The 68,914-nt window shown below is 49.2% G+C and overlaps 18 protein-coding genes across 18 annotated transcripts; 13 read left to right on the forward strand and 5 right to left on the reverse strand.

Moving 5' to 3' along the window:
• Nucleotides 1-9,022: 9,022 nt before the first annotated feature.
• On the reverse strand, nt 9,023-9,652 carry CLAFUR5_03932 (Splicing factor U2AF subunit; the record flags this gene model as incomplete). Its single annotated transcript, XM_047903080.1, has 1 exon — nt 9,023-9,652. The coding sequence occupies one exon, from the start codon at nt 9,650-9,652 to the stop codon at nt 9,023-9,025; it is 630 nt and encodes a 209-aa protein (XP_047760617.1).
• A 302-nt stretch (nt 9,653-9,954) lies between these two features.
• CLAFUR5_03933 (uncharacterized protein) lies at nt 9,955-10,584 on the reverse strand (the record flags this gene model as incomplete). The annotated part of the gene is made up of 1 exon (XM_047903081.1): nt 9,955-10,584. One exon carries the CDS (start codon nt 10,582-10,584, stop codon nt 9,955-9,957), a length of 630 nt encoding a protein of 209 aa, XP_047760616.1.
• Nucleotides 10,585-11,335: 751 nt separating this feature from the next.
• Nucleotides 11,336-12,205, forward strand: CLAFUR5_03934 (Heterokaryon incompatibility protein S; the record flags this gene model as incomplete). Its single annotated transcript, XM_047903082.1, has 1 exon — nt 11,336-12,205. One exon carries the CDS (start codon nt 11,336-11,338, stop codon nt 12,203-12,205), a length of 870 nt encoding a protein of 289 aa, XP_047760623.1.
• A 1,159-nt stretch (nt 12,206-13,364) lies between these two features.
• CLAFUR5_03935 (uncharacterized protein) lies at nt 13,365-13,891 on the forward strand (the record flags this gene model as incomplete). Its single annotated transcript, XM_047903083.1, has 2 exons — nt 13,365-13,485; nt 13,545-13,891. The coding sequence occupies 2 exons, from the start codon at nt 13,365-13,367 to the stop codon at nt 13,889-13,891; spliced, it is 468 nt and encodes a 155-aa protein (XP_047760622.1).
• A 2,713-nt stretch (nt 13,892-16,604) lies between these two features.
• CLAFUR5_03936 (uncharacterized protein) lies at nt 16,605-18,047 on the forward strand (the record flags this gene model as incomplete). The annotated part of the gene is made up of 1 exon (XM_047903084.1): nt 16,605-18,047. One exon carries the CDS (start codon nt 16,605-16,607, stop codon nt 18,045-18,047), a length of 1,443 nt encoding a protein of 480 aa, XP_047760621.1.
• A 145-nt stretch (nt 18,048-18,192) lies between these two features.
• CLAFUR5_03937 (uncharacterized protein) lies at nt 18,193-19,509 on the reverse strand (the record flags this gene model as incomplete). The annotated part of the gene is made up of 1 exon (XM_047903085.1): nt 18,193-19,509. One exon carries the CDS (start codon nt 19,507-19,509, stop codon nt 18,193-18,195), a length of 1,317 nt encoding a protein of 438 aa, XP_047760620.1.
• A 703-nt stretch (nt 19,510-20,212) lies between these two features.
• CLAFUR5_03938 (uncharacterized protein) lies at nt 20,213-24,228 on the forward strand (the record flags this gene model as incomplete). The annotated part of the gene is made up of 2 exons (XM_047903086.1): nt 20,213-22,372; nt 22,522-24,228. 2 exons carry the CDS (start codon nt 20,213-20,215, stop codon nt 24,226-24,228), a joined length of 3,867 nt encoding a protein of 1,288 aa, XP_047760615.1.
• Nucleotides 24,229-24,619: 391 nt separating this feature from the next.
• On the forward strand, nt 24,620-26,812 carry CLAFUR5_03939 (Major facilitator superfamily multidrug transporter mfsB; the record flags this gene model as incomplete). The annotated part of the gene is made up of 2 exons (XM_047903087.1): nt 24,620-24,728; nt 24,882-26,812. The coding sequence occupies 2 exons, from the start codon at nt 24,620-24,622 to the stop codon at nt 26,810-26,812; spliced, it is 2,040 nt and encodes a 679-aa protein (XP_047760614.1).
• Nucleotides 26,813-27,269: 457 nt separating this feature from the next.
• Nucleotides 27,270-28,580, forward strand: CLAFUR5_03940 (uncharacterized protein; the record flags this gene model as incomplete). Its single annotated transcript, XM_047903088.1, has 1 exon — nt 27,270-28,580. One exon carries the CDS (start codon nt 27,270-27,272, stop codon nt 28,578-28,580), a length of 1,311 nt encoding a protein of 436 aa, XP_047761432.1.
• Nucleotides 28,581-28,764: 184 nt separating this feature from the next.
• On the reverse strand, nt 28,765-29,395 carry CLAFUR5_03941 (uncharacterized protein; the record flags this gene model as incomplete). The annotated part of the gene is made up of 2 exons (XM_047903089.1): nt 28,765-29,314; nt 29,388-29,395. The coding sequence occupies 2 exons, from the start codon at nt 29,393-29,395 to the stop codon at nt 28,765-28,767; spliced, it is 558 nt and encodes a 185-aa protein (XP_047761433.1).
• Nucleotides 29,396-30,329: 934 nt separating this feature from the next.
• On the forward strand, nt 30,330-31,595 carry CLAFUR5_03942 (Oxidase FUB9; the record flags this gene model as incomplete). Its single annotated transcript, XM_047903090.1, has 3 exons — nt 30,330-30,435; nt 30,511-31,209; nt 31,258-31,595. 3 exons carry the CDS (start codon nt 30,330-30,332, stop codon nt 31,593-31,595), a joined length of 1,143 nt encoding a protein of 380 aa, XP_047761430.1.
• A 957-nt stretch (nt 31,596-32,552) lies between these two features.
• CLAFUR5_03943 (uncharacterized protein) lies at nt 32,553-33,284 on the forward strand (the record flags this gene model as incomplete). The annotated part of the gene is made up of 1 exon (XM_047903091.1): nt 32,553-33,284. The coding sequence occupies one exon, from the start codon at nt 32,553-32,555 to the stop codon at nt 33,282-33,284; it is 732 nt and encodes a 243-aa protein (XP_047761431.1).
• Nucleotides 33,285-33,786: 502 nt separating this feature from the next.
• On the forward strand, nt 33,787-34,455 carry CLAFUR5_03944 (uncharacterized protein; the record flags this gene model as incomplete). The annotated part of the gene is made up of 1 exon (XM_047903092.1): nt 33,787-34,455. One exon carries the CDS (start codon nt 33,787-33,789, stop codon nt 34,453-34,455), a length of 669 nt encoding a protein of 222 aa, XP_047761436.1.
• Nucleotides 34,456-34,537: 82 nt separating this feature from the next.
• Nucleotides 34,538-35,872, reverse strand: CLAFUR5_03945 (Lipase B; the record flags this gene model as incomplete). Its single annotated transcript, XM_047903093.1, has 1 exon — nt 34,538-35,872. The coding sequence occupies one exon, from the start codon at nt 35,870-35,872 to the stop codon at nt 34,538-34,540; it is 1,335 nt and encodes a 444-aa protein (XP_047761437.1).
• Nucleotides 35,873-37,073: 1,201 nt separating this feature from the next.
• CLAFUR5_03946 (Cobalt/magnesium transport protein CorA) lies at nt 37,074-38,669 on the forward strand (the record flags this gene model as incomplete). Its single annotated transcript, XM_047903094.1, has 1 exon — nt 37,074-38,669. The coding sequence occupies one exon, from the start codon at nt 37,074-37,076 to the stop codon at nt 38,667-38,669; it is 1,596 nt and encodes a 531-aa protein (XP_047761434.1).
• A 1,106-nt stretch (nt 38,670-39,775) lies between these two features.
• On the forward strand, nt 39,776-40,572 carry CLAFUR5_03947 (uncharacterized protein; the record flags this gene model as incomplete). Its single annotated transcript, XM_047903095.1, has 3 exons — nt 39,776-40,107; nt 40,165-40,447; nt 40,534-40,572. 3 exons carry the CDS (start codon nt 39,776-39,778, stop codon nt 40,570-40,572), a joined length of 654 nt encoding a protein of 217 aa, XP_047761435.1.
• A 405-nt stretch (nt 40,573-40,977) lies between these two features.
• Nucleotides 40,978-41,334, forward strand: CLAFUR5_03948 (uncharacterized protein; the record flags this gene model as incomplete). Its single annotated transcript, XM_047903096.1, has 1 exon — nt 40,978-41,334. The coding sequence occupies one exon, from the start codon at nt 40,978-40,980 to the stop codon at nt 41,332-41,334; it is 357 nt and encodes a 118-aa protein (XP_047761438.1).
• Nucleotides 41,335-41,699: 365 nt separating this feature from the next.
• Nucleotides 41,700-42,575, forward strand: CLAFUR5_03949 (uncharacterized protein; the record flags this gene model as incomplete). Its single annotated transcript, XM_047903097.1, has 1 exon — nt 41,700-42,575. One exon carries the CDS (start codon nt 41,700-41,702, stop codon nt 42,573-42,575), a length of 876 nt encoding a protein of 291 aa, XP_047761439.1.
• Nucleotides 42,576-68,914: the final 26,339 nt, after the last annotated feature.

A 68,914-nucleotide genomic window follows, 5' to 3' on the forward strand; every position in this document is an offset into this window, starting at 1 on the left:
AGGAAGCCCTAAAGCAGAGTTTATATCGTTATAGCACTACTACTACAACTAGTATAGTAGTATCCCCTAGGCCTAGTAAACCCGCGTAGAACTTTTTCTAGCCTATAACCTATTTTGTAGTTATAGCTACTACCGAGACGCCGGTAACTACCGGTACCCTATCTTAGAGTACCGTAGTTCTAAAGAGCTATAACTAATAGGACAAGTTTGACCGTTAGCTAGAGCTCTACGTAGAGTCTTTAAATGTCTAGAAGTATATAGATCCTTACTAACTAAGTAACGAGCTAATAGAGCCTACTTACTTAACGTTTAAGGAAATCTAATAAGCGTATACGGTAGGAGACGCTATATTAAGAGACCTTATTAAGCGACGACAAATAGACGTAGACCGAAGGCAACGGATGTACGATATCTTTACTACTACGCGATTAAAGCTTATTACCTACCTTATCCGTACGACGATAGAGCTAGGGTAAGAGCTAATATATAGCTAGAACCCCCTTAGAGCGAAATACTAGGCTCTTAAGGATTAGTATAGTCTAGACGATATACTACGTAAGCGGTAGCTTACGCTTAAGCTGTCTAGGCTTTAGAAGGCTAGCGTACGTAGAATCGATAACTAGTACTTAGACTAGTTAGTTTTATAGACTAAGATACTTAAGTATAACTACGCCTAGTACGACGACCTTAGTAGACACTTCCTACTTACTATTTAGTAGAAGTAGGCTCTAGCCTACGGTGCTTCTCTATATAACGAGTAGAAGCGTAACAAAATGTTACTACAAAAGCTTACTAAGCGTTACCTCGAATAGATACGCGACACCGTACTAGTAATAACTAACGGTCGATTAGTCTTCGTAACCTTCTTCGGAGAAACCTTAGTAGAGGATAAAACAGTACCTATAGGTACTAGTCAAAAGGAGGGTGACCGTAGTAGTAGCCGTAGTAATAATAACCGTAGTAATAGCCGCGGTAATAAGGGTCGTAGTAGTAGCCGCGGCGATAAGAATAAAGATAAGGATAATAATAGGCTAAGCGGCTACTAGAACATTACCGGCGAGCCTAAGGACACCTATTATAAGGGCCTGTTCTTATACAATATAATCAACCCCGATAAGCGTCTAGTAAAGGATTAGCGCTTAGAGTAGTAGAAGAAGTACTAGAGAAACTTTATTAACTACTACTTAAGCGACGACGGCGAGCGTCTACTTAGCGTATTGAATCGTAACAATCGTAAGGACTAGGAACGTAACAAGGCTATTACTAATACGAAGAAGGTATTACTAAGCGATAAGGGCTTTATTAGCCTTACTGTTCTTTCTAGCTCAATTAGTAAGTTAAGCGTCAACTTTAGGGATTGCTAGGTATATAATAACTGTTTAGACACTTATATAATCAATCATTATAACTAGGAGGGTATAGAGTTTATTATAGAGCGCCTTACTACCTTAGAAATCTAGGCTAGAACAACTACCTTTCTAATTATAGCGTTAGGGCGTGTTTATATATTCATTAGGGGCTATTTATTCACCTTACTAGATATAGCTTACTACCTAGGCTTTTATATAAACGTTATCTCTTATATACGTATAGAAAGAGCCGGACTCTAGTAGTACGGACGTAGTAATTTAATGTGGCATAACGACACTAAATTGATAGACCTATACCGCCCTACTAGTATAATCCCTTTCTTTAAGGTGGTTATACTACCTAAGTCACCTATCATTTACTAATAGCCTATAAAAGAGGGCCTAGTACTACCGAAGGTCACTAAAAAGATGCGTAACGCGCACTTTATTAGCACTATTAGTAAGGGTATAAACATCGGCGATGAACCTACTAATAGCGTAGTATCTCTAACTACTTAAGAGGATAGTAACCGTACCGTTCTCGTAGTCATAAACAGTACTAGGGGTACTAAAGGTGTAGCTACGTCTAGTAGGACCCCTATTAAATACCGAAAGCTCTCTAGCCGCTAGTAGCATTAAATCTTTAGTTATATTAGCGCTAAACGTATTAAGTAGTTATCGCTTAGAGTTAAGGGGGTGATTATTAACGATAGTCTAAGCGTACCCCTTACTACACATTATAAAGTATATAGGCTTAGTAAAGCTTATAAGGTATATAATCGGTCTTAGCCTATTAGGGTAATAACCCTATACGGCTATATAGCTATAGACTTAGTAGAATTCACTATCGCCTATAACGGTAATAGGTACCTCGTCCACTTCTACGATCTAGATACCTATAGACACTTCTAGTTTACTATTAAGAATAGGGATTAGCAATTGGTATTAGCTTGCTTTAATAGCCTACTAAGCTTTATTAACTTTATTAGTCGTAGGTTCGTATACTTCTATAGCGATAATAAGCCCGCTATTAGGAAGGTGTTTCGCTTAGTTATTAATAATAACAAGATTGAATAGCACGTAACCGAGGAATACGCGCCTACGTAGGACCTAGTAGAAAGAGCTAGAGCTCTAATCATTACTATAAGTAGAACTATTCGTATCTACGTACGATTGCCGGAAAAGCTTTGGCTAGAATATACTATAGTAGCTGTTAAGATATAGCATCTCAAAGGGGGTCAACAATTAGGAAGTGATCTAGTAGCCTAAGGTATCTACGATGACTTAGCTTATAGGGAGATACCTTCTCTCCCCTTTAGCTTAGATAGACATCCAACATAATTAACATATTGGTTCCTAATATATTGCTATATACTCGTGCTATTAGTCAGTTGAAGATTGATCTCTTACTCTACTCCGCTACTATCCACCCGTACCTATTTAATAGTAGCGGTATATATCCTCTAGCGATCTCCTATCTAGTCAAAGGGCTAGAAGACCCTATTCGAATTAGTAATAGGACGAATTCCGAACGTAGGTTATATAGTAGTATATAGCTCCCTTATATACGTGTTTATCTATAGACTAGATCAGCCTAGTAAGAGCGAGAAACTCTAAGAGAGAGCGCTTATAGGCTACCTTATAGGATACGACTCTACTAACATCTACCGCGTAGAGGACCTATTAAAAGATAGGGTTATACGAGTTAAGGACGTCCTCTTCGATAAGACTACGTTCTATTACCTATTACGCCTAATAGTAGGGTATACGGCCCCTATCGAGAATATCGTAATAGCGGAACCGGCTAAAGAGCCTAAACAATACTACGACCTATATGTCGCTTATTACGAGTAAGATATAGTATAGGCCGAGGGGGTAAAAGAATAGGCTTAGTAGCCGTATACCTAACAACCTCGAGACGCCTACTAAAAGCTCCTTAGGCAAGAACTATACTAGCCGTAATACCGCGAGTTAGTAATATATAACTAAAAAGACCGGCAAATCGAGTACGTAACAGATTACGTAACTTAAGACAATATATAGTAGTTAGTATATAACACTACTAACTACTACGACACCCTATAGTAGTAGATAATAGATGCCCTTACCGTAGAAGACCGTAAGGAGATTATAGGCGATACGGACCCTAATCGCGAGCTATATCTATTTATATTTATACTACTAGAAGACGCGTTAATATATAACGCGTCTAATATACTACTCTTCCCCCTAGAGCTAGAGCTCTACATACTAGAGGAGTCTAACTATATAGTTATAGAGAATAGAAAGCGCCTACGAACGGCCTACTTCTACTATATACTATACTAGATTATAGTCGCTAATATAATTATCGGCTAGATGTCCGGTATACGACCTAGAACACGCGCCTATCGCGATAAGAGCGATCGAAGCCCTACACGAAGAGGCAATAGCCCTCTAAGGCGTATTAATACTACTACCTCTATATACCGCGATAACCTTCCGCCCGAACCTTCTAACTACCGAGCCGCTATAAAACACCGCTTCTCCTAATAGTAGATCGAAGCTATAGCTAAGGAGTTTACTAAAGCCCTGGTAATAGGCATATTTAGATAGGTAATAAAGGAAGAGAAGGATCAGGATGCTTAGTAAGAGGAGGGACTTTAGCTACTACTACCGCTTAAGTAGGTATATAAATATAAACTAGACGAGTACGGTATACTAAAGAGCTTTAAGGCTAGGCTATACGTAAGAGGCGATTTGTAAGGAACACACTTAGACATATACGCCGCTATACTACTAGCAAGTATATTCCGCCTCTACTATACTATAGCCGCGAGCTTCGACCTAGAAGCCGAACAATTCGATATTATTAACGCCTTCCTAAACTCGGACCTACTATATACTATATATCTATAACCACCTCCTAGAATCAATAGGCTATCCTATAGACACGCCCTTAAGCTAGTTAAGGCCCTCTACGGTCTAAAGGAGTCCCCTTTATTATAATATAACTCCCTAACCGAGACGCTAGCCTCCCTTATACTAGTACCCCTATCGGACTCCGAATATATCTACTATAACAACAAGGTTATGTTCTTCTTTTACGTTAACGACCTAGTTATACTCTATAACCGTAAGTATAAGGCCTATACTACTAATATTAAGCAGTAGCTACTTACTAAGTACGAGATATACGAGCTCGGTGATCTCTCCTAGTTCCTAGGAATTAAGGTTACGCGCGACAGAAACAAGCGCTTACTATAGCTCTCTTAAGAAGACTATATTAAGAAGCTAGCCGCCAAATTTAGTATATTTACGAATGTACGCAAAACGATAGTACTAGTAGATCAACACCTTAATTAGACCGTTCTAGAGGGTTATTAACCCACCTCTATCGCTATCCTTACGTACTAACAACGTATAGGATCCCTTAACTTCGCCGCTATATATACGCGGCCTAATATCGCCTTTTCCTTATCTATACTATTGTAGTATCTAACTAAGCTAACTAAGACACACCTTAAGCTTATAGATTAGTGCTTACGCTATCTCCTAGAGACTAAGAACCTCTGCCTTATATATAGCGCTAGTAAACATATTACTAGCCTTTATAGCTAACTAGAGCACCTCGGTAGTAACTACGAGTTCTTTAGAGTATCGGACGCGTCCTACGGTATAAATAATAATAGGACTAGCTTAAATAGCTAGGTCTTTATACTGTTCGGTAGACTAGTAGATTATAAGGCATCTAAACAAATTACTGTTACTAAGTCCTTAATAGAGGCTAAGCTACTCGGGCTTTCGTAAGCCGCCTTAAAGCTTATATAGTAGGAACGAGTCTTCGCTAAGATATACCTTCAGTTCAATTAGCGTACCTACTTATACTACGATAACACGTAGACTATCCGCCTTGTTAACTAATAAGGGCAAAAGCTTAACACGAAGCTACGCTACGTTAATATCTACTACTACTAGCTCCGATAGCGAGACTAGCGCGGAGACATTAAGATCAAGTATCTTAGTACTAACGACATACCTATAGACGGGCTGACTAAGCTACTTCTACTATAGAAGTACAAGCACTTCGTTAAGCTGCTTAATATAGCTAAGGAAGGCGTAGACCTACGCACCTTAGTGCCCTCTATAGCCGTATTAGGAGGTAACGGGCTAATAGACGCCTAAGAAGCCCGTAGTAGCGGTCTTACCTTATCTCAAAACGAACACCGAACGGCTTTATCTTTACGGACACCTCTCTAGAAGCGCTAGTAGGCGTAAAACACAGCTACTAGTAGCTACTAATACTATAGACAATAACGAAGCTAGGGTAAAGTATCTACCCTTTACCGGTACGGCCCTAGTACTATTATTAATAGGTGTTTCTCGGACTCCTATTAGCTAATAGCGCAAGGGCGAGAAACACCCCTATTACTAGTAGTAGCGTACGCGCGCGATAAAAGTAGCGCGTCTAATTAGAAAGCGAGAAACGCCTCTAACTTACTACTAGTAATAATACTACCACCTTGTTACTATATTATCCGCTACTTTCGTACCTTATACATAGCACACACTTGCCTAAAACAAAAAGGTGTCACTACCCTAAGGTAATTACCTTTAAAAGTATAGAAAGTAAGGTACCCTAAAGGTGCCTTTTTAACTTTCCGATACCGTTACTCCGGTATTACCTATTAGAGCCCTATTACACCTTATATAGTGCAAGCTCTGTCGTAGACAGCCTAGTGCATTGCGCTACTAACTAGTATCTTATACTCCCTAGGGGTAGAGCGAGCTCTCTTACTATTTGCCGGAGCGAAATAACCTAGTATAGAGTAATTATCGGACAATTCAATAAGTTAAGCGGACGACAATATATGTTTAAGTATACGATAGGACTAAGGCTACCCCTAGATTGAACTTAGGACCTCTAATGTTTACCGGTAGGTAAGATAATTATATACTTAAGTAAAAGTCCGTATAACGGGACTATTACCTAAGCTATCTTACCGGTAACAGTTATATATTCTATACTTTGTTATATAGGTAACAATAGTAGTAGTGAAAGTGAGGAATAAGGGAAGGGGTACAAAGCTTACCTTACTTACCTTAGCTCACTTTACTCAAAATAGCTGATTTACCCTCACTATAGTAGTAGTAATACCGAGGGCCTGACGTCACTACTATAGGTAGGGGGGGTAGTTATAATAGGGTGTACGCGATTATATAGGAATTAGCTCATTTACTTTAGCGTACGAGCTAAGGGGTATGTCGCGATCTAAGCGTATATATAGGTAATATCCTATTATCAAAACTTAAGGCTACGTGCGCTAAGAATTAGGTGACTGATTAGTCACCTATGGCCTCTTTAAGAGCAACACTTGTCTATTCTAGATAGACATATATAATACATAACCTACTTTTAAAACACTCTATATAAGCCCGTATAATAACTTCCTACACTTCTAACGTAATACGTAGTTCTAGTATAGTCCTTTGTCTAGGACAAGGTTTGCTTGTTCCGTATTTACTATCTAGACGATTAACGAGGAGTATGTCTTTGTTAGTTCGACGCTCCTATATAGCTAGACGGCCTTAGAGAAGCGTACTCCTAGGGATGTGCTCTAGTTCTATATTTGTAGCTAGGGGAGGTCCATTCCGACCTTAAAGGTTCTAGGGACCCCGTAGGCTATTACTTTCAATTGTTAGTAGGAGACCTTCGCTAACTTTACTACTTTAGTTATCTATTCCTTATACGTCTCGAGTCTTTATCGGTCTGTCTCCTATTCGGTAAAAAGCCTTACTACCCCCCTTAGCTCTACCTTCGCTCCTACGATCTCCTTCCGGCCGATTCTGTCTACGAGCTCCTTACTTGTAAGGCCCTCGAGTTCCCTTTTCTCCTCCGGGTCGGTAACGTAGACTCGGATCGCGTTGTTAGTCCTCTAGGGCTAGGCCGGGTAGTGTCCCGCGGCGATTATAGCCTACGTAGGGTTCTTCTGTTATGTTGCGTACTATATGGTCTAGTAGATCGTTCTTAGGGTCTAGTGTTCGAGTGCCTTAAGTATACTAAGGAGCTACGCGATTATATACTTATATACTCGGGCTGGGTGTTCGTCTTCGTCTAGCATTACCTAGGCTGCTTTGTACAATTCTGGACACGCGGAGGGGCCGGGGGCGGCTAGGGTTCGTTGTGCCTTTCCTAGGCCCTTAGTATATTATCGTTAGCTATTGTCTTACTATTGCTAGGTTGGTTATTAGCTTAGCTATTAAAGGGTTGGTTGCTGCTAGCTAGGTTCCTGTGTCGCATCCCCGTTTATAGAGATTTGGGTGTCCCTCGCGAGCTGCTTGATGCTCGCGAGTTGGGCTTGGGATCTAGTCTCCATGTCGCTGCACTTCAGCTACGGCTGAGGTTAGAAGTTGCCTAAATAGGCAATTCACCTCCGCGGCTCCGCAATTTCAGGGTCCAGTCGGACAGGAGGTGGATTCCTGTTTTCTGGTCGCTTTCCGCGGCAATTGCGCGGCCGCCAGCGCAGGCGCGCTGCTCTTGTTCTCGTTAGGTGATAGTCTTAATAGGCGCTTTCGAATGGTGCGTCGTGCGTGTCTCCGATCGATCCTTGTGTCTATATAGACAATAGCTTTGTATCCCTAAACTTTCAAATAGTTTGGGTCTGTATATAGTCTTCGAAGACATCCCCAGTCGTGGAATCGTGCAGAGAGTACTTCCCCCTGATATTCTTCGCAACGTCGTGTTCTGCTCGGAGTCCTTGCAACTTTTCACCAGTGCTCTGATCAACAGAGTCGGCGTAGAGTTCTTTAAGCTTCTCAGCCATAGAGAGGCCATCTTCCATGAATGGGAAATTGTGGTAGTCGTAGATTTCGTCGTCTTCTATCATTGTGTGCGACTGTGTGCTTCGGCGTGTATGCGCTGTGATCCGTGCGATGACGAGCACTGGGATGGAGTCACCAGAAGCGACAAAGCAGAGATTTGGGGTTTGGAAACACCAGAAAGTCGTCGTAGCCTGTGATTATGATAACTCATGAAGCAAGACACATTTGAGTACACATTAGATACTCTTGCAAGTTGTTGTGGTAAGGTCAGAAAGCTCGTTAGTCAAAACACGATTACGAAAAGGCACATTGCGCTTCATGGTAGCCGAATAAGATGCCTACCAGTAAAACACGTCAAAGATGAAGTCAAAGCGGAAAGTGCACGTAACATACATTGCTTTTCTGAGTCTGCCTGAATAAAGTTACATCCTTTTGCTAGAGTCTAAGCACGCAGAGCTGGATCCAAGCAGCGCCTTGCTGCAGTACAAGAGTGATGCAGCTCCGCTTGAAGATCATATGTTGGTCCTTCCCGGTCAAGCTTCGGCGAGGACAGTCGCGGTCCCAGCAGGCCATCTCAGCAGGCAGGTCACCGGATAGTGTACGGATGGGTTTCCCGTTCTGGCTTCGCACGACGAAGAGTGGAGCCTCTGCTGGGCTGAAATGAGGCAGATGTTTGCTATGTCAGGTAGGATCTCCAGAAGAACGTGTCGGCGACGGTCTGTCGTTTCTGGGCGCCGATTGGTGGCACTGTCCGCCCTGCCACGTACAAAAGCCATCTCATGCCCGTTGCCTGACTTCGCATCGCGTGTAACCTTTGCATGTAGCGCTCTTCCTGAACTGTCCTGGCCTTCTCCTTCACTCTCTCAATCCACCTAATATCTTGGTCTTGCAGGCTCTGGGCTGGGACTTCTTGTCACACTCCTCTCATCCCGACCCCTCTCCCTCAACCACTTCTTCGTCGACAACTCCAGCTCGCGATCCAGCTCCGCGCTCGGCTCCTTGCGATGAATGAAGTTGCAGAACCCACCTCTCACACATCCCTCGCCCGAGTTGAGCCTACAGCAAGCTTCCCGGAAGTCCGTCACCGGACTCAGCTCGCAGTAGATTGGCCTCGCCGCGTACCACCGACTGTTCAGCGCATCGCACGCCTTCTGCGCCGAATCCTCATACTTGAAGCGCGCGTACACGTTGCCAATCAAGTGATCATTGTTGTTGTCGCAGACGACCACCTCCTCGATCTCACCGTATTTGCACATCTCGCACCAGAAATCCTCGTAGAAAGCATCGAAGTGGTTCTGGAGCTGGGATGGGTTCATGCGGGACTTGTTGTCGTAGGCGGGGTTCTGGTAGAGGTTGGGGAGGAGGACGGTTTGTGAGTACGAGGGCTTGACGTGTTTGCGTGAGCAGCGGTCGCCGTGACGGCAGGCGCCGATTTTGTAGTAGAAACTGCAGTTGACCTTGTCTTGTTCTGTGCCGAAGATAGAGGCGAGGTAGTTCGCCATGATAGGTAGTGGTGGGGGTGGGTGTGTCGCGGGGGTGGTGTGTGCGGTAGTGGAAGTCCAGTCGGCGGCGATATGGGTAGGCGGCGGGGTGGTGAGGATGTGATGTTGTCGCGCGTGTGGAAGATGGGTCGTGTCGAGATTGTGAAGCTCGAGGATTAGAGTTTCGCGTATGTCAGCTTGATGCCTCAGGCTTCCACGACTTTCCAGAAAACATCGCCTCCCGAACTTCCTTCTTCCTCTTTCACATGCCCAACTTTTACACAGAGACTCGGCTGCGCAGGGCCACTGGACTGCTGCTGTAGCTATTGCGCGCTCCGCTCCACCAGCGCGGCGTTCAGAGCCACCTCAACAGCCCACAGCCTCTGGTCAAAGTGTGCATTTAGCAGGATCTCGCTTGGATCGAAGCAGATCTTCTTCAGAGACGCGACGCCCCTGAGCAGAGCGCTCCGGCGTTCACGCCGCCATTCCAGACCAATGACTATGTCCGCGGTACCAAACCACGGATACTCCATCCACCGTATCGTAATCTTGTCTAGCCGCGGGAAGCGCTCCAAAAGGCTCAGCATGCGCTCCGCCTCCTCCAGATCTCCAGCAAGTAAGGTCATCTCGAGCACGCTCTTCTTGTCGGCAGCGCTGGCTTGTCCCAGAAACTCTTTGATGCCCGACGCGAAGAGGAATTCGGCGTGCTGGAAGAAGCGGAAGTAGCTTACACTCTCACTGTTGATCTGGCGGCAGGTGACGAGGAGTGACGGCGCTGGTGTATGACTGATGGAGCACCAGTTCTCTTCGTCCCATAGCAGTGATCTCCGATTGGGGTCGCAGAGGACGAGTTGGTAGATCTTGTTACGAAGCTCGGCGGGGAGACCGAGGAGGCGGGAGGTTGGTTGCTGCACAGCAAGGTCGGCACCAACGATCGACCTGATGGCGGACATGATGGCGGATGCTCGATACGGACGTTACTGGCAACGATTGACGACGGTGATGTGGAGGAAGACTGCGGTCTGTCGAATTTGATGGAGGTGGTGATGGTTGTTGGGGCTAGGCAATGGACTGAGTAAAGCTTCGACGCGTCGGCAAATTTTCACAGCTTTCGACGACGACCTTCAGATTACGTATCCCTGCACTACTTCTCCCACGCCTCATCGCTGACTCCTCGCAGACTCGTGCCTGGCAGTGTGCTCATGTGGCATGCACACCAAGCAACTCGTTTGTGAGAATCCTCCTTGACCAGTAAAGCATCGACATCGAAAACCATCAGCATTCCGCCTTCATAGTCACGCCTCAGTGTCCCTCGTCGACACTGGAACACCTACTTCCACACACTGCACAAACCCAGCCAAAGCCCCGACTTCTCACCAGAACATCGAGGAAAACCCACTGTGACTGGAGTTCAACGCAGCTTGCGGCACTCTGCTCTTCTCAGCCGGAAATCAGGCCCTATGCCAGCACCGCGGTCAATATGTGCCTCATTGCATCTCAAGATCCGGCGAGGTGGTTCTTGGTTGTCTTTGCCTCAATGAATGGCGAAATGCTCGCTTCTTCCAATGTCTTCTGCTTTCTGGCGTCTTGTCCGCCTTTGACAGTACCGAACGTTTGTCTAATTATGCCGCAGCAGCTCGCATATATGAAGCCACACAATCTTGCTGACCTGCATATTGTTCTCAACAGATTTTTCATCAAGCAATGAGCGGCACCACAGCTTTACGCATCCCTGGCCTCTTCCTGACATGTGTCAGATACTTCGAACTGATTCAAGTAGCACGGAACCCCGACAGCGAGATCGCTTCATGTGATCTACAGCTACGCGGCACAGAGCTGCGACTTCGACGTTGGGGTCGCGCAGCTGGCATCACTGACAGTGCATCGCCGGAACTCATGACTGCACTGGAGGGTTTTCAAGAGGATGAAATCAAGTTCGCTCATGATGCTCTGGAGCAGATCGAAGCGCAATTGGAGAACGCTCAACGCAGGTCGAAGCCTCTGATAGAAGGTGGATCAAGCCTGTCTTCTACCCCAACGGCCACCGAGCATATCAACGACGCCCAACATACCCAGGAAGACTTCAATGAATCCGAACTCGACAGAGCGCTTAACAAGCTTCGAGCTCAATACGGTAAATCCTTGCGATTCGGAGAAGACTCGCAGAAAAAGACCAAATGGGCCCTACACGACAGCACAATGCTCAAGAATCTGATCAGTACCACTTCAGCTCATTTGGCCGATCTCGAAAAGCTCTTCACCAAGGACATTGATCGCCTTGTCAGCACCGAGGTCGCCGAGATGATGAACTTGCCTGATCAAGGACTGGCTTTGTATCTGAAAGTCATGGCCGCGATTGACCCACCACTTCAGCAGGCGTCGAAACCAAAGCTGGCATCGTCAGGTCGAACGTATCAAGACATTGACGCCGATGGCGAGGCGAATTCGCACATTGGGCGCAGGCTCAAGGAGGCTTCTGAGCGTGATGGACAAGGTGACGTGTTCCAACGTATGAAGTTCGGTGGCAAGAGTAAATCTCATGTTGGGGACAGCGTCGGCTATGATGAGAAATGATGAGCGTATGTAGATGAAGGCAGTCGACATGTGGAAAGACGGAGCTCTTGATATGTGTATGTGGCTATCGCTCAACGAGAAGGGGGAAATGGTACTGTATAAGAGAGCAGCCTTGAACGAGCTGATCAGCATAGTCTCGAACCACATTGCCGTGCTGGAGAGGTCCTTGCCTGGAGATGTTCGGAAAATTGCGGACTCAAAGGTCGCCTCACTTTCAACTGGAGATCTTTCGCTACTGCGGAGAGTGCAGCACGGTCTGAATCCGCTGCCCGAGCAAGCAATGAATGTACAAGTGAGTCCCTCTCGTAATCACTTCACTGGTATCAGGGTAGAGAGATCCGCCGAGTCACACGATTGGAGAACAAACTGCAAGCCAGGTGCTCGGCCAGGACAGCCGGGCAACTTCCATTGTAATCTGCAGCTCAGTGACAACAGCAAGAGCCACATTGGCGACAACTGTGGCTATAATCAGAGCAGCGGAGGGACCGAGAAACGACGATCAAAAGAGTGTGCAGAGATAAGACTATCTGAAAATGAACCTGAACCAACGTGATGAGTCGTGGCCCGGTGAGCCCCTTTCCTGTGTTTGCCAAGACTTCATAACCGCTCTTCATCACTGACTCTAGCCAGATCTCAGCATATACATGTACGGCATGTAGAACATACATGGCCTGCACCAAGGGCGCGGAGCATGTCCATGTTTGCTACAGCACCTTTGTGCAACTTAGGCTGGCCGATGAGTCTACCGAGTTGCAGTGCTGGCTACGATGCGAAATGACGCGCCTACGAGGGCAGAGGTGCTGAAAAGATGAAAGGATTGGTTGGCATACGCCGACCATGTCAGCATGTTGACAAATAGCGCCTGTTATTGCTCGCGCCTTGGTGTGTCCGACCTAAATGTCTGGAGGTTCCTGTTGATACTCTCAGTCTTGCTGTTTTGACTTGCTTCTCGGCTACAGCTCAATGTCTCCAAACAAACACCAGACTGGCTTTGTCTCTTCCCGGCGTCAGATAGTCTTGGAAGATCAATGAATCGTGCAGCGCGTTCTACAAGGCCGTCTTTGTCCAGTGCAAGCTGGGCCTTATTTCAAATAAGGCTGGACTTGTCTGTGGTAAGTACATCTCCAGATCAAGAACTCCTGGCCAGTCATTGCACGCCATGTCGAACTCGCATCTAGCTGATCATCCTAGAGGCCATACTTATCGCGGCATTGGTGCGTCGGGCAACGCTCATGTTCATCTCGGCGATCAGATGAACATCAATGCTAGACGTCCTGAAGGTTGGTGGTTTACTGCCTCATGTGCATTTCAAAGGCTGCACTAACAAATCGTCCTCTAGAGATCATTCTGGCGAGCTTACGCTTCAGGGGCATGGAGCACTATCGCCGTCGACCACTAGAGACCTATCCCGGAACCTACCGATGGATGTTGGACGACTCGACCAGCAATGATACCTATGATCCGTGCGCTAAGCAGAAGTTTGGATTTGAGAATGCCGCACGCTGGCAGCATGGCAACAACTTCAGGAAATGGCTTACATCAAGCGACGGCACATTCTGGATCACTGGCAAGCCCGGGGCGGGGAAATCGTGCTTGATGAAATATCTCTTCGAGCACCAGCGCACGAAAGAGCTGCTGCAGACATGGGCCGGTGAGAATGTCGTTCTCGCTGGGTTCCTCTTCTAGGCCGCTGGAAGCTACGAAGAGAAGTCCCAAGAAGGATTGTTGCGAATTCTTCTCCATCAGATGTTGGTCACACATCAAGACATCATCAAGTCATGCTTGCCGAGCCGCTGGGAGCAGTGTAAGTCTACACCAGGATATCAGACAGCGTGGACCCGCCGCGAACTATCAATAGCTTTCGGGAAAGTCGTCACTGTTGGCCTGCCAGACCATCGATTCTGCTTCTTCATTGATGGGCTTGATGAGTTCGCGGGACAGCACTTGGACCTGGTTCAAGACCTTCAGACTCTCAGTTCATCTCCGACTGTCAAACTCTGCGTCGCCAGCCGCCCTTGGAATCTCTTCCGCTCCGTGTACGGAGCGTCAGACGCTCTGCACCTGAAGCTACATGAGCTTACCAAGCAAGACATTGACATCTACTTGAATGGGATGCTCAATAGCAATGAGCTGAAGAAGAGGGCTTCGGGCTCGGAGCAAGATTATGAAGGCCTGCTGCGGGAACTTCGATATCGTGCAGAGGGCGTTTTCTTGTGGGTTAATCTTGCTGTAAAGTCTCTGCGCGGGGGACTTGGGGAGGGCGACAGCATCGTCAACCTTCGAGAACGAGTCGAGACATTTCCATCAGAGCTGGAAGACTTCCTTCAGCACATCTTCGATACGGTCGAGCCGGTCTATCGTATGTGGATGGCAAGAATACTGCTGCTGATGGTCAAGAGCGAAAATGGCTGCCCATTGCTATGGCCCGTGTATGTTGAGCTGGAAGGTCGGATGCCCGATACGCACTTATCGATACAGGCGTGCCAGTCACCGAAGACGCTCTCAGGCAGAATCTCAAACACGCCGTCGACCTTGTCGGCAAGTGGTGCAGGGATCTGTTACACGTTGATCGCTCAATGATAGCGGAGGAAAAGCTAGCCAGACCATGGGATCATTCCTTCTTATATGAAAATCATATGGATGCTCACAGGACATGGGGATCTTATGTTGCGCCAATCGAGTTTGTCCACCGGACAGTGAAGGACTTTGTTCGAGAAAAGGCTCTGGCAGGCGTGCTTGCAGAGGCTGCCGGGTCGACATTCGACCCTGCATTGAGTGTAATGCGTGCGAGTCTACAGGCAGCGAAAGAAACAAGGCGGTGGATAAGACATTGGGTAGATCAAGACGTCTTGATTGTTGCAGACCTTGCCCGCATACTATTCGAGGAGCTCGCTGAAGATGTCTTGGTAGCTGCCAGAAATATCGAGCCAACATCTCGACGGATATCCTTTGAGCTTCTTCAATGTCTAGAGCTACTTGTCACCGGAGCCCCAACACTACGCTGCACAATTCACAAGTTATGGCCAGTTCCATCAGTCGCCATGACTCACTGCAACACTATAGCCATCGTGATCAGCTTTGGGGTGTCCAGCTACGCTCTAGATCGACTCGAAGGTCATCTTGGACTGGCTTCCTCTGAACAGCGGCAACTGTGGCTTTTATGTGCAGTACTGACGCCATACGATTTCATGATCTCAGAGCACGAGTCAGATGAGCAGACTGCGCAGATCGTGGCCAAAATCTGCCAAGCTGGTGGAAACGTAAATCAAGCAATGGAGATGCTACAGCGCAGCGACACATATCAGCCACCTTTGAGTGTGTGGCAACAATATCACTACCACTTGCTATTGAGGCACTGCAATGACGCTACCTATTGGTGGATTCCATGTGCACAGAACGTCCCTGAGATAGTGTCCATGCTTCTTGAGGCTGGAGCAGACCCAGGAGCCCGGCTCGATCGTCAATATATTCGGCATATCTTTGAAGACTCCTCGCCTGACAACCGACTTCGAAACTTACTCCGGCATAAGAGTGTGCGTCTCATACAGTTATGGCAAGCATTGGAGCTTATTCGGCTCTCACCAAATTCTGAACGTGAATTGCATCCCCCCAAATTAGATACTACTTCGGCGATAAAGGTATTGCTGGAGGAAGCGTTGCGCAAACGAGCGGAACATAGCAAACCGCACGAGCCCCAATTCAGGACTAGGATACTCAAGACCAAGAGGAAGGCTGGTCCAAGATCAGCTCGAAGTCGACGCAGCTCTGCCACGATAACCAGTGGCCAGAAATGCGCCGAATAAGTGATACTGCTTGGAGGTTCATCGGCTGAAAGATGATCGCACGATCAGACCGCCTGTAGAGATTGGACGGATGTCGCTCTCTTGGACTCCTCCGCCTGTACTAATTCCTGTGGTACGATGGTACGTAGATGTGTGAAGGCATTTGATCACAGGCTTCAATGAAATGGTGATACGAAGCACAAGCGCTAAGAGAGGTTTGGCATGTGGAAATCACCAAGGATCCAGGGTCAAACATCTCAGTCTTGGAGCGATCTCGGAGTGAAACTCTCGTGATACCGCTTTATCCGCCGTATCGTTCTTCCCGCCGGCCAGCGTCGTCCCGTCGTTGCATCGTCGCATCGTCGCGATCTTGTCTTCACATTTCTGCAGCGCCAGAGCATTCTCACATGCACAGCGGAACGACCCGTCGCGCTAAAGATCCGCACGGCAGGTAAGACAGTTTGCTACCCGCCCCCCTACATACACAACCGCCAAACATCACGGCTTTGTGCTTCAAACGTAAGTCTCAGCAGAAGCCACGCAAACGATAAGTACATAAAACGTGCCCGCCACATGGCTGACCAGGATCCCCAAACCACAACCTGCCCTCCATCATCATGGCGCCTAAGGAAGACCCCATCATTTCCACATCGCCCGTCGACCACAACACAGCCCATCCCTCGCATCCTAAACCCAAACCATGGTCCCGCTCCTTCTACCCCGGCACCCTCCTCTTCAGCATCGCAACCTTCATCCTCCCAGCCCGTTACGGAACTCTCAGCAAGCTCTGGGTCGCCTCCATCGACTCCTCTCTCGTCGTCACAACCGATGCATACACCTACATTGGCGTCGTGACGGAAGTCCTCAATGAAGGACTACCCCGTGCGACTTGGGTCATCATCGGTGATAAGACGAATCGCTCCCTCGCTTCGCGGCATGGACTTTCCTACACCTTGATCTTGGTCCAGGCGATACTGAGGTTGATCATGAGTATCGTCTTCGCCGCAGCAGCGCGGCAGTTTGCGAGCGTGTTCGTGCCTGAGGAAGTAAGGGAGGCGAGTTTGACGTATGTCAGGATCTCGGCGTTCTCAGCTCTGGCGAGCGCGGTTGAGGTGGCAGTAGCGAGTGCAACGAGGGCGTTGGATCAGCCTGATGTGCCGCTTGTCATCAGCTCGGTCAAGTTCACTGTCAACATCGTGCTGGATATGATTGTCATCTCGAAGTTCCACGTACCTGGCGTCACACCAACCGTCAATACGCAAGCAGCGACACAGCTAGCTTGCAATCTTGTCGCAGCATTTGTCGGCCTGGCCTACCTCCTCTGGACCACGACACGGCGTCGACGCCGCGAAGAAGCTTCTCGTGCAGATGAAGATGCAGAATCTGTGAGACCTTCCTGGAAGGCCCTGAAAATCCTAGCACGACCCGGTTCCTTCACCTTCACAGAATCCGCCATCCGCAACGCCCTCTACCTCTGGCCCGTCAGCAGCATCGTCGCCATGGGCTCCGACTACGCCACAGCCTGGGGCGTCTTCAACACAATCCGCTGGGGTCTCATCATGGTCCCCGTCCAAGCCCTCGAATCTACATCCCTAGCCTTCGTCAGCCACGCCTGGGGAGCATGGCGAGCAGAGAAGGGTGTGCAGGATCGTCGACCGAGGGCAACGCGCCGTCAACTCATCACTATCGCTCAACCAGCATTGCTGTCCTGTGGGATCGCGCTTCTGGTTGAAGTCCCGATCTGTCTCTTCCTCTCCTTCTACGGAGCGAGGCGGTTCGCGTTCTACATCTCAGCCTCAGCATCCGTCGCAGTAATCGTCGAGAAAATGTGGAAGACGATTGATTGGTGCTACATTTTCTACGCCCTATCAACTCAACTTGCCACAATCCACAAAGAGTCGATGAGGTACATGTGTTCGAGAAGAGCTCTTCTTGATAGAGAGACGATCCAACAAGGTAATGACAGGACGTTGCTGTTAGGAGGTCTCCTCCACGAGAGGGTAGTAGCAGGAACAGGTGCGATGATTCGTATAGCCATTCATGATATGTCGATTGATTGATGTGTATTTATTCTGGCTGGATCTCCTCCCGAATTGTGCTGGGTGGGTGTTCTACATATGCAGTCAACCATCGATGTGATTTCACGTTTGTATGACGAGTCATAAGTCCTTCGCAACCATGTATCTTCCCCTACCCTCTCCATGTCTACACACTCCCCTCCTTCGCCAACGCCTTAAACCCCTGCACCAAATCCGCCTTCAAATCCTCAAAGTCCTCCACACCCACGCTGACCCTCAACAACGTAGGCTCCACGCTCGGATCACTCATACTCCTCCACTCAATCAAACTCTCTACGCCTCCCAAGCTCGTCGCGTGGTGGAAGAGATTCAGCTTACTGGGTAACCTCTTCGCCGACGCCGCCGTCTTTGTAGTGATGGCAAAGACAGGTCCATACCCATTCGGCATCTGCTTCTTCAACCAACTCATGTCCTCCTTCTGCAAACTGGCGTGGTCGATGTGTGCCAACACTTTTCGGACGGATTCGGCGCCGTCGACGTCTTCGAGGTCGGAAGCTGAAGCATCGCCATCGAGGCATGCCTGAAGGAACGATACGAGCCTCGTGGCGTTCTCGCTTTGGCGCTTTACTCGAAGCTCGAAAGTCCGCAAGCTCCGTACGCCTAGCCAGCCTTCCATACTGCCCATCATGGAACCCAGGTATATCCTCTCCTCGAACATGCCCCAGTAGTCTTTCTCCCAGCCTTGTCTATGCTTACCTGTAGCGATCACACCGCAGAGCATGTCGCTGTGTCCACCAATGTATTTTGTTCCGCTGTGCATGATGAAATCTGCGCCCCATTTCCATGGATCGAGTAGTGGAGGTGGTGCGAATGTTGCATCGATTGTGAGACGTGCGCCACGCCTATGGGCTTTTGCTGCGAACTCTTCAACGTTGTATGCAATGCCATTGGGATTCACTGGTGTTTCGAGGTGTACTACATCTCCCTCTCCCATTCCTGCTTCATCCCAGCTCTTCTCATCGAACAGATGCACGATTTTGCAGCCTGTAAGTTTTTGATAAACCTTCAGTACGCCGTGGCACCCGTGGTATCCTTTGCCAATCGCTACAACTTTGGGGTGAAGCCATGTCAAAAGCGCGTGGAAGGCGCTCAAGCCGCTGGAGTATGTCAAGACCGGTCCGCCGATGATCTCGCTGAGTAGCAATTCCAGCCTGCTGGCGTTGGGCGCTGTGAGACGAGAGTAGATGTGTGCATCGCTTTTGGCGGGTCCTCCAGCCGGGAAGAGTTCGGGAATGTTCAGTTCGTGCTCTGTCTTGAGGTCGTCTGGGTTTCGAGGGTAGCGGAAGGTGCTGGAGACGTGAAGGGCAGGCGCGACATCGGTGTAGGAGTTGATGGGGTCATCTGCGTGGACGCCGAGTGTTGCTAGTGATAGTTTTGAAGATGTTTCTGGAATCTCGAGGTGGTCGCTGCCGTTCTGGTTGCTGTCGCCGTTCGATGTGGCCATGGTCGTCGAACCTGTGGCGAGCATGGAGATTCTTGAAGTGACACAAAGTGAGGAAGATATATGGAAGTGGAGGTGAGATAGTTGACTGATCTTTGTACTTGACTCGGCGGTGCGATGAGCTCACTGCAATGTCCCCACCAGATTCATAGGTCATCCCACTTCGCGCCCTTCGCGCCCTTCGCGTGTGCCAGGGCTGCCTGGAAGGGGCAGTTGTGTTGACTGGACGTAGACAATGGACATTCGGCGATATAGCAGTCCGCCTGGCATGGTATGATACCCGGGGTGACCGTGAATGTGTAGTCCAGGGACCATGTCGCGATGTGTAGGCTGTCTGACGCTGTCATGTTTCCGAACAGTGCCGTCGCAACACGCGGGATTGTGATGCGCCGTGGATTGCGATATCCCAGTCAGTGGTTCACTCATTCCGGACCATCTCGACGCGTGCTAGCTGTCGTTGTGTGCCCATATGACACGTGGAGATGCGGTGAATGGTCGAAAAGTGAAAGACGATGCCGCTGTGACCACGAAGACGAGTTCCTTCCCGCCAAGCCAAGATCGCGTCCAAGCCGAAGAGACGGGGACAACACCATGATCACGAACCTTTTCCCTCGCCATGTCATCCTCGATCGCGCATAGCAAGAGGGATGCAAGCAGCGGTCGGAGATGAGATGAAGTGCATGTGGCATCTTGGCAAGTCGCCACCATGAGCCAGGATAAGAAGCGACATCATGCAGGACAGGCGACGACAATCCCGAGACCTCCACCACTGCCAGCTCCAAGACCGCTCGCTCTGCAGCAGAGAGCCCGAGATGCAGCGTCGAGGTTTCTTGGCTTTTCGTCGCGACCTCCAAGTCCGCAGAGTCTACCAGACGACGAGCGCTTCACGCACAACAGCATTCAGACCAGGTCCTCCTCCATAGGCGCCACCCAAGATGCAACAACGACCCACCGGACTGGTCTGGAGATCAAGACCATCAGCATCAATGAGCGGGGTAGTCATGCTATCATCGCTGGCAAGGCCATCTTCAAGACTGTGAAGGTGGAAGATGGGCATTGTGCAGAGGACTTCAACCTTCGAACGGCGATCCGAAGCACGCCCACTCAAGCCTCAGGACAGCCACGACAAGTATACGAAATTGACATTGCCGACGTCGCCTGGGCGAAGGGCGACACCGGGGACTTCGTCGCAGCTGCCACATCCAGTGGAAAGATCATTGTGTATGACCTTGGTCACGCTGGGCTCCAAGCAGCACAGCTCCACGAGCATTATCGCCAAGTCCACAATGTAACATTCAACCCACACCGCGGTAGCCTCCTCCTTTCTGGCAGCCAAGACGGTACTGTTCGATTGTGGGACATCAGAGACTGTCGAAGCCAGGCAAGTGCCGTCCACAGCAAGCGCAAGTATTCCGGCCAGAGCGATGGTGTTCGAGATGTGAAGTGGTCGCCAACGGAAGGCTTCGATTTCGCCTTCGCTACTGACCACGGCGACGTCCAGCGATGGGATATGCGGAACCTGAAGGCCGCCAAGGTGAGGATACCGGCTCACGGTCTGGCAGTCAACACCGTCGACTGGCATCCTGATGGCAAGCATATCATGAGCGCCAGCTCCGACAAGACCGTCCGAGTGTTTGATGTGTCAACCAGTCGACCGAAAAAGGCATCGTGGGAGATCAAGACAGCGCATCCCGTCATGCTTGCTCGATGGCGTCCTGCGTGTCAGTCAATCATGCCGCATGACAACGGAGCCCAGCAGTGCACCCAGATCGTGACTGCATACGACAGAGATCATCCAACGATGCACGTGTGGGACCTCCGCCGACCACTGCTACCTTTCCGTGAGTTGCAGCCATACCAGAAAGAGGCGCCAACGGACATGCTGTGGCATTCGCAGGATCTGTTGTGGACTGTGGGTCGAGAAGGCATCTTTCTGCAAAGTGACATCCAGCACACGCCAAAGGTGATTGATCGATGCAATCTACAGGCTGTTGACATTTCGTCGCGCGGTGAAATGACGTTTGTCGCGCAACGGCGAAGGCACAGGCGAAAGCCCACGCCACAACAAATTGCTTCGCTTCACGCCAAGCCGACAAGCAGCAGTCTGGGAACAAGCCCTGACAGTGCCATCCTCAGCAGAAGTTGGGCAGACGACAGTCTCGATCACTCCTTCTTGAGTGTGCTACCATTCAAACGGTCAGGACGAACCAGCAGCGGCAGCAGAACACACGGTGCCCACGTGTCTTCCTCTCACAACTACAACCAAGCTGCAACGATCAAGCTCGACGATATACTGTTCAACCGCAAGTCCTTCAGGCCTCAGCAAGTCTCCTGTCGCGGAGAACTACCTTCACACAACAGTGCCAGTGCGCTCAAGTTCTTGGCCGAGCGTTACAAGATGGCTCACCATATCGGTGGTCGGCTCACAGTAGCGGCAAGGTTGGCATCGGAAGGAGAGTGGTCAGATGAGGAACGTGTATCCATCCCCACGCCACTGCGCTCGATCATCAATCTCAACCGAGGATTCAATAATGCTCCAATGACCGAGAGGAGAGTCATACCGGCATCAGCATTCGACGCAGACGCGATACAAGCCGATCTCGACCTCAAGGACAACGTCAAGAAGGTGTTTGAAGACAACGAGGACTACGCCCAGCAGATCAACTTCCACAGCAGCGCACAAGCATGGAACGTGGTACGCCATTGCGTCGATGAGCACCTTCGGGACGTGATACAGTACAAGCAAGAACGCCTTGCCCTGCACGTACCAAATCAAGCCGCAGGACAATTCGGACAATCGACTTCGATCGAGACACTAGCAAAGAGGCTAGCAATCCAGCATCAGAAGTCGCCAGCTCAGTCTCCCGTAAGTACATTCTAGGGTTCAAACCGCGAGATGCCCACGCAGTGCTCTCGATGGTGGCTTGCCAGAGTATCGAGCACGCGTCGTGGCGCGTATTGCGCTTCTGCTTTTGCACATTCCGTGACTGTTGCTAACCATATTTCGCTATGTAGGGCACAATGCGACCAGCTTCCACTCTCGCGCAGCAGCTCACCGTTGCCGAGAGCACATCGAACGCTCCTACGCCACTCGCACGTCCTTCGACATCAGGCAAAATGACAAGCTCCCCTGGAAACAACCTACCAGATCCCGACAAAGGCGAGAAGATCGCGCTTCCTCCCTCGATCGCATCAATCGACACCCCGCAGCCGGTCGTGCCTGTAGACCATCAGCAGCACCAATCATCCGGCCGTAGGCTTACGCTGGAGAACTTGGAAGACTTACAGAAGCTGCAGCTCAAGGACACAGCAGTACAACGATGGTCGATACATCCTAAGCACCCTCTGAGCCTAGACCCAGTAGATGAGCATGGGGTAAGGATCCCTCTATCACGATTAGAGAAGCATGACAGCGGAGAGAGCTTTCAGTTCCTGGAGGAGTCAGCAGGATCAAGAGACTCTTCATTTCCCGCATCTCTGGATAGCCGTGGTTCACCGACATTGCACATGGTTTCAGCGCACCCAAGTCGAGCAAGGAAACATGAGCTGCCGACATCCTACCAAGCATCAGCACACGAAGATGAGCTGACCTCCGCCGCCCAATCGATGTTCTTTGCAGGATCTGGGACTCTGGCCAACAGTGCTGTCGCCACCAAGGAGAACTCGGGAAACACGAGCATGAACACTTCAGACGAAGATCTCAAGAAGAAGCAGAACACTGACATCAACGACTTCGCCTTCCGTAGCAAGAAGTCTACCATGCAAGAGGAACATGCAGCCCTCGACATCGCCACGAACGATCAGCATGATGGTCCCGCTCAGATGGATGATCAGCCAGCTAGCCAGCTCCCGATGGCCACGCCGCCTCATGCCTTCCACTACGACATGATTTCTAGACAAGCCGTAGACGATATCGCAGCATGGACGAACGAAAACGTGTCTCCCACAGACTCAGTCATGGGAAGCGATCCATACCAAAAGGATCTCGAGGAAGAAAAGCCCTGGACCTTACTAGAAATGCTCGACCAATTCATAGCGCACTACACCATCAACCAGCCATACCCACAAATGGCCGCGGCGCTCCTCCTTCTGGTCGGTCCTCTCCTCCCACGCACCCATCCCCTCCCAATGCCAGAGATCCAAGCGACAGTCTCGTACTACGTCGACACCTACCTCGCGCTTGGCTGGGACGCTGCAGAGATCCCGCGCGTGATCAAGCAGTGCTACGCGCAACCTCTTCTGGCTGGGCTGCGCCCACTCCAGGTGGAGCAGATCCTCTCCGCATACCATGAACAGCTAATGCAGCATGGCTTGTGGCGCGAGGCGGCGGAGTTGCGGGATACATGCTATCCCGCATACCCCGCCGTCTGGGAGGACTTCAGCAAGGACAACGGCGTGCACCTCAAGGAGGAGGAGGGTAAGGCGCGCTGCGCAATCTGCTGGGAGGAGACTTCGCCGTGGGCGGTGGGTGGTGGGCTGGGGTTGTTTTCGTCGTGTTTGCTTTGTGGCCATAGCGGCCACATGGAGTGCTGCCGCGCGTGGTATGCTGGGGAGAGTGGGCAGGGCTGCCCCACTGAGGGGTGCCTGTGTGACTGCACGGTGGGGAGCTGGAGGGAGGAGAAGGGGGTGGTGCAGGAGGCGCCGAAGGGCGCGGTGAAGGAGGATTCCTTCACTGCGAAGGAGAGTCGGGCTGTGGAGGGCGCCCGCAAGGCGCTCAAGTAAGAGTTTTTGTAGCGAAATGATTCCTGTGCACGGCGCGCTACTTCCTATTTCCAGTATCTTCTGCCCTATTGACATTTTCCTGGTACGATTCGAGCAATGAATGTCCAGCTGACAACACAGCCTCGTGCACTCACTCGCCTTCGCCCGAATTCCGCCCCGTGACCGCTCCCCGCTTCCAGGATGCTTCGAGCCGACAGCGGCCCTTGGGTTTCTCTCCACCGACAACGCTCGCCCGCCATATAGTCTTTTTGCTTTCTTGCTGACGCGTTTTGCAATCATGCTCCGTTCACCGCTGCGCATGTCAATGCGCTATTGTGGTGGTTCTTGTTCGCCCAGACTAGAACTAGAACTACGGCTTGTTGTACTGTGAGGTGGTATGTGAGTGGGCGTTATGGCTACTGCAACTTCGAAGCATGCTGGCTCGTCCTTCGCTGGCTCGTCTCTCGCTGGCTCGTCCAAGAGGGAACGGAAATTGCCTGTGCAGCAGTTGAGTATATTGGGTAAGTTGATAAGGACAGCGCGGTGCGATGGATTGCATTGCCTGAAGAATGGTTGAGAGCGCGTCGAGCATAGTTACACTACACCACAACACCAACAACCAAACCACCCACCTTGCCTCTCGACCTTCAGAGCTAACATAATCACCATTATAGCAATATGCCGCTTCGCCGAACCCCTCGCCTCCACCTCCCTCTACCCCTACCTCCCCGAAATGGTCGAATCCTTCTCCATCCCACAGAACGAAGTCGGCAAATACGCCGGTCTCTGCGCCGCAATCTTCTCCCTCTTCCAAGCCTTCATGGGAATCCCCTGGGGCCGCTTCGCCGACACCTTCGGCCGCAAGCCGGCCATCTTGCTAGGGTTGGCGTCCACGATGATCACATCTTTGATGTGGGGATTCAGTAAGAGCTTGCCAATGGCGGTGGTCGCGAGAGCGCTGGCGGGGATGGGGAATGGGAATGTGGGGATTATAAGGACGACGGTGGCGGAGATGGTGCCGTTTAAGGAGTTGCAGCCTAGGGCGTTTAGCTTGATGCCGTTGGTGTGGAATGTTGGGAGTATTTTTGGGCCGATGATTGGAGGGGCGTTGGCGAATCCGTTTAATGTTAAGCCCGGGGAGAGGAGGGAGAATGCGAGCTTGTTGGAAATCTTTCCGTATGCGTTGCCAAATATTGTGAGTGCGGCGTTCTTTGCGGTGGGGATTACGACGGGGTTGTTGTTTCTTGAGGAGACGTTGGAGGGGAAGGATCCGGGGACGGATTATGGGTTGAGGGTGGGGAGGAAGATTACGGGGTTGTTTAAGAGGCATGTTTTGAAGTTGGAGGAGGTATTGCATTTGAGGGCGAAGCAGGATAAGACGCAGGAGAATGGTGCGCCCAGGGAGACGGATCCTCTGCTTAATGGTAATGGGAAGGCGACAGATGAGGAGCAAGACGATATGCCATGTGAAACGAAGCCGAAACTCCCTCGACCTGGCTGGAGGGAGGTTCTGAACCGACAAGCGGTGGTCAATTTGATTGTCTACATATTGCTTGCCATGCACGGAATGGCTTTCGATCAGCTTGTGCCAGTCTACATGCAGCATAGGCCGATCGGAGGAGAAGGCTCAACACCGTACAGCCCACCATTGAAGTTTGCAGGCGGGTTCGGCCTCAACCATTGGCAAATCGGTCTGATCAGCACTGGCTACGGCATCTTGGGGATGGTCGTTCAGTTCCTGCTCTTCCCACCGCTGGCAAGGAAATTCGGCGTCCTTTTCTGGCTCAAAGTAGTGGCGTGCTCCTTCCCAGTCGTCTACTTCCTCACACCATTCACGGCTCTGCTGCCAACCACACAGTCTCAGGTCGGATGCATGTTCACGATCATGAGCTTGAAATGCCTATGCGGTATCTTTGCATTTCCCTGCAGCACAATCCTACTCACGAACAGTGCTACCAGCTTGCGCACGCTGGGCACTCTGAACGGAATCGCAACTTCAGTATCGGCGATTGGTCGAGCTGCTGGTCCTGCGCTGGCTGGAGCTATCTTCTCGGCTGGAGTTAAGAAGGGGTATGTGATCGCTCCTTGGTGGTTTCTGTCAGCTTTGTCTATCGTGGCCGCAATACCTGTCTTCTGGCTTGTGGAAGGCGAGGGCTTTGGTGGGGACGATGAAGTCAGTGACGAGGAGACTGAAGATGAGGTAGCTGAAGACCATCTTCGAGCTGTTGGACTGGAAGGCGAAGCTCAGAATGCAGGTAAAGCTGGCCCGATCCTCCCACCCGGTCAACATGGCGAAGAGGAACACGAGGAACGTACTTATGGTGGGCTTGCACCTTTGAGCAGAACGAACACCACGGCTTCCGCGGCGCTTCTATCAGATCACGGCGATGACGCTGCTGGACCGGCTAGTCCCAGCATGAGTAGACGAGCCTCCGGGTATAAGACTGGAGACGACGATGATCCGACGAACAAGACTTTGAGCAGAAGAAGCTCAAAACGCGTGATGCGTAGGATGTCTATACCGATCGGTATGGGACAAGGCATCAGTCGAAAGTACAGCAGTAATCTGGGACAGAGTTACGGCAGCGCTGGTGTGTATCAATGAAGGTACGTGGTGGTTACATGTTGAAAGCGTAGCGAGCGAGGCGTTGGGCTGTCAAAACTGTGATGTATGTTTAGGTGGTTCTTGTCGATATTAGCGAGCAGGTACAGCTTTGTTATCCTTCAGGCCTTGAAGGCTTGGTGTTGGTCGAAAATCACTGGATTCTTCGCATCTCTCTGAGGTGAATGTGCGAAGATGTACATGAATGAACAGAGCTACGGAATGCGACTGACTGCCAGTGAATGACTCTGTGTCATGTGTTCTGATACTTCGACACTTGGGTATGCTCTTCAGACCGCGTTTCAGCAACATCAGAGGTGAAGTAGTCGTCCAGTGCTCAACTCGAACGTGTAAGGCGAAACATTGTCCCTCGGTTCGGCTTAACCTTCCTTTCCCCGCCGAGAACAACCCCTTCCCGAGGCGAAGACCTTCACATGAGCATCACTGACATCTTGTAGCGATGTCAATTTGTCGCGGATCTACATACATCTACAGGACAACCAGGATCACCACCGCTGCGCAGTCAGCAGTACCGAGAGCACCAGTAGCCTGGAAGATTTCCTGTCCTCCGGTCATCGCGACGTTCACGACATCATCCAGGCATCGCTCGGACCCACCAAAGTCATCAATAGCCAAAGAAACTGAGCGACACAACCGAGAGCTCCAACAACAAACAGCATCCAACGGAGACGACGCCAACATGTCCAAAATGGGCTACACCGACAAAATGTCGGAAAAGAGCAAAAAAGGGCCCTCAATCCCACGCCCATCGGCCAGCGTCCTCCTCATCTCGCCACAAAACCAAGTCCTCCTCCTCCAACGCGTAAAGCAATCCTCATCCTTCGCCTCAGCACACGTATTCCCGGGTGGGAACATCTCTGAATTCCACGATGGCCGCTGCCCGGAACCGGAGCATCCGGACAGACATGTTGACAGTGATGTCTACCGCATGGCGGCGATTCGCGAGACGTTTGAGGAATCGGGGATTGTGTTGGCGCGGAATAATGGGTTTGGACGATTGATCGAGGTGCCGGAGAAGGAGAGGGAAGAGGGGAGGAGGCTTGTGCATGGGAGTGAGGTGCCGTTTAGTCAGTGGTTGAGTAAACATGGTGGGCGCGCGGATTTGGAGGGGTTGACGCCGTTTACGAGGTGGGTTACGCCGACTAATGTGCCGAAGAGGTTCACGACGCAGATGTATCTTTACTTCCTGCCTACGCTGGGTGGGACGAAGCTTGCTGAGGGTGATGATGGGAAAGATGGGGAGGAAGTCGATATTCCGAGTCCGACGACGGATGGAGGGAAGGAACATACGACTGCGAGGTTTTTGCCGGCGAGTGCGTGGTTGAGGCTGGCGCAGGAGGGGAGAATCATTTTGTTCCCGCCGCAGTTCTTTTTGTTGCATCAGGTTGCGCAGCATCTTGATACGCTGAAGTCGCCGACGGATTATGGGAGTATTTCGAGGGAGGCAGTGCCGAGGGAAGAACTTGAGGCGAGAAGGAAAGGGTTGCTAGAGTTTGTGAAGCAGGGAAGCCCGCCTTGGACGGATATGTGCATTTCACCTACTGTGCTGCCGGCGAGGGATGGGAAGAAGCGGGAGGATGGAAGGTCTGTGCTGGGGTTGAGTCGACCTGGACCTGAGCTAGAGAAGCAGAGGCCTGGACCGACTGGACCTACTGATCAGTGTGTGGTTATTGGCTTCCGGAAGGAGGGACCTAGACAGGTTGCTGTTGTCTCGAGGGAGGATGCATTGGCTGGTGGCGCGAAGTTGTAGATGGATCGCAACCGAAAGACCTCTATTCATGATCGTCGTGTACTGTAGACCTACAAAGTTTCCTCCGACTACGCTATTCTGTTGGAGCTGGCAATCGATCACAGCACAATGCAAAGCATAAGCCGCAGTCTCACCGAATTCCTTTCCACTTTCACACCTCATCCATCACCTCAACATACCCTGCTCACGACAACTTACTCGTCGCCTTTGGCGCCAGCGAGTTACCCCCTCCCAGCCCAATTCCAAACACATACGTCAAGTTCCCCCCAATATTCGCCCCCACCAGCATCAACACCGTCATAACCGCCTCACCCAACACCATCCACGTCTCCGGCCTATACGCCGCATCAATACCCACCTTTCCACTCAAACTCTCCTTCACCGCCAACCGTCTCTGATACCAAATATACGTATTCGCCGCAATCACGACATCATTCACCACAGCATGTGCAATCGTCGCCTTGACTTTGGCACGGATGCTGCCGTCTTTCTCGTACATGCCGGACTTCTGGATCATCTTCATTGCTTCGCCGCCGCCGGAGATGACGGCGGGGATGGAGGTGAGGAGGGCGAGGGAGAGGAGGTAGTAGGAGGCTTTGGCGCTGTCGGTGGAGGTGGGGAGCGTGGAGGTTATGAACGCTGGGAGGTAGGCGTAGAGGTGGTGCAGGACGTCGAGGCCGTTGGCGAGCATGAGGAAGGCGATGGGGAAGTGGATTGTTGCTGGGTGGACTGGTCTGTAGAGGTGTTAGTATCTGGTGTTGTGGTTGTGATGTTGCAATGCATTGCATTGGGTTGTGGTGTGCTTACTTCGCCATGGTGACTGCCTTGTCGTTGTTACTCTTGGAATGTTGTTTGATCCAAACGTCAAGAGAAGACAAACTCGCAACAAGAAGACAACTTCCCGTCCCTCATCGACCTCCCTCCCAGCTCCGGACCTTTAAGTATCTACCACAACCCGGCTGCGTCCTGCATCATCCGACATGTAGAGACGCTGATTCGCTCGCTTGAGGTAAACAACCAGAAACGGCGTCGGCTGCCCCAAGCGTGTCCGCCGAGCATCCTGGTCGTTCAATAAATCAGCCTAAGAATAGGTTGTTGTTCTTCTCAATTCTCCGGCGAACACTCTTCTTCGCTGCTGCAGCAACAGCGAAGCACCGGCATCGATATGCAGGCTCGTCGTCGTGCGGAACAGAGTCGCAAGATTCGCCGCCGAAGCTGAACCTCGAAGAAACGCGTTGTGTGCATGGCGACGATAACACTGTGAAGTGACAGGAGAAAAAGCCTCGGCGAGAGCAACACAAGCATGTGCGAGAGTCGTATTTTGGGCAGGAATCGAGGGGCCCGTTCGATAAGATATGAATCAGGCCGCCGGCAGATGAGCCTGCAGCTCCTTCGCAACGCAGTAGAACTACAGAACTTGCCAAGCTGCATGTTCACGCCCTGGACGACATGCACTCACGCATTTCCACGTGACCGGGAGGTCATTGAGCCGCTAGTGTTGTACAGATTTGATACCAGCGGAAGGAACACGCCCTATGTTCAAAAGTGTCATTGATAGTAGCAACAATGTTTCAGCATAAGAGCTGTCGGAAGATGCGGAGATCTCAGCTCAGAGCTAGGTACCTTGATCTTGCAGCATTGGGAGCTATCAGTGCTACAGGACTCAGTACCATCTTCGATATCGGTGTTTCTGGCTTGCCTCTATCACCAGTCGCACTTTCATGCAACTTCACGAGAGCTTGAAGCAGTATGGCAGGACTACCAGTACCTATACCGGCTGACAAGGCTCCGAAGATCATGTGCATTTCTGACCTGCAGGAAGCTGCGAGCAAGAAGCTACCTGCCGAACTACGAGGTACGTGACCATCACGAAGGCAGGTTCTTGATGCAGTGTTCAAGCACGCATGATATTGATCTCAATTTTTGCTAGAATTCTACAACTCTGGCTCAACGGAGCAGATAACGATCCACGAAAACAACACGGCTTATCGCAAATACCGGGTACGTCCACGAGTCTTGCGCGATGTGGCCAAAGCAGATACATCGACCACACTTTGGGGACGCAAAGTCTCCTTTCCTCTTGGTGTCTCTCCAGCAGGTATCCAAGCGGGCGCTCACCCAGATGGCGAGCTTGCAACAGCTCGAGCATGCGCCACCAAGGGTGTGAATATGGGGATCAGCAGCTTTGCAAACTATCCCATCAAAGACATCCGTCGAGCAGGTCTAGATGTTGGCCCGATCGACCACGGCATCCAACTCTATACACTACAGAACCGTGATCTGGAGTTGAGTATCATCCGTGAAGCAGAAGCACAAGGATGCAAGGCCATCTTTCTCACAGCTGATTCGCCAGTTCTCGGGGTACGCTACAATGAGCATCGCAATGACTTCCATATACCAGAGACCCTTGGCTGCCCAATCATTGGCTTCACGCCAGCGTCTATCAAGACGCAGTCGCACGAAGCTGGATTTGACAGCTTCAACTCGGCTGATCACTCTTGGGCCAGGGAAATCCCATGGCTAAGAAGTGTGACGAAGATGGAGATTTGGATCAAGGGAGTCTTGACTGCGGAGGATACGCTCATGGCTGTTGAGACTGGATGTGATGGGATCATTGTGTCGAATCATGGTAAGAGTCAACCTCCATCCTTCAGCTACAATTGACTGACACTTCCAGGTGGCCGACAACTCGATGGCGTTCCATCAACCATCGATGCACTACCAGAATGTGTCGAAGCCGCAGCCGGACGTATTCGAGTCCACATCGACGGTGGTATTCGCAGCGGGACAGACATCTTCAAAGCCCTCGCCCTTGGCGCAGAGCACTGCTGGGTAGGCCGACCAGCTCTTTGGGGTCTGGCATATGATGGCCAGAAAGGAGTGGAGCTCATGTTGGATACTTTCCGTACAGAGTTCAAACGCTGTATGCAGCTGACGGGCTGCAATAGCGTCAAGGATATCACGAAGGCGTGTCTTGGTGTTGTGAGGAGCGATGGGCCTTTGGCGAGACTCTAACGTACGAAAGGAGCTGGAGCGTGTCGCTTCAGCATGTCAGATCTGCTCGCATGTCGTTCCGGCTGCGAATGGAATGACAGCTTAACGATGCATCTTCCCCATCTGACTGTAACCCGCGGTTGCAGTGCGGCGGCATGTTTGTTGAGAAACATTTATCCACTGCTTTGCATGGGATGTTTTGACCCGAGCCGAGCACCGCGGTCAGAGAAACGATAGCATCTCAGGTTGGATGCATCCGATGCTGCTGCTGCACACAAAGAAGCATACGTTTCATAGAAGCACCTCATCGACCAATGTCCAGAGAGTCACCTGCAAGATCGAGCCTCGTACGAAAGAAGTACCTCAACATGCCTGTCCGCGGACAAACCACAGCGTTCACCCGAAACAGGGATGGCGGCGAAACAGCTTACATCATTCACCTCCCACCTCCTCTCGTCCGCCCCACCATCACACATGTCAATACCCAGTCACCCTACCCTATTCGTACGTTCGCCCGCCGCCAACATCTTGGCAATGCATACCATGTCGCCAGCACGTGCTTTGGCCGGATCAAACAAGATGCAGATAAGACCAAGCGATTCCTTTGCGGACATGTCCGATTGTGATTGATGCTCGCTATAGCTCAAAGTGGAGACGACAAGAAGTGGCGGGGTATCATTGGACTGTACCTGCAGAGCCTGGACTACGAGAGCCTGTCATACAAGTCGCCTTGCTGGGGAGTGGTGTTGTTTGACCCGAGTAGGCGAGAAAGAGACGGAACTAAAGCCACGCGAGTTGCCTGTCTCCCGTCTTGCACGTTGCTTGCTGGTTGACTCGTGAGCGCTATTTCTTGGAGGTCTTGGGGCATCGGCTTTCGGGATACTGGATCTTGGACATCACCTCTGTGCACTCCATCTCATCAGGACCGTTACCAAGACGAAGCAATACCATCAAGAGCCCAAGCAAGATATACGCAAAATGCCTCAACGACCAGGACGTCGCCGAGCGATGTACAACACTCCCCAAATCCGCAATGGCGGCTTCGGCGCCCTCCAAGTCGAAGCAGTCACCAATCGCCCTCTCTCAATCGCTCGCCGCCACCTCGCAGCATCTCAACTCCGCATGCGCGACATCGAACCCGACGAGTTGAGCAGCAGTGAATGGGTCCGCTTCCTCGTCATGGAAGGCGCAGAACGCGATCGATTCATCTCAGACTTCGCCCGCCGCCGCCGCGATAGCAGCGGCTCTGCATCTTCTTCCTCTTCCAACGAAGAATACCCCTTCTCCCAAGATCGCCAGACACAATACGACAAAGCAGAAGAAGCACGGCTAGAGGCTGAGGAGGCGAGGCGGGAAGGCATTGCAGTGCCTACGCCTGTTGCGCCGGCTCCTGCGCCAGCGTTCCCAGCGAGAGGTAGTACACCATTTGTGAGCATGTGGGTGAGACACCTTGATGAGTTGGAGCGGAACGAGAGGACGGATACTGAGCCGACGACGTACAATGCTATGAGGCCGATGCATGCGAGGAGGGGTGTGGATGATACGGACGCACCGCCTGCGTATCATTCGGTGGTGAGGCCTGGGACGCCGCCGCCGGCTTATGAGCCGAGGAGTGGGGATGAAAGCGAGGGCAGAAGGAGAAGGCCGAACAGGTTGAGGAGGTGGAGCAGTAACATGTTGCTGAACAGATTGAGTCCGAGCAGAGACTGAGACGAAAATGGGTTGCATTCCGCTCTTTACTTTGATGGCCATGCGGGTGTCTTTGAGACGAGAAGTTTGGACATGCTACCACGACATATCACGAAAGCATGAAAGGCGCAGGCGCACATTGGACGGATTGGCTTGTAGGCTCCAGCACTCAGACTGTCGATGCCAGAGCATCTATGCGTAGAGGAGGTGTACTTGATTGTTCGTCGTCGGTAGCTTCAGTAGTGATGACTCTACCCCTCGCCACGTTCCAAAGCCACGCCAGGAGCTGTTTGTGAGAGTTCTGCAAGCTCTTTTGAATCTACTGACACCGTCACCCGTCTTCAAGACCATACGACATCGACGCGCCACCGCCCCTCTACGAAGCTCGATTCGCTTCAAGCCTACAGCAGCAATCTCGCCAGCCGGGTACTTCATCGGTAGAACGCAGTATCAACAAGCCACCGTCTCCTCAAGCCATATCTCAGCACACACATCCCCTTCGGCCGCTCGACCACACTATACCATGGCACCCATCACCATCTCTCCTCCACTCCCAGCCTCACAACCGCACAGCCTCTTCCTCTCCAAGCTATGCCCCGAGCTCCGCAACACCATCTACGAACTCGCCTTAAGCAACACCACCTACACCGGCGGCGCCACCTGCTGGCCCATCTACATCGAAGGCGGACCGCTTGAGGACAGATACGAAGTCTCAAAGCAACCCCTCGCGCTCCTAGCAACCTACCGCCAGATCTACCACGAAGCGGCCGGCTTCTACTTCAACATCCACCACATCGGGTTCCTCGTCCCGCACGGTTGCTATGCCTTCTCGGCAGAGGTTGGGGCCAGACACGTCGAGGCGGTCAAGATCTTGACGGTCATGTGCGGTGCAGGTGAGGCTGGGGAGCAAGCTAGGGAGTTTGTGAAAGCGGCTGTGGGGTTTGCTCGCTTGGAGGTATTGACGCTGCGGATTCAGGAGGAGGAGGGGGTTGATGGTGATGAGGTGCTGGGGCTTGTGGTGGATGCTGTGACGGAGTTGGAGGAGGAGGTTGAGAAGCTGGTGGTGTTGGGGGAGGTTGTGGTTGATGCGGAGCCGCTGGGAGTGGTGCCGGGGGTTGTTGGCGTGGTTCCGCAGTTTGGGAAGTTGGAGCGTGTTAGGGTCGCTTTGAATGAGGGCGTTACTAAGAAGTAAGATGGTCGCAGCGAAGGATGATGGCAGCCTGCTGTCAGGAGAGAAGAGGTTTCGCCAGGATTTATGGCATTGCACGACGCGATCAGGTAGCATATGCTTTGATCGGCGGCTCTACGAAAGTCCGAGGCATATACGCAGCAAAGTTGGTCAGGAAGACCACAAACGTCGATTCAACTGCCACGAGATCGTTCAAGCTATCACCCTGTGCCACTACTCTACTGCACGTCTGCGGCAGATTGAGCCTACTCGCCTGTCCGGGCCCTCCATTGTTCAGTACATCCAGCACCAAGTCAAACGCCAGTGAGTTGTATATGATTCCCGCGTGAGTAACAAGCGTACCAGCTGGCGAAGCAGGACAAACATCCTGCACCAGATAGTTTGCCACGCCAACGTTCCGTGCATCAGCCAAGACACCAGAAGGGTGGGGTCCAGCTTGAGGCTGCACGATTTGATCGGTCGCTGATCGCACATTCGTGGTACGAACGTAGGCCGAGCCGCCACCGTTCGCCAGCAGTGTCTTGACAAATTTCGACATCGTTTTCTGCTGCAGGATCGAAGGCGTGCAGCCCAGTGGCGAAGATTGCGGACAGATCAGGCCAGCTTTTACCGTGCCACGATAGTCTGGAGAGAGGGCGATGAAGTCCGTGATCACGCTGCGAGTCGAGGGCCAGTACTTCAACGCCCACTGCACATTCAATGATCCTTGCGAAAACGTGATGATGGTGGTGTTGCGATTCGTGATGGCGCCGATGTAGCTCATCGCGTATGCAGCATACTCCGCCGTCAATTGAGCATCGTCCAAGCTGAATTTGGGGATGTTCACCCAGACAGGGTCCGCATTTGGTTCCTTGGCTAGTTGATCTCCATAGGTGAAAGCCCAGGTCATACCACCTGCTACACCTGTGCCGGGGAAGAGAATTACTGGAGGCTTCTTGCCGTACGTGAAGGTAGGTGGGATGTAGATGCCGGATCGCAGAGTTGACTCAGATAGGGAGTACGGTGCATCTGCGGGAGAAGCTGGATAGATGTTCTTAGGCGGTGCGGGATTGGTATTGTTGACTGAGTTCTGGGCTGGCGAGTAGCCTTCTACGATGTCCTGAATGTCATCTGGGTCGAAGCCTGCTGCGATCAAAGCTGGTGCAGTATCCAGGAAGTTCGTAGCTGTGGCGAAGATCCCAGATAGAACTGAACTTGCCTGAGCGGGCGATGTGATTGTTGCTGTTGGGACTGTGGCCTCAATGGCTTCGACCAGGGCGGAAGCCACTTTTGCTAGATTCTTGCCATCTGCTCCTAGATGTGATACCATGTTGCCGACTAGGTCTCGTTGCTCCAATGCTGCATGAGGATGAGCTGTAGCTAATGTAAGAAGTGGCAGCGGCAGTAAAGCCTTGAGCATTGTCATATTGCCGATGAGCATTGACGTTCTGTTGATTGCGGCAGAGACAGTCCATTTTGGAATATCAATGAGAAGCCGCTGTCGTCAAAAGTGATCGACAGCTGCCTCGGTACACCTCGACGAGCGAGAATAAGGTTCATACTTCTCCTGCTCGCATTTGCTCCGATGTAGATCTGCTGTAAGCAGACATGACCATGCTGAAGGTATTAGAAGGCTCTATTGCGTTGCACAAAGAGTCGCAAGACAATATCGTTGAGTCTGTGATGACATCAGGCTACTACTGGCTGAACGCCCAATGCTGAAACGGAAACACCCATGCATCGACGTACGCCCAGAGGCATTGGAAGAGCAGTAGAGCAGAGCTTGCTTGTACAGTGTAGTATCATGACGCCAATGATCATGCTCTTGCGCAAGCCATGGCTTGCCGACACCGTATGCGTAGCATCGCTAAAAGAGATGTCTTTGCTGCTGTACAACTCTTATCCCGCAATTTATGCACACATCACCAGGATACCGAAGCTCTTGGATGAGTTTCTCGCGTTGAGACATGCCACTGACGGAGCTGCGTAGTAACACTGCTGGTTGTCCTCCACCGTGGACTGTATTCCCGGAGGGGACGGCAAATACTGTTCGTATGGACTGTCTGGGGCCGTGCAGGAGAGAACGGTCTCTGGCGGGTAGAGGCAAGCTTTCGGCTCGCATTGAAGACATGTAGGACTGCTAGGGCTCTCGCGTTTGCTGAAGATAGGTATGGTCTGCGATGTATGTCAACATGAATGCCCACGCTCAAGAGGGTAACGGGTGTCGTCAGGGACGTGACCATCCCCCGAAATGCTGTAGCATCGCCACATGCTCACCTAGAGGCCTTAGAGGATGTGTACGTTCTGAGTCGCTGGTACGTACGGTCCACGTGTGGTCGTTGTCAGGGAGAGAGTGCCGTCACTGTTGTGGTGTCAGGTCAAGGGCCGGGATTGCGACTCCACCTGTCCCGAAGCAACATTCATCTTTACCCATACCACCTTGGCGCTGCACTACCGCAAGCAACATTATCGTCGCGGTTGTTTGCGGAACACATCTGCGTGCCACGACAATGATGACGTGAAGTCTTGGCCATCCGAAAACATGATCCGAGGCCGAAACAGAACGTTCCGGAGAAGAAAACGGCCGTATATCGCCAATACCTGGCGCTGCGAGACTCCACGGGACTGAGCAAATGGGCAGTATGTCGCGCTTCCGCTCACTGAGACACGCCGTGGCAACTTACGAAGCGGCCACGGGCAGAAGCCCATCAAGCATTAGCTTTGGAAGAACTTTCACGGCGTCATTCGCATCAGGCACTGTCAGGAGTGGTTCAGCATTCAGATCCTTCGAGACTGGGTCAAAATGGACTTCTCCAGCCTCGCCTGCCCTCGGGCACGGAACGATTCGCGACACCATTTCCCGGCATATCAAGGCCACCTCCTTGGGTATCACAAGGCCGTACCACAGCACTCGCCATCTGCGGCGGCACATTCCTGCTATTGGTGCAGAGCCAGGCATCGATGACAATTACCGCGCACCAGAATCTGTGGGACAGGCTACGAGCGATGAGAGCATCATTCGAGTAATTGACTACTCAGATCAGCACTTTCAACAACACGAAGTGAGCTCTTCGTCACTCAACGACTTTCTCAATCAGAATCAGAGACCCGAGTGGGCTGCATGCCGGTGGATCTACATCAATGCACTCAGCCTCGATGTTGTACGCAGGCTAGGAAATAGCAAAGGTCTGCACCCACTCGCCGTTGAAGATGTCATGGACCCATCGACGCCCACCAAAGTCGACTGGTACGACGACCACTGTTTCATGGAACTCAATATGGCGAAGCTGGTGAAGCTCGAGGCTCGGTCCAAGATGTTTCCCAGGCATAACGGGCCAACTACGCCTGCCACCGATCGTTACGGCAGCCAGGCAAGGCCAAAGTGGCGCACTCTTCTGCCTGGAAGATTCGGAATGTCAATAGAGCAAGTCTCGATGTTCCTCACATCGGACAACACCGTCATCACTATCTTCGAAAACTCAGGAGATGATATCCTCAATCCCATCTTGGCACGCCTGAAATCGACCAAAACTGTCATTCGATCAAGCAACGACCCGTCAATGCTGGTTCAAGCAGTCATCGATGCAGTGGTTGACACTGCTCTTCCCATTGGCAGAGCTGTCGGAGAGGCTTTCGATGACCTGGAGTACGCAGTCCTGACTTCCCCACAGATGGAGCAGTCCAAACAGCTTCATACCTTGAGATCCGGTCTTACTCTACTCGCAGAGCACACCATATCTCTCAGCGGGCTCATTCGATCGATCAGTGATCACCGAGCCGTAGCCGATCTGCCCAAGTCGACAGTCGAAGGTACCAGCAAGAATGCCATCCCAGCGCAGCTCTCGACCAGTGTCCAGATCTCGCCATTGACTCAGGTCTACCTGCACGATGTGCAAGATCATGTCACTGCGCTGTCTGATTCGACAAGGATGTCCATACGCTCAGCTGAGAATCTCACCGCACTCATCTTCAACACGATCACTGCGAGTCAGAATGAAAGTGTCAGGAAGCTGACGCTTGTCTCCAGCTTCTTCCTCCCCCTTACATTCTTGACCGGGTACATGGGAATGAATTTCGAGACAATGCCTGTGGTCAACGAGCATAGCGATGCCTACTTCTGGCTTATCGCAACACCAGTCATGCTCACAACGTTGATCTTGTTGGTTCCTCGAGGTACCTGGTCGGAGCCATTCCGGCGGTTCAGAAGATGGAGAACTAGGAGGAATTCGGCTGGGTGAATGAAGCGGCCCCCAAGGATGCAACAGCCAGCGAGCACCATCTCCATCACTCCTGTCATCAGGTCGAAAGTCCTCGACTTCGCAGCTCTATGGCAGTCTGCAGACCGTGAAGACAATGCCTACGGTGTGTGGTGTTGCAGCATGAAATGGCATGCCTCGGCCTCACGTTCAAATATACGAACCATTGGTGCCAGCGAGGGTCAAGCAGGTGAACCTTGACCGCACTCCAACGCTACTCGGAGCAAACAAGTGCATAAGAAGCTCGAGCAAGACGCTGTAAGCACGGCACTTATGCAGAGTCAAGCACGCAAAGTGCTTGAATGATCGACCAGTCTGCCGGACGAACACAACAGGGTGCGGAGAAAGTTCTATTGGTTCCTGACTTACCCCTTTCGGAAGCCGCCAAAAGCTTACCCATCACCTATTGTGGGACTTCACTGTATTATTTCCCGACCCGTCCGCGGTCTGAGCCATAAAGCAGGTTCCTTGGAGCAAGGAGTATGCTGTACGATCGCACACACCGTGGACTTGGCAACGAAACGCCGCGGAGAGCTTCTTCCAACCAAGCAAGTCCCCGACCACTCCTTCTAATGGAGATGCCGAGGCCGTAATATGCTTCGAACAGCAGTCGATATTACTTGCTGTGACCGTTCAAAGCTTACTCAAGCTTGTCACGTTGTCAACCAAGATGTTCCACATACCAACACCACAGATGCATGCTCGCCGTGCAAGGACCGTCACAGCACGGCGGCTTGATTTCCGACACATGGCACAATCGAAACAGACCGTGTGCCAATAGGCCGCAACATACGGGTATCGCTCACCAGCTACAGTACGGTTAAAGTCGACACGTCCAACTTCGACGACTGTCACCACACATAGGTGATGCAAATAAGCTTCGAGCAAATCGTGGGGACCCCAGTCTGAGTTCCAGCAGTGAGCACGAGTCTTGTAGATCAATGCGTTGCCGATCACTGTACCGTCGCGAACCTGCAAAGCTCAAGAATGGAGCTTGAAGACGCAGATCCAACTCAGAATGGCAGGACGTGAGCGTGCGCGGCGTGCTGTACTTGCAACCTACCGAGGCGCTGTGCTCATCAGCATGAATGTTGCAATGTCCGGAGGACAACAGCACAGGATATAAGAGCACCAGATTCGTCCCTCATATCTGCTTCACGCCACAGCCCAAACCACCAGAACATCCATCAACACAACTCATCAGACACCAAAACTTCATCATGGTTGCCTTCAAGAACATCGCCCTCTTTGCTGTCAGCGCCACTGCCCTTGTCTTCCCTCGCAATGCTGCAACGGTCCAGGCCGATCTGAACAAGATCAACTCAGACACCCAGACTCTCACCCAGCGTGCCAACTCGTACAACGGTGGTCTCATCAACGCTCTGCCAGTGCAAAATGCCGAGGGCACCCTCGAGAACGAGTAAGCCAAACGATGCCAGAAACATCTCATCCACCCTGCTAACCACCCTCCCTACAGCATCAAGTCAGCCACAAGCGATGCCCAAGCTTCCGGTCCTGTCTCCGACGCCGATGCTCAGTCCATTATCGACTACATCAACAACACCCTCGAGCCAACCATTTCCTCGGCTGTGACTGCCATTGTCAACAAGAAGGCCAAGTTCCAGGCTGATGGGCTTTCGAGCATCGTCCAGAAGGATTTCAACAACTTGAAGACGGAGACTGATGATTTTGGCTCCGCACTTCTTGCTAAGGCACCAAGTGACAAGCAGGCGGCGGGACAGGCGGCTTTGAGCAAGGTGGTGAGTCAACCCAGACGGTATAGGGCAGCATCTGTCTGAGATGTTGTCATTTGGGATTGGAGTATGGCTAACACACTTTTGACTAGGATGCGGATCTGCAGCGCGGAATAAACGCCTTCGCTTGATAAAGGCCGACCTCATGGATGGAAGGAAGAAAGAACAGATATGCCCAAAAAGAATTGCGCTCTCATGAATGATGCCTTCGCACCTTTTGCAGATGTCAGTGATCGTGTGGCTCCTGTCATTGCTTGTACGTGAAGCTTCAAGGCCTTCTCCTGTGGTGCTTGCAGGTCTGCCAAAGCGTCCTGGAAGCAACCGTCTGCTTACGGCTCTGTAATGCGAAGCTTCAAGGTGTCTCTTCGAGGTGCTGGTAGATCGGTCGGGGCGTCTCCAAAGCATTTGTTTGTTCCCAACCGTACAGGCACGCAATTGTTAGTATGTCAATGGAGACCTGCCTTGGGCTCATCCAAGTTCTTGCTTATAACCACCCTGCTGGAGACCAGATCAGAGAACTGTCCATCAGAACCAACATGTCTACTACCGGCGGGCATACCTACAGCAACATCAGCGCAACAGATCAAAGCCGTCAACACAACGGTGATATCTACCAGTATGGTAAAGACCGAAAAGACAAGATCCTCAAAGCTCTCAAGTTCCACGGCATGGATAGCTGGAAGCACAGACCTTTGGAGGCTATGGAAGGCACGTTTCAGTGGATCCTTCATGATCTACCACGCGGTCCGCTCATTCTACCTCGAAGCACTGGTATACCGAGAAACTCCTGCATCACTACGGAAGACCTCGTCACAAATCAGCGCTTGCAAGAAGCCGCAGAGGCCAATAAATTGCAAACTTGGCTGCGATCAACAGAAGCCGGCATCTTCTGAATCAGTGGTAAAGCTGGTTCTGGAAAGTCCACGCTGATGAAGATGATCGCTGAGCATCCCAGAACTCGACAACTGCTGAGAATATCGGACGGCGGTAGTAGTCAGGTATCCGAAGTCATCATCGTGAAGTACTTCGCATGGAAGGCTAGCGCGCTGCTCGAACGCTCCATGCTAGGTCTTTGGCAAGGCCTTATTCACAGTCTTCTGGAGCAGTGCCCGGAAATTATCGACGCCCCTGAATTCACGGATTGGCAAGCAAACGACCTTCTACTGGTGAGGGCAAGCTTTTCGAAGCCTTGAGTACAGTCCTCAAAATTGGCGGCCAAGGACGTAGGATCGTCATCTTGATTGATGGATTAGACGAGATGGACGATGAATACCACATTGACCTCGTGAAAAGACTACAACAACTGGTTAATGCAGAGCTTGCCAAGATCTGCGTCGCCAGTCGGGAGCTCCAGGTCTTTCGCCGTGCGTTCGATCGGGACGCACACCACATGACTCTTGACAACATCACTCTGGACGATATCGACAAGTACGTCCAAAGCAGACTCGAGAGCTTTCAGTGTAGCCTGAGCAAGGACGAGAAGGAGGAACTAGGACGGGAGATTCGCATACGTGCCGAAGGTGTTTTCCAGTGGGTTAAGCTCGTGGTCAATCTTCTCAGGAAAGGTCTAACCCACAGCGACAACTTGAAGACTTTACGAGACAGGTTGAATAGCTGCCCCAAGGACATCATGGCTCTCTACCGTCGCATCTTTGCCGATATCGAAACGCTTTATCGGCCTCACACCGCGATGGTGTTGCTTTCTTTGCGACTCTCAGGTGATCAGGCCATCCCCTTGCTATGGCTTGCTTTCCTCGAAGACTACATTGATGATAACGACTTCGCTATCAAGATGCCCTTACGGCCGTTCAACGAGAATGACATGGCCGCATGCTACGATCTGGCGCGCCAGCGAGCCAAGATCTGGTGCGGTGATCTGGTAAGCGCTGATTCGGCTAACAACGAGGATCTTCCGTTGTTTTGCATGACTTGGAGGGATGGTCTCGCCACTACTGCGCTCAGCCTTGCCCACAGAACCTGCCATGACTTCCTCGACACAGTATATGATCAGTTGCGAGACTGGGCAGGCCTAGAGTTCGACGAAGGCCTTCTGGACTTGTTCATAATGCTTCGATTCCTCAAGGGCGCTGTCGATAAGCGCACATGGATGAACACCATGATCCAGATGCTGTAGGTTTTTAAGACTCGCTCTGATCTTCTGATCGAAGAGAGCTCTCGTGATACAGCTTTACGACTGCTCGAGCAACTGGACGTTGTCGGTCAGTCGAGGACGCTCTCTAGTGGTCCTGAAAGCTTCCACTGGACTATGGAGATGTTTGTACCGTGCATGACGACGATTATTCCAACACTTCTTCCACAGCGTCTTGGTATATTTGACAGGATACTGTACCGACACGTGAACGGAAACCTATGTGCCACACACGACATTCCAGGCACCGGGTTCCCGGTCTACGCTCTGTCCTTCGGACTAGTCTAGACGAGGCCTTCTGGCAACTCGTCGCATCCCGATCGCAGGGCGAGATCGTGAGCTGTAAGCTTTGGTGGCTCGAATGTACCCTAATCGACATTTTCGATCCTACCAGCACCGCATACTCCAGCCAGCGACCAAGGCCACCGCCATAAAGCTTATGAAAGAGTTAGACGCCGACATCAATGCCCCGGTACCCCGGCAGGGCGCTTCAACAAGGCCGGTCAAGCCATACTCAGTCTGGCAACGGTTCCTGCTGTACTTCTTCAACTTTGTCAACGACTTCAGCCGCAGCGTGGAGAGCTTCGATGTGGCATTGGACACGATGCAGGCGTTGCTCGATAATGGCGCTGACCCTGATGCCCGATTCGAGGCGTGCGACCTTGGCGATGGCTTCAAGCCAGACGGGATGATCGCACCGGCCGCCGCGCTCAGCCAGGAATATCTGACGCAGGAGCAACAGAGATTGCCACTGCATATGTCGACTTTCACCTCAACGAGGAAGATGCTGAGTGCTGCTTCTCGCGGAAAGAGGCAGAGTCGAGGAGTGGCTGAGCGCTAGTAGCACAAGAAATCGGTGAAATACTCCTATGTCCCTTATTGTGTCAAAAAGTACCGCCATATCCCTCTTATGTTAAAAAGTTCTCCCGTAGCCCTTGTATTGTTGCAAAAATACTACGATGTCCTTCGTCTATATATAGTAGTCGCAGCATCGCGGGAACAACGCTAGGGTATATAGAATATACGTTTTAGAGGTTTTGTAAGAGGTAGAACTAAGAAAAGTATATAGATAGATAGATTTGTCATTCCCCTGTTCTAGGACCCTATTCGGCCTATACAGGTATATATCTATTATTATATATAAAGGGAAACCCGAATAGGTAAAAACCCTTCCCGCCCCGACTTCTCCTTATCTAGATTAGCTTTCCCTCTAAACGTACGTAGTCTATGTTACTACCCCGTTAGCCCCCGCTCCTAGCCGGTCTCGTCGCGCTACGCCGTGTCCTCTCTTCCTACACTGCTCCTACTAGGCGGTACTGTTCTAGCTAGCCCTTCTCTAGTATCTAGTTCGTAATACGCCGTAGGTCCTTAACGTTATTAAGAAGTGTCCTAATCGTCCGGTTCCTCGCCTTTACTATCTACTCCCCCCTTCCTAGCGACTACCTCGGATAGACGAGGAGTATATACCGTACATTCTAGGAGTAATAGCCGTAGGGGCAGCTAGTATTCGTATATTCTAGAACCTTCCTCTATAATAGGTACCCCTAGAGGCCGATGTGTTCGCTTCGTAGTTAGGTTGCTATACTACTCTATACCCTTATAAGGCGGTAGTAGATAAGCTTCGGGGGGTGCTTAACCGCGGATTTTGTAGCTAACTATTCCTTAGGTTATCCCGCTAGCTAAGGGCGTCTACTATACCCTACACCCTAGTTATTCTACCTCTCTTTCTATAGTTGCTCTATAAACGACTTCTTACCTTCCTACCGTATTACTAGCTATTCGTCCCTTACCCGGTAGTTCGGCTCGTTTCCGGGTCGAATGCCCTTATACGCTAGTACTAATTCGCGGGCCCTTACGACTATACTAGCGATAACCTTCTATACTAGGTACTATACCGACTTGCCTAAGTAGGAGCTCCGTAGTCCCTAGATATATAGGTCGATCGGCGGTATAGCGGTCTCGTACTTAAGTATCCTTATTAGTATCGACTTCTATACCCCGGTGACCTTCCTTAGGCATTAGTTTTAGATCTTTACTAACGGCGCGACGAGTCCCCTTTATAGGTAGGCCCTCTTACCTAGGGACTATACTTAGCTACTATAGGTAAGGACTACCCGTATAATAGCCGTATATAGAAGTCGTAACTACCGAAAGTCCGCCCCCTATATAGACGTAGTGAGCCTCTAGTATAATACTATATTCTGTTTAGCTTTCCGTAATATTACCTATATATACTTCCTCTACCGTAGCGCTAGGTCTACCTATAGTCCGAGGATCCTAAGCTAGTTTACCGGGTTAGTCGTATACCCCTATATCTAGATAGAAGCTTATATATTATAGAACCGTAGCCGGCGCGTAAAGTGTATTAGATTGTACTTTTCTAGGGCAAACCGAGCCCTATACCTCCTAGCCTAGTCCTCGTAGATCTTATACTTCTCTTCTAGTATCCTATAGTTCTCCTTAGTCGAGAAAGACTACGCTAGGATGTTCGTATTATCTACGAAGCCGCTCGTAGCGGTGTTCTAGGATTCTAGGGCTAGGAGTAGCGTCGCTATAAAGAAGAGGAACAGAATAGGTACTAGTGTTAAGCCTTACGGGATTCTAGTATAGACTACTTGAAATAGGCTTTTGTACTAACCGACTAGGATCGACGTGCTACGGTTTTAGAGGTAGGATCGTACGAAGTTAATAAGCTACTTAGGGAGTCCTTTCGACCTTAGGATATAGAGTAGCCACGGGTATAACACGTAGTCGAAGGCTCCCGATATATCTAGACTAAGTAAGGATACTACCTTATCTCTACTCCTATACTAGATAGCCTTTACCTAAGAGGTAATAAGTTCTATCGCGGATAGCGTCGATCGCTATAGGCGCGTACCTATCTAGGTGTCCAGGAGTAGGGAGTATTCCTCTACCGCCTCGGAGAGTCTCGTTATAACTAGCTTCTTAAGCGCCTTCCTAAGAGTATTAAGGAGCGCAATTAGGCGGTACGACTTTACCTACGTATAGTCTTCCTTTTACGGCTTACGTAGGACTACTATCGTCGATTGTTTAAATGCTATCGGGTAGTATCCGGTCTATAGGTAGGCGTTAAAGATCGCTACGACTACTAGGGCTAGTTGATCTCTATACTTCTTTAGTAGCTCGTTTAGGATCCTATCCGGCCCCGGGGCTTTCTTCGCCGGTAACTTCCTAAGTATAGCGGCAACTTCTCCCTCGGACACCTCCTATTAGACCGCGATACTAGGGGCTAGGGGAGTAGAGCTATTTATATCGCTTAGATTAGCCTCGACTAGGGGCGGGAAGAACTTACTCGCTAGTAGACGCGCCCTAGCCTTGGGGTCGCTAACCGGGCTACTAGGCGATTGTAGCGCTGGGATAGAGAAGGAGGGGCCCTATATAGGGTCCTATCGGGCCTATTTCGCTAGCTTCTATATCCTCGCTAGCTTACCGGCGATTTCTTCTACTATAGCTCTCTAGCCGACTACTTTCTCCCTCCGTATTATAGCTTTCTTCTATTAGTATACCTCTCTATATAGATAGATAGATAGATTTGTCATTCCCCTGTTCTAGGACCCTATCCGGCCTATGCAGGTATATATCTATTGTTATGTACAAAGGGAAACCCGAATAGGTGAAAACCCTTCCCGCCCCCGACTACTCCTTGTCTAGATTAGCTTTCCCTCTGAACGTACGTAGTCCATGTCACTACCCCGTTAGCCCCCGCTCCTAGCCGGTCTCGTCGCGCTGCGTCGTGTCCTCTCTTCCTGCACTGCTCCTACTAGGCGGTACTGTTCTAGCCAGCCCTTCTCTAGTATCCAGTTCGTAATGCGCCGTAGGTCTTCAGCGTTGTTAAGAAGTGCCCCAATCGTCCGGTTCCTCGCCTTTACCATCCACTCCCCCCTTCCTAGCGACCACCTCGGACAGACGAGGAGTGCGTGCCGTACGTTCTGGGAGCGATAGCCGCAGGGGCAGCTAGTATTCGTGTATCCTGGGACCTTCCTCCATGATAGGTACCCCTGGAGGCCGATGTGTTCGCTTCGCAGTTGGGTTGCTATGCTACTCTGTGCCCTCGTAAGGCGGTAGTGGATGAGCTTCGGGGGGTGCTTGACCGCGGATTTTGTAGCTGACCATTCCTTAGGTTGTCCCGCTGGCTGAGGGCGTCCACTATGCCCTACAACCTGGTTGTTCCACCTCTCTTTCCATAGTTGCTCTACAAACGATTTCTCACCTTCCCATTGTGTTGCTAGCTGTTCGTCCCTTGCCCGGTAGTTCGGCTCGTTTCCGGGTCGAATGCCCTTATGCGCTGGTACTGATTCGCGGGCCCTTGCGACTGCACTGGCGATGACCTTCTGTACTGGGTACTGTGCCGACTTGCCTAAGTAGGAGGTCCGTAGTCCCTGGATGTATAGGTCGATCGGCGGTATAGCGGTCTCGTGCTCAAGCATCCTCGTTGGTGTCGACTTATATGCCCCGGTGACCTTCCTTAGGCATTGGTTTTGGATCTTCGCTAGCGGCGCGACGAGTCCCTTCGATGGGCAGGCCCTCTCGCCTAAGGACCACACTTGGCTACCATAGGTAAGGACTGGCCGTACAATAGCCGTATATAGAAGTCGTGACTGCCGGAAGTCCGCCCCCCATGTGGACGCAGTGAGCCTCTGGCATGATGCCATATTCTGTTCAGCTTTCCGTAATATTGCCTGTACGTGCTTCCTCTACCGTAGCGCCGGGTCCACCCATAGTCCGAGGATCCTGAGCTGATTTGCCGGGTTAGTCGTGTGCCCCTGTATCTGGATAGAAGCTTGCATATTGTGGAACCGTGGCCGGCGCGTAAAGTGTATCAGATTGTACTTTTCTGGGGCAAACCGAGCCCCGTGCCTCCTAGCCCAGTCCTCGCAGATCTTGTGCTTCTCTTCTAGTAGCCTACAGTTCTCCTCAGTCGAGGAAGACCACGCTAGGATGTTTGTGTCGTCTACGAAGCCGCTCGCAGCGGTGTTCTGGGATTCTAGGGCTGGGAGCAGCGTCGCCATAAAGAAGAGGAACAGAATAGGTGCTAGCGTTGAGCCTTGCGGGATTCCAGTGTGGACTGCTTGAAATGGGCTTCTGTACTGGCCGACCAGGATCGACGTACTGCGGTTTTGGAGGTAGGACCGTACGAAGTTGACAAGCCACTCAGGGAGTCCTTTCGACCTTAGGATGTAGAGAAGCCGCGGGTGTGACACGTAGTCGAAGGCTCCCGATATGTCTAGGCTAAGTAAGGAAGCCACCTTGTCCCTATTCTTATACCAGATGGCCTTTACCTGAGAGGTGATAAGTTCCATCGCGGATAGCGTCGATCGCTGTGGGCGCGCACCCATCTGGGTGTCCGGGAGTAGGGAGTGTTCCTCTGCCGCCTCGGAGAGTCTCGTTGCAACCAGCTTCTCAAGCGCCTTCCCAAGAGTGTTAAGGAGCGCAATTGGGCGGTACGACTTCACCTACGTATAGTCTTCCTTCTGCGGCTTGCGTAGGACTACTGTCGTCGATTGTTTAAAAGCTATCGGGTGGTATCCGGTCTGTAGGCAGGCGTTGAAGATCGCTGCAACTGCTGGGGCTAGTTGATCTCTACACTTCTTTAGTAGCTCGTTTAGGATCCCATCCGGCCCCGGGGCTTTCTTCGCCGGCAACTTCCTCAGCACAGCGGTAACTTCTCCCTCGGACACCTCCTGTTGGACCGCGATGCTAGGGGCTAGGGGAGTAGAGCTGTTTATGTCGCTTAGATCAGCCTCGACTGGGGGTGGGAAGAACTTGCTAGCCAGTAGACGCGCCTTGGCCTCGGGGTCGCTAACCGGGCCACTAGGCGATTGTAGCGCTAGGATAGAGAAGGAGGGGCCCTGTGTAGGGTCCTGTCGGGCCCATTTCGCTAGCTTCCACATCCTCTCTGGCTTGCCGGCGATTTCTTCCACTGTGGCCCTCCAGCCGACTGCTTTCTCCCTCCGTATTATGGCTTTCTTCTGTTGGCATGCCTCCCTGTATACGTTCCAGGCCTCCTCGCTATGGCTGCTCGTCCACACCCGGCGGGCTCTCCTTGCTTCTCTTACTACCGCAGTGCACTCCGGCGTCCAGTATGGTTTGGACCATATCGTTGGTTGGGCAAGCGGAACGTGGAGTGAGGTCGCTTTTCTTATTTCGTCTGTCAACCCCTGGACTGCTTCGTCTATCTCGTCTTTACTGTTGTATTGCTGCTGCGCGATCTGGACTAGCCTCTTGGAGTCATCGAGGTACGCCTGGATGTTGGCCCAGTGGGCCTTTCCCCAGTTTGGCTTAGGGGTTCTCGCTGGTGTGCGTTGTATCTGTGTCGCAATAGAGGTCCTGACTGGCATGTGGTCTGACGACGCCTCGAGTTCATGTTCGATCCCACAGTAGGTTACCGTGTGGTAGTGGCTATCTGAGATCCAGGAGAGGTCGATCGTGCCTTGGAGTCCCCCTCTCTTCCAGGTGCCCAGGTCCTTCGGGGTATTGAGGGCAATTGCGTTGCTCGCCATCAAGTCGAGTACTTCGTCGGCTATAGGGTGCGGCTGCATAAGGCTTTCCCAGGAAGGGTGGTGTATGTTGAAGTCTCCTACTACGATGTGGCACCCTTGTCTCTTGAGCGCACTGTCTAGGTGTCTGCAGACCCCTAGGTCGCGGCTAGACCTCGAGGCTGGCGGTTGCATGTATAGGTTGTGTATCCAGGTGCTACCCACGTGGAGGGAGGTAATATCGCCCCCGCCTTCTTCGTCTGCGTAGTACACTACCTCCCAGTCGGATTCTAGTATGTCCTTGCTGACATAGAAGCACGTGCGGGGTCTGCCGTCGCCTCGTAGGCATGTCGTGTAGCCTGGTGACTTGCAGGTCGTTGGTCTCTTATAGTGCGGGTTAATCCATGGCTCCTGGATTGCAAGGACGTGGTGGACGCGCGGGTCCGCCTCGTGTAGGAAATGGTTCTGGACTATATCCTTGCTATGGTTGACGTTATACTGGATGATGCTAAGCGTGTCGAGGCTAGTCATCGGCATCGACAATCATTTCCTCTGTATCGTCCTGTGTCCTACTGCCCTGTGCGTCCTGGTCTACGCCTATCGGCTGTGTACTAAAGGGGAGCCGGGCCTGGTTAGATTCCCTCGCCGTAGCTAGCAGAGCACGTGGCCTCCCGTACGCCCTAGGCTGCGCATCCTTTACATCGTTCTCGGCCCTAGGGCGCTTATGCCCGACCGCCGCTAGTTGGTTCCGGTGTGGGCTAGCCTCACGGTCGCCGTAGAATCTTGGGGCGACGGTTCTGTTTGTGATTGCCTTGTTTTTCGCTAGTTTCCGCTGTGGGCATTCCGCACTATACGATGGGTGGTGCCCCGGACAGTTCGCGCACCGTCTCGTAGTCGATGTACAGTCCCTAGACATATGGTCTCCTGCACAGTTCGAGCAGGCCTGCTTGTTTGTGCACGTGTAGGTTTGGTGTCTATACTGTTGGCATTTGAAGCATTGGAGGACACGAAAGGATGAGGAGTGCTTTTCTACTGTCTTGAGGCTGTATTGCCAGACCAGGCCTTGTTCTATCGCTAGATCCGCCGCTTTCGCGTCTTGTAGCCATACTATTAGCGCCGAGGCCTTCTTGCCTTCTGGCCATTTCCTATGGAGCCAAGTCGCCTTCTGGATTGGAGAGTTAAGAGTGACCGGGTTGTCCTCTTGGAGAGCGCGTAGGTGACCCTGGTTAGTTAGGTCAAACTCCTTAGGCATGTCGTGGACTAGGATCGTGAATTGTTTCGTTGAGACCTTCGCTGATGCCGCAACCTTAGATGCCCACTGTGGCTGTGCCTCTAGGTGCCTCCTAGCAGTAGTAGAGCTAGTATAGATCTGTAGGGTGCCGTTAGACTGTTGGTTCACTACGACCACCCCTGGTTGGTTAATTCGTTAGGCGAGCTCCTTGTTCGATAGCTTCGCAACTTCGGCCTGGTCTTCCTTTGCTGCAATGCGGATCGTAACTGCATCGTGCGTTGGGCGGGGGCCTGGTATCGATGCCGCGACCGATGCCCAGCTATGGGGGTGTTGATTCCGGGTGGCCTTGCTAATCGCCTAGGACGTCGTCCTCATTTCTTGTTGCCCTCGGTGATACGACAGTACAAGCGCCGTGCGTAGCTGAGTGATCATTACCTGTAGAGACCGGTAAGGGAGCTGATCGTTAGTTTCTATGCTTTTTGCGTCCTCTATAAGTTGCTGCCAGTTGTCTTGGGGGGGCTTCGCCTGTAGGGCCGTAGGCGCCGTTAGTACCGTAGCCTAGGCTGCCATTGCCTAGGAGTTGCCTAATGTAGCTAGGCACCTCCGCGGCGTTTGGAGCTGAAGAAACAGGGTGAAGAGAGCTTCAAGCTGTCCAGATTGAATGGGGTAGAACTCCCTCAGTCCTAGGGGCAGTGGCCTGCTTTTTATGTCGTTGGAATGGCCTTGATAAGAGCTTTCGAATGTGTCGTGTTTTTGACCTTATATAGTATAAGCTCTATCGTAGACCTACCTCTCTATATACGTTCTAGGCCTCCTCGCTATAGCTACTCGTCTACACCCGGCGGGCTCTCCTTACTTCTCTTACTACTATAGTATACTTTAGCGTCTAGTATAGTTTAGACTATGTCATTAGTTAGGTAAGCGGAACGTAAAGTAAGGTCGCTTTTCTTATCTCGTCTATTAACCCTTAGACTACCTCGTCTATCTCGTCTTTACTATTGTATTACTACTACGCGATCTGGACTAGCCTCTCGGAGTCGTCGAGGTATACCTAGATATTAGCCTAGTAGGCCTTTCCCTAGTTTAGCTTAGGGGTTCTCGCTAGTATATATTATATTTATATCGTAATAGAGGTCCTAACTAGTATATAGTCTAACGACGCCTCGATTTTATATTCGGTCCTATAGTAGTTTACTATATAGTAGTAGTACCTAGTAGAGAGCGCGGGAAGCAAGGGTAACAATACTAACTAGGTTCCTAGTAGGTAAATAGAAACAACTAGAGAGAACTACCTACCCGAATAAGAGACCCCGGCTATAAGAGGAGCTATAAATAGTGCTAGTAATAGGGAGACTAACGTTCTTATACAAGGCAGCGTAGAGCAATAGACAAATAAGAATTAACTAAATAATAGGGAGCTAACCCTAAAGGGAAGAACAGGAGGAGGGACGGGAAAACTAATAGCAAGACTAATAGTAAGACTAAACGGACCTAGACACAAACATGTCCTAATGCCTCATACTAGTAGACTATCAATCATTTAGTATAATGTAAACAGAAGTAAAGACAAGGTCTAAAGGAGCTTTCTATAAGCCTTAGACCCGGAGGAACACTATATTATAGCAATATAGGAACCGTAGATCAACCTATACTCTAGGATTCTATTAACTATACGAGACCCGAGATACTACGTAGTAATAAACAGAACCGAGGGAGTCCTACGAATATGTATCTATGTTAGTAAGAAGGTACTAGTAGAGGACTAGTAGGCCTAGCCGAGAACCGACAGGGATATTACTATAGTATAGCTCAAAACAACTTAAGGCTAGGTCCTAATCTATAGCGTATACAACCTACCTCTAGAGTCTAGAAGCAGTACATAACTATATACGCTAGGAAGGCTCCCGGAAGCAATAGACTAACAAAACCATAACATTGTAATAGGAGATTTTAACCTCTACTACCTAAAGTAGGGATCGGACTTCACCCTAGCACACTACTTCTTAGTAGAGAGGCTTATTAGTTAGATAGAAACAGCCCAAATGGACTTAATTACGCTAAAGGGAACAGAAACTTAGGCTAGAAACAACAGTTCTAGTACGCTAGACCTATACTTTATGTCCTACGCCTTAATACGACGGGCAGAAAGCTATATAATTAATAACTAACTAGAGTCCTTATTAGACCACTATCTAATCCAAACCGACATCCAACTTATAGTTAAGGAGGAGAGGGAATCTAAGAGGAAGCTCTGCTAGAAGTAGGCCGAGTAGATACTAGTATAGTAGCGGCTAGAAGGCGAACTAGAATAGGTAAACATTAACGATATATATATAACGGAGGGGATCGACTAAGTAGTAGAGCAGCTAATAGAAGCTATATAAAGGGCAGCCTAGGCCTATATACCTAAGAAGAGATAGTCGCTATACTAGAAGCTATACTAGACACTAGAGTATATAGCTAAAGTCAAGGAGGCAAGGAGAGTAAGAAGGAGATAGGAGTAACGACGTACCTAAGTAAACTAGGAAGCCTATAACAACGCGTACAAAGTAAAGAAGGCGTAGATTAGAAGAGACAAGACGTAGGAGTAGAGGTCAACTATAGGGATAACTATAGAACACCCGGAACAAATCTAGAGACTAGTAGAATAGGCTAGGAAACTAGACGAGGAACGAAACTCCCCGCCCTAGTTCCCCTTAATATAGGACTAAGACGGGGAAACGTAAACCACTCCGATAGGGAAAGCGAAAGCATTCGTAGACCACTTCTTCGGGACTTAGGTAGAGGCAGACCTAAGTAACATCCTAGGAACACACATTCCTCCGCTAAGAGAGGCTAACTAGTAAGTATCTACTATAGAGATCGGAAATATTATTAAGAAACTAAAGGGTAACAAAGCTCTAGGCCTAGACAAGATCCCTAACTGTTACCTAAAAGCTAGTAGTAGCCTTATTACTCTAGTACTTACGCCAATCTTCACCTAGTGTATAAAGTAGGGGTATTGCCTAAAGGCCTTTAGGCAATTACTAACTTACGTCCTAAGGAAACCCTAAAAGGAAGACTATACTAAGTTAAAGTCATACAGACCAATTGCGTTGCTAAATATACTAGGGAAGCTCCTAGAGAAGGTCGTAGCTATAAGGCTTACTAGAATAGTAGAAGAACACAACCTCCTCCTAGTAACATAAATAGGGGGGAGATAAAAGAGATCTACCCTTATAGTAGTCGAACTGATTGTAGAGTAAATCAGACACATCTAGTACTATAGCAATAATAAGGTAGCCTTACTACTTTTACTAGACATATTAGGGCTTTCGACAACGTGTTCTACGTAAGGCTCCTATATATCCTTAGAATGAAAAGCATCCTAGCCTAGATAGTACACTTTATATAGTTATTCCTTAAGGACAGAACAACCTAGATCCTCCTAGGGTCCTTTAAAGCCCCGTAGACCCTAATTACGAACACGGGCATCCTATAGGGCTCTACCCTCTCCCCAATTCTGTTCCTCCTCTTTATAGCCGACCTAACCCTACTCCTAGAAATAGTAAACACCTTAGTATCGGGGTTCGTAGATAACATAAATATCCTAGCGTAGTCGGGGTCTATAGAGGAAAACTGCGTACTCCTAGAGGAGAGATATAGACAATACGAAAAGTGGGTAAGAGAGTATAAGGCAAAATTCGTACCGGATAAGTACTAACTTATCTATTTTAGGAAGGTAAAGACAAAACATAACTTAGTAGCACTAGTAAAAATCTAGGGGTTCGAGACCTATCCTATAAGGGAACTTAGAGTCCTTAGGATATAGCTAGACCCGAAACTTAGCTAGGGACTATAAGTGAAGAAGGCGTAAGCGAGAGCGGACACTAGTAGACAATTAATCGAGAGACTTACTACGTTAACCTAGGGGGCGACCTTTATAAAGGCCTAGACTATATATAAGGCTATTATTAAGCCCGTAATACTATATAGAGCAGCAATTTAGGTAGCGGAAAAACACATCCCGAAGAGAATTAAGGACCCCCTTAATAGAGCGTAGGTAGCCTACCTAAAGAGAGTACTAGGGGCATATAAGTCAACCCCTTATAGGACAATAGAAATGGAATCAGGTACAGCCCCTATTAGGGAGTACCTCTAGGGTATAAGGTGTCAATACGTAGAGAAGACATTAGTATACCTAGCCTAGGGAATTATCTAAGTAGCTACTTAAAGGATAAGAACCTAGTAGGAGAGGAGGAGAAGACCTAACCGGCTATATATAATCCTATAGAAGGAAGCAGACCTAAAAACATTATAGGAAATCCTAGCAGCCCTTAAATAGAGAGAAGCTCTAAGGGAGCAAGCTAATATAGGGGACAAAGGGAAAAAGAAGCAAAGCTAAGTAGAAAGGATCGTAGGTCACCTATAGGAAACGCGTTAGAACTAAAAACCGGTAAGGCCAGGAGCCCTACTAGCGGCTAGGACCTTCGGGAGGTATAACTACCTTATCTACAAAGACCTAAAGAGGGCGGAAGCAAGTATAGCTATCCAGATTCGCTCTAAGTACATTAGGCTAAGAGTATACTTATACTAAAGAAGAGTCCTAGGATACGGTTCTAAACGTTGCCCCTATAGCTACCTATCCTAAAACCCGGAGTATATAGTACTGAACTATACTAAGTGGGTAAAAGGGAGAAGCTAGTAGAGGGCGAAGGTAAGAGATAGGCAATACTAGGCTATTATCTAGAACAGACAAGATATAAGGAGAGTAATAAGATAGATCCTTAACGAGGACTACCTAGAGCAATTCTCCCTAGTAGTAGAAACGGAAAGGTAGATAGAGAGGAGGGAGAGAGAGAGAAGAGCCGGGGAAACAGAAGGGAGAAAGGGAATCGAGAGGAGGACATTACTAGGGCTACGGGCAAGGTAGGTATAGGGTAATAACTATAACACTAGCGTACCCTAAAGGAAGGAGAACGAAAGGACAAGATAGGAAAGAACGAGGAGGGCAAAGACGAGGAGGTTTTTATCCGTTAATCGGGTTTCCTACCTATATAAATAGACCTAAATAGCGAGAGACCTACATAGGCTATAGGGCACTAAAACAGGCGAATGAATAATCTATCTATCTATATAGTAGTAGTATAGACGATCAACTACCCTAGTAAGTAAGGGCGCGCCTAGTGACCTTAAGATAGCTTATGCGTAGGTATGTATACTTGTCGGTCCGCGGGCCGTAAAGTATATATAGTGATCCTAAAAAAAAGATAATAAATCTGAAATTTTTAGATTCCCGTATCTTCGCCTTATAGGGAGATTCTTCGTAAATCCTAGCTTCCTACTAAGGTGGCCTCCTAACTATATATATCTTAGTAGTACCCCTATATACTCCTACTACGTAATTAACCGTTAAAGGTTAACGAGATTCGACGCGCAAATTTCAGGGTCTAAAGGGGGCCCTTAGCTCGTTAATATATCCTCCCCTATTACGAAACTGTCCCTAGTTTCACCTCCGCTATGCTAATATAAACTAAGAAACTATACCTATAAGTTATACGTAAGGAAGGCAGATCCGGCGTCTAGTTAAGTAGTTAGTCTAGAGATATTAAGGAAATCGTAAGTTTATTCTATAAGGGGCTAAGGAGGCTAAGTCAAAGTCTAGTCTTCGTAGTAAGCCTGCTCTTAAATCAAGGATATAGCCTAGAAATTAGTTAAGTACGCTAGAAACTAGGTACTAGAAGCCTAAGAAAAAAAAGAAATAATGAAGTCCTATCCCTCCTTTGACCTAAATCCTAGTAAATTTAGCCATCTCCTCCGTAGTAAGGTTATAAGGCCGTACCTATAGTCTCGTCGGCTTAGATTCTAGTTCCGGAAGTGTAGTAGCTCTATTAATGCCTATTAGAAGTATATTGTCATCCTCTTCGTCGTTAGATTCGGACGTAGGTCTCTTCTTATTTAGAAGATCGCCTTTTTCGACATTCGTAATATTAACCCTATCCTCTAGCGCTATAATGTCTTTAGCTTTAGGAAGATCAAGCTCCGGGTTCGGTCTTAACTATAGGATTAGCTTCAGGTTCTCTCGGGCATATATACCCTTTAACCTCGTACTATTAAGTTCTTTAAGGACGTATATACTAAACCCCGAGTACACCTTAGCTATACAATACGGCCTAAGCTAGCGGTAACTAATCTTTCTAGATAGGTCTTCCTTGAACGGCTTGTCGAACTCGACTATAAGATCCCCGACCTAGAACCCCTAGAAGTTAATACTACGTTTAGTATCGAAGTATTCCTTACTTAGGGTACGAAGCCTTACTCTTCGTAACTATAACTCCTAAAGACTTATGTCCCGTACCTATAACTAACGCGCCCGAATAGCTAATAGCTCCTCCGTTGATCTAATAGATCCCTATTTATAGTTCGCCTATATCGGGTATTCTACCTCGATCGGGAGAACAGTACGATAGCTATATAGGACCTTCGCCGGAGTTATACCCGTAATTCTAGATACCGTAGTTCTATTAGCCTAAAGCACCGTAGTAATCTATTGTTCCTAGGACTTATAGGTGTTCTTAGTGAGCTTAGCTAAAGTAGCTAGAACAGGTCGATATCCTACTTCTATAGTTATATTTAACTACGGATAGTAGGGTGAGATCCGGATGTACTTAATACCTATACTAATAAGCATCCTCTCTACCTCCCCTTCGTTAACACTAGCGTTATTAAGTACAATCTTATAGTAGTATCTATACCGGCTAAACACTATCTCGTATAGGAACTTAGCAATCGCCCGCGAATTTAGAGGCTTCCGTACGACCTTCGCCTTAATCTACCTACTTAGAGCTTCTCGGGCGACAAGTAAGTACCCGTTTCTATATACGTAGACGGGATCGTAGTACCACCTCTCTCCTATAACCTACTGAGTCGATAAGTGTATTTCTCCTACTCTCTAGTTGCCTTCGCAAAAGTTATAAGGAGCACAAGTCCTTACCTAATTCGACACGTCGGAGAAGTAGCCCTCCTAGTAATACCGGCTAGTAACAAGATTATATACTAGCTCTATACTCCGGTGACTATACTTTTCGTAACAGTGTATTACGATCTCTTTCTAAGCATTATTATCGTCTACTACTAGCTACATCGGTACACCCCTTCGCCGCTAATGAAATAAGAGCTTGTCTCTTAAGTAGTACCGAGGACTCTTCTTAACGAGGTTTCGATACTTAGCCCGGGTAACCCCTTCCGGTTATGTTCGATATACTAGAATATAAGCTATAAGCTCGGAATTGTTACTATACTAGGGTTCGAGGAGTCGTTCGCGCTCTAGAATGACGGGGAAAGTGTTAACTAGCTCGGCGTAACGGAAGAATTTATCGTTAATTATCTTATTAATGTCATCGTTAGGTTCTATAAGCTCCTTAGCTATAGGTAGTTTACGAGACAGTATATCCGGTCCGGAGTACTTCTTCCTATTAACATGCCTTACTTTAAAGGTAAATAGCCGGATCTAAGTAACCTACCTTACTATTATAGAGTTTAGAATATCGGATACTAGCCGATTTAACTACTATACTAGCATTTTAGTATTAACTTCGAGGATAAAGTCTACTCCTACGAGGTAGCGCTATACCTTCTTAAGACCCTTTAGTACTCCGAGGCACTCCCGCTTTCCTACGTCGTACTTAGCCTCGTTTACGTTCTAGGTACCGCTCTTATACCTTACTAGGTGTCTTTATCGAGTATTGTCTAGTCATTCCTACGATATTATATAACCCTACCTAATACTACTCGCGTTAATAGAAACGAAGATCCTACTAGCTCCTAGGGCGTAGGAGATAGTCACTAACGCTAGTACTATTACTAATAATCTTACTAGGTTCTCTTTCGAGAACTGCTTATTCTTAGTCTAGATAAACTCGACGTCCTTCCTTAAAAGCTTATATATTAGCCGAGCGACGATTATAAACTAGATAACCTAAATCCGGAAGTAAATATAGATCCTAATATAAACTCGAACGTCCTTTACAAACTTTAGGGTTAGCTAGTTTAAGATCTTGGCCACTACCTTAGGATCTAGATAGCGGCCGCTCGGGCTAGTAATATAGCCTACGATCTTTAGGGTCTTATAAAGCCACTACGACTTCTCCCCTACGACTACCGCTCCGGCCCTCTCTAGGTCCGTAAGAACAAGATTAAGGGACATAATATGTTCTACGACCTATTATCGAAGACTAGGCTCTACCTTAGCGTTACTATAGTCCTTAGTAGGACCTTTTACGCTGATATCGACAAGAAATAGTTTTGCTCGGTAAGAAATATAGTCTATTAACACCTTAGTTACTGCCCGTACGAACTGAGCAACTGAGTTCGTTATACCCTATAGTAACGTTATATACCGTATAAGCCTAAGAGGCGTTATAAAGGCCGTTAAGTCTCGGCTACTTTTGTTAAGCGTAATCTAGTCGTACCCCGAAAACAAGTCTACTAAAGAGGCCACTCTATACCTAGTAAAGTCTTTTGAGAACCCGTCCGTATCTAGGGGAATGTTCGTATCTATTAAGATATAGCATCTTAAAGGGAGTTAATAATTAGGAAGTAATCTAGTAGCCTAAGGCATCTACAATAACTTAGCTTATAGGGAGATACCTTCTCTCCCCTTTAGCTTAGATAGACATCTAACACAATCAACACATTGGTTCCTAATATATTACTATATACTCGTACTATTAGTTAGTTAAAGATTGATCTCTTACTCCACTCCGCTACTATCTACCCGTACCTGTTCAACAGTATCCCTTATTATTACCTCGTTTAAGAGTATAGCGGAGTTGATCAACCTATATAGTATAGCTTTACTATTTAGCTCGACCTTCTTCGCTACTAAGAACTAAGTATTTGTATAAGCACCTTGACTATACTTAAGAATTCTGTTCTAAATTCGAGCGCGGATTATCTATTCTATAATCGCTCGTAAGCTTAGGTATAACCGAATATTCCGCGCCTACTACGGTTTATACGTAATCGTTATAATCTTCTAAGGAGGCATAACATTATATCTAATCTGCCGTATATAGCTAAAATCCTACGCTAGGACACCTTCTCGGTTAAAGAGCATTTTATTAAACATTTGTCTTTCCTTAGCCGAGGGAGCGATACTAACCTTAATACTAGCGAGCCTTTTAGGTATAATCCTCGAGCCGCGCTCGATACTAGAAAACTTTTTAATAAGATACCTCTTATCGAACGGGCCTTACCCTACTAGTATTAGAGATTCCTAGTAAAGGGCCTTCCGCTTCTAATCTATATTCCTATCTACTTTCGACTAAGGCCTCTCGTAAACGCTTGTATTAACAGGTCTTCTCTTGTCAGCTTTTCGCTTATATATAGTAAATATATACGGCATCCTAATACCGGGTCTATATAACCCTACGTCTCGTTTCTAAGCCTACCGATTAATCTGGCCCTGTTTCAGGATCTCCGTACACTAGTCGCCCTATACAAAGTATACATTTGTAATGACCTGCTCTCCTAGAGCGTTAGTAGTCACCTTAGCGCTCAAGTTTTAGCGGTTCCCTAGCAGTCCTAGCAATTTCTTCGAATACGGGCTAAGGTCGAGGACATTTTCTCTTTGTTATAATACGGGGCCGCGGTGATTCTTAAAGTAGTCGAAGACAGTCGTGTCTATAGGCTTAGGTTTTGGCTTCGTTATACCTTCTTATCGATGTCGACGCGCCGTATTATTAGAACACTCCGCCCCTAATATATTCACTAAGGTCTCCCCGACTAGACTCGAAAAGCGGACTTGTTTTAAAACCGGACTTCTAATGCTTAACGCGGGTTAACTACCGTGAATTAACCCGCGTTCGTATTTTTCGAGGACTATAGAAGTTCTTAAAGAGTTTTGTACTTGTTAGTACCTATAATAGCCGTGAACATTACACTTTTACCTTTCCTACTAGCGATTGTTCCCTCCTATAATCTATCGTTATAGTTACGGCCTATTAGTCGTACCTTCCTATACTAAGGGCGGCTAAGGATCGTAGGCGAATCTAGATTAGCGGAGACAAACATATCGATCTAGTAGTATATACTAAACACCTAAGTATTAAGCTTTGAAATTACCCCCTTAAACTTCGCTCTTCTACCCGCTCCTCGAAAGGATAAGTAGGCGCTAGGTACGATAGGCAAGCCAAATTTATATACTATCCTCGGGCTAATAATATTGACTTCAGATCCCTCGTTAAGTAAGGCTCGAGTCTAACCTTTACTAGTCCTAAGCTCGGTAACTACCTAAGGGCTAGGTACTATTACAAAATCGTCTAGTATACTAGAGAGACCGATCTTTTTAATGTTCTCGTATAACTCGGCGGTAGGGATAGCATCCTTACTATATAACATCGTTAAGAACATACCTATAAAGCGAGCTTAATAATTATCCCGAAAGACTTCTTTATTAGCCTCCTCTTCCTCGTCTTTATAGGTAGCGATATAACTCGTACGGACTTCAGTCCCTTTTTAGCTAGCTAACTTACGGACGGTAGTAAGCTTAGACTATAGATTAGGGGTATTTACTACTCTCCTAAACAAGGTAGTCTTAAACTAGCGACTATACCGAAACTAGTCCCGGGCATTAACGTTTAGAAACGTAGTCTAAAGGGTTTGATTGATCTAATAGGTCACTCCCTCCTCCTTAGTAACGGGCCTATCTCTAGTACCGTACTATCGGACGTAGTTATTAATCCTTATCGTCTTTATATTCTATAGCCGTTTATGCTATACGAATAGGGCATTAATAGGCCCTACCGGCTATTCTAAGGGCGTAGGCCTTGACTTAGCTCGAGGCTTAGGTGCCCTTCTTCTAAGAGTCTCCCCTAATGCTACCGTTAACTAGCTTCTACTAGCCCTAGAACCGGCGTCTCTAATTATCTCTACCTCCTTCTAACCGAGTTCTTCCTACCGGATCTCCTCTTCGAGTTCTTATCGTATAGCTTTAGCGGCCTCGGCTCGTACTCTTAATGTCTATATACTAGACCTACTTTAAGGATTCGGGCTCTTTATAATTCCTACTAGAGCTTTGCCTCGAGATTTATTACTCTAGATTAGGTAGGCCTTAACCTTAACCTCGTCGTAGTTTATAATCCTACTCCCTTATAGAGCCGGTTCTTCTTCTTCCTTAAACTAGATCTAGTAACTACTAGCGGCCGTCGGTTACTACCTAGATCTAGTATCCTAAGGGCCGTATTCTATAAGGTGTCGGTTGTTAGGTAGAGGTTTAGAGTAGTTAGGAAGCTTTACGCTTAAGACACTAGTATAATCTCGACCTATCTACTGTTTCCGAAGCGTAGGGATTTTCATGTCCTTATTAAATAGAATCGGGCTATCGTGTTCCTTAAGCTACGGAAGTATATAAAGGAGCTTAGGTTTGCTATAGTCCCGTCGGAAGTTGAACTTAGGGGAATTTAGATCAGTCTTCTTTCCTAGGTACTACTAGATGTTCGTCGCTAAAAAGACATACCCTTATAAGATAAGGAATAGTATCGCGGGGCACCTATTAAGCGCTTTAGACTGCTCGCGGTTCTATAACTAAGGGCGCTATATTAAGTAAACCTATAGTTTAGGCACTCGATCGGGGTTCTCTAGTTATATAGGCCTTTAATTTTCACTAGGGTTAAAGGATCTAACCTCCGCCGCGCGACGTCGTTAGTAAGCCCGAATACTTATTTCTTGTTAAACAGGTACGGGTGGATAGCAGCGGAGTGGAGTAAGAGATCAATCTTCAACTGACTAATAGCACGAGCATGCAGCAATATATCAGGAACCAATATGTTGATTGTGTTGGATGTCTATCTAAGCTAAAGGGGAGAGAAGGTATCTCCCTACAAGCTGAGTCATCGTGGATGCCTCAGGCTGCCAGATCACTTCCTGATTGTTGACTCCCTTTGAGATGCTACATCTTAACACTCCCACTCATCTCGTATGGGAGGTTACAGTCTGCTCACTTCCTGTCAATAGTACTTGGACCTTTTTATGACAGGTTCAGCTGGCTTACAAACCTCTGGAAGTGTGGACCAGTCTTTGGTTTTGTAAACCCGTCTGCAACCATCTCAGAGGTTGGGGTGTACTCAACAGCAATAAGCCTCCTCCACCAAAGTTTCCTAACAGCGTTATAGGCAATGTCAATGTGCTTCGACTTGTCATGAACATGTGCATCTTTCACTAGGGTGAGGGCAGCTTGATTGTCACCTCTTAATTGGACTGGTCTCAAATTTGATACAGTCTCCTGGTTTCTAGTGATTCTTGGTTGATGGGAACAGTCTCCCACTAACTCTGGACAATCCATTTCTCTTAGCAGTGAAGCTAGGAATTGGGACTGCTTCGCACATGCATTCATAGCCATGTATTCAGCCTCCATTGTGGATGTTGCTACAGACTTTTGCTTCTTGCTCATCCAAGAAACTGGTGCCCCACAGAGGAAGAAGACATACCCAAGGATTGAGACTCTGTCTGCTTTGTCCATTGCATAATCAGAATCACAGTATCCAATAAGGTGTCCTTTTCCAGACTTTGAGAACTGAAGTCCTAGATCAGGGTATGATCTTAGGTACCTAGTGATCTTCTTCAAAGCCTTCATGTGGTAGGTGGATGGGTCACTCACAAATGAGCTCATCCTTCCTAGGGCAAAAGCAATGTCTGGCCTTGTGATTGTTGCTGGCCACATCCAAGTACCATTAATACTCTGGTACTCTGCCTTGTCACACCTCTCATCCATGTGGCTTGAAGGTTTGAGGGCCTCATAGCTGTCCATGGGTGAGTGTGTAGGTGCTGCCTTCTCATGGTTCATTCCCATCTTGGCTAGGCTGTCCCTAACAAAGTGTCCTTGGTCAAGTTTCAGGATTCCTCTCTTCCTGTCCCTTGTGACTCTCATGCTAAGGATCTTTTCAGGTTCACCTAGATCTTTGATCTTGAAGATCTTGCCAAGTTCTCTTTTGAACCAGAGAACATCTGTCAACTTTGGTGCAGCAATTAGAATGTCATCCACATGTATAAGGATTATGATCTCCCTCTTCTTATGGATAAGTAGGCATGGATCCACTTCTGACTGTGTGAATCCAATCTCTCTGAGCTTTGACACACAGAGTTGATTCCAATCTCTAGCTGCTTGCTTAAGTCCATACAAGCTTTTGAGGATTTTGAACACCATGTTTGGTGGAAGCTCAACTCCTGGTGGTGGTAACATGAAGATGTCTTCATGGAGGGTGCTTTCTGTGAATGCATTGTTCACATCCACTTGGTGAAGATGAAGATCCTTCTTACACACAATAGCCATAAACACCCTAAGGGTGTCCTGTCTTACTGTAGGTGCAAATGTCTCCATAAAGTCAACACCAAACTTCTGTGAGAAGCCCCTTGCAACTAGTCTAGCCTTGAACTTTTCAATAGCTCCACTAATGCTTCTCTTAATATCAGAGACCCATCTTGATGTAACCAGATTTGCTCCTTTTGGTGGAACAGAATTTTCCCAGGTGTTGTTACTCTGTAGAGCATCTAGTTCCTTTTGGATTGCTTCCTTCCAAAGATGTCCCCATTTCTTGTCATTCACAGCATCCTTGTAGGATTTTGGAATTGGGACCTCTTGCTTGTATGCAATGGCTTCTACAGTTGCTGCAAAGGCCATTTCCTCAACTTCTTCCAGGAATTCGCTATCCCATGGTATTGAACTGTCCACTGATTGCATGGCTGCAAAGAAAGCTTGGTGAAAAGCAGCAAGGTTCTCTGAGAGGTCCATTGCTTCTCCCACTTCAGTGGTTAGTTCGGGCTTAGGGACTATGGATCTTGGGGCTTTCTGTTTCATGTCATAGCCCTCAACATCATAGTCAGCCTTTCTCTTTCCAAGGGATGATTTAGGGACCGTCACTTGTGACCTAGTAACGTCTATTTCCTGGGGATCTAGGGAGCTTCTCTCAATTGGCTGATCGATTTTCTGAAATTCCCCTACGTTCTCCGGAGGCTGGGGAAGTTGCACAAACAGCTTTCTCGGCTGAGCGACTTTAGGGCTCTCAATTGGCTGATCTATTTCGGGGGGGCTCTGATGGACGCCTGAATGGTAGGTAGATTGTCCTAAGGATACGTTCTTCCTCGGCCTTCCTAAGGGCTTCCTAGCTGGTGCACTGCTTAGTAGATTCAATGTTGGAACATTGAGACCCATATCACCTCCAGGCTGGTCCTCAAAGAAGTCTGCATGTGTGTGTTGTTTAACAGCTCTCATGTCTGGTTCCCAAAAGAGCCAGGCTTTAGCTGTGTTTTCAACATACCCAACAAACACTGCTTCTTTACCCCTATTCATTAGCTTGTCACTTCTTGCCCATTGAGGTTGGGATCTTGTGTCCATATAGACAACAGCTTTGCATCCCCAAACTTTCAAATGGTTGATGGTCGGTTTGATACCATCAAAAGCCTCATCTAGTGAAACCTTGAACCCATCGTAATCTGGGCCATTTGGCAGTTTGTTCCTCATATAAGTTTGGGCCTCTAGTGCTTCAGGCCAAAATTCAACCGGCATTTTAGCCTCTTCAAGCATTGCCCTTATAGAGTCCTCTAAGGTTTGTATTGACCTCTCAACTGGTCCATTCTGTAGAGAGTTGTATGCCTCAGTCGGCTCGAGCCCAATCCCCAAATCCTTCTCCCACTGCTTCACTAATGCAATAAGTTCTTTTGCATTGTCAAGTCTTACTGCTTTCAGCTGCGCTGATGATTTCCTCTCTGCTTTGATCTTCCAGTTCTGGAGAGCAACTGGAGCATCTTCTCTTTTCCTAAGAGGAAAGGTCCACTTCTTCCTAGAGAAGTTGTCAACAATCTCAAGCCAGTATTTGAATCCTAGTCTTGAGATTGGTAGTGGGCCACATATGTCAATAGATACAAGGGCAAGTCTTTCAGGTCTTCTCTCTGTAACTTTGCCTTTGTACTTCTTCATCTTTGCTATTGAGCATACTCTGCACTGGTGAAAGCCATCCTTAGGGATAGGAATGGGTTCTTTCAAGTCTGTTACCTTGTGAAGATTCTGGAGCAAATTCTTCCCAAAGTGTGCAAATCTTCTATGCCAAAGCTCCCACCGCTTCAGGTCGGTCTCTGATTAAGCAGTCACAAAGGCATTCTCCATTGGTGGTGTACATGATGAGTAATGTGCTCGTTCTTGTAGGAGAGGAGAAATCTCATCAATGAATGGAACCCCCCCAAGGAGCTTTGTCTGGACAACAGTCTCACCAGAGGGGGAAACAAGAGAAAATGATGGAGGTTGCACACCAAACTGCTTGCTAAACTGGTTCCATGAAACCAGGTTCACTCCTAGCTTGGGTACAAGCAGGACATCTTCCAAAACAACTTTTCTGCCAGCTCTCCCACTCATCTCTGCATTCCCAATATGAGTGGCCAATAAAAACCCACCTCCCACTTTGATCCATTTCTTCCTTGTCAAGGGAGTCATAGATCTAAAGAGGCAGCTTTGGTCAGTCATATGGGATGAAGCACAGGAGTCAAGTAACCACTCTGACGAGGGGAACTTGCCTTGGACTTCTGCAGTTGAGTGAGCCACTTCATCATACTCATCATCATCAGACATTGTCTCTGGGGATGAGCTGCATGGTGACTCTTGGGCGGAGAAACCTTTTCCAGTCTTCTTTGCTTTAGAGGTATAAGACTAGGCCTGGTTCTTCTGGAGTGACAGCATGTCAGAGCTGAGTTTCTTCACCATTTTCTTAAGTTCTTCCATAGAGGACTTCTCTCTTGGTGTCCTCCTTGAAGTGGGTGGTGGAGTTCTCTTCTTCTTGACATGTGTTGTATTCTGGGAAGATGGTGGTTGGGAATGAGATCTAAGGACCTTTCTTGCCTCAGGCAAACTAGGGCAGTCCTTGATCAGATGATCCTTCTCACAGAGAAGGCAGGAGAGTGGTCTTGCTAGACCTGAAGGCTTGACCCAGGTGGCTGCCATGCCATACTCAGCCTTAGAGGGATCCAACCTGGCTTCTTGAGCTTCAAGGATCTTTAAGGTCCTTTCATGATCCATCTTTGGCTGAGCCATGATAGTATCCCTGGCTACATAGTAGTCAGGTGGCAGTGAGCTTAAGAGCTGGGTCATCCTCACATCAGCTTTCCTGTAATGCTGACCCTCTGGGTCAACATCAGCAATCCTTTTTCCAAGAGAAACCAGGTGTGTCCATGCAGATCTGATGGTGAACTCTTCACTCATCTCAAAGGTCACAAATTGCTTTGTGAGCTCATGTGCATGGGTTAGTAGCACCTGGCTATACTTGTTCCAGAGATACACCCACTTCTCAGCAGCTCTTCCAGATTCACATGAGCCCTCAAGCTCAAATTCATCTTCTTCTGTGATCCTACTAAGGATACTGAAGTTGCATACTGCATTGTGTCTTGTCCATGTTGGCGTATTGAGGATCTCTTTGGTTGTAGCCTCTTCTTGGAGTTTCAGAGTCTTGCCCTTGATGTTGTCAAAAGACACTTCCATTAGGTCATCAATTGCAAAGAATGCTGATTGGCTCTCCATCTTGTATCTCTGAAGGTTGAACCATCTCTTCTAATTGTCCCTCCCAAGAATTGGGATTTTGCCTCCCTTCTCCTCTGTCTTCTCTTGGTATGAATCCATAATAAATTGGATGTAATGAAACAAGGTGTGTATGTTCCAAGGTGGTGGCTCAGATCCTGCTGAGGCTTCTGGTGTAGAATGGGAAAGTTCGTAGGTGTGGATACCAAGGCCTGCTTGGTAAAGTAAAGAAGGAGCGGTGTGAGGTCTCGGGGCTAGGACACAGGTCTGTCTCTCCTAGCAGAGCTTCAAATGACTTACTTGAAGTCCTTCTTGATAGTATCTCGATGCAGTTCTGCCTACAGAGTATCTTCAAGGTATTGGCTTTAAGTAAGCCGCACAGAGTCCTTGTCTGGGTTACCTATCACTTAGTATCGAACTAAGCTCCTTGATAGGATAGACGGGGTAGACTTCTGATTCCCAGATGTTTTCTGCTACGATAGCAAGGGATACAAGTAACCTGTACTGATATAGGTTGCTCTTATTCCTGCACAAACCCGGGCTCATAACCTGTTAAACAGGTACGGGTGGATGGCAGCGGAGTGGAGTAAGAGATCAATCTTCAACTGACTAATAGCACGAGCATGCAGCAATATATCAGGAACCAATATGTTGATTGTGTTGGATGTCTATCTAAGCTAAAGGGGAGAGAAGGTATCTCCCTACAAGCTGAGTCATCGTGGATGCCTCAGGCTGCCAGATCACTTCCTGATTGTTGACTCCCTTTAAGATGCTACATCTTAACATTTCTGCTATTTTCTGAATAAGGTCATCGTCGATAGTAGCGGAAATAGCTAGTTTATTAAGTATATTAATCTTAGGGATCAAGCGCGGTATCTACTTTATAACTAACCGATAAAGCTACGGTAAGGTAAGTAGAAACTCCGTATATACGGCCTTCTATCCTTCTTTACTATTAGCGAGACTTGTCGCCTCGTCTAGTATCTTTTAAAAGCGCCGAAACTTCTTAGGCTACTTTAGATAGAGCCTACATTTCTTATAAACTGCCTTAGTAACTGACTCTAGGAGCCCCTAAAGTAGAAGACGGCTACGGGAGCTATTATCGAGGTCTTCGGGATCAATTAGGTCACTAGAGGCTACGAAGAGACGGATAAACTCCTTTATATCCTATTCCTTAGGGCTTTTCCCTTACTCGGCCCGGACTATCTCTTCTAGATATTCTCGACTTCCTAACATTGAATAGGTATCGAATCTCGAAAATTCAGCTAAGAAGGACCTCCTAAAGGTACTCCGCCTTACTTGCTATCCCTCTAACCTTATTACTAAACGTCGGATAGTAGTCTCGTAGTTTGTCAGGGCGAGAGCCTGGCCTATGAGATGCAAGGGTGAAAGCGAGAATGCAGGTGCGAAGTGCAGATGCAAAAGGGTATGGTATGATTGCTACACAAAACAAAAGACGAAGAAAGCAAGAGAGTCCTGGGGAAGGCCAGATATTTATACGCGACCCTCGCGAGTGCGTGTCCCCGCATCAACAGGGCTAACCCGTGCGAAGCCGCGCTCAGCAGCTTTGCTCAAAACCTTATTCCAACCTGCCCTACGTTCCGAGTCTTCCACGTGCTTCAAGGTTTGGTAGAGGGGTGAATTTGGAGGGCTAGGTCCCGTAGTGAATGTTGCGGGGCATGTGATTCTTGGCGCTCACACACCAAGCTGGACTGTCACTTCTTGACGACTTCTGAGCGCTCTGAGGCTCTTCTGTCCCCACCTTCTGTACACTCTGTGGGGAGACCATGACAGTAGCCCCCCCGAACAAAGCTGAGTTCCTACGAAGCCGTAGTAGTTCCACATATCGAGGATGTTCAGCTTCAGTACCAGGCCTAGGCCTGATGTTATGGTCGATACACCATTAGTAAGCCCCGTCGAAGAGCTCAGATTCGAAGAGCCTGCCGATGTTGACTTCTGGGCCGTCTGCGCGGGCGTGGTATTCTTCGATTGCTTGACGATTGAAGATGATATGTTGGATAGGTTCCTATGAGGTATCCTACTTAGGGCAACCTTGCCA

This window comes from Fulvia fulva, chromosome 4 (genome assembly GCF_020509005.1).
Source record: "Fulvia fulva chromosome 4, complete sequence".
Lineage (NCBI taxonomy): Eukaryota > Fungi > Ascomycota > Dothideomycetes > Mycosphaerellales > Mycosphaerellaceae > Fulvia > Fulvia fulva.